This window comes from Macrotis lagotis, chromosome 4, assembly GCF_037893015.1.
Source record: "Macrotis lagotis isolate mMagLag1 chromosome 4, bilby.v1.9.chrom.fasta, whole genome shotgun sequence".
Classification (NCBI taxonomy): domain Eukaryota; kingdom Metazoa; phylum Chordata; class Mammalia; order Peramelemorphia; family Peramelidae; genus Macrotis; species Macrotis lagotis.
In genome coordinates, this window is record NC_133661.1 from 158961112 (window position 1) to 159032994 (window position 71883).

General features: G+C 37.1%; 3 protein-coding genes across 8 annotated transcripts; 2 read left to right on the plus strand and 1 right to left on the minus strand.

Annotated features, from left to right (window-relative positions):
- Nucleotides 1–231: 231 nt before the first annotated feature.
- KIF23 (kinesin family member 23) lies at nucleotides 232–29338 on the plus strand. Of its 6 annotated transcripts, none has more exons than XM_074234507.1 (24): nucleotides 297–465; nucleotides 5720–5789; nucleotides 7957–8085; nucleotides 10359–10464; nucleotides 10926–11062; nucleotides 11301–11410; nucleotides 11656–11826; nucleotides 13884–13925; nucleotides 14687–14799; nucleotides 14943–15064; nucleotides 15686–15788; nucleotides 16540–16619; nucleotides 16703–16822; nucleotides 16985–17144; nucleotides 17573–17731; nucleotides 18174–18331; nucleotides 19647–19820; nucleotides 20133–20312; nucleotides 20805–21116; nucleotides 23504–23734; nucleotides 24627–24709; nucleotides 25026–25107; nucleotides 26013–26083; nucleotides 27912–29338. In XM_074234507.1, the coding sequence occupies exons 1-24, from the start codon at nucleotides 455–457 to the stop codon at nucleotides 27925–27927; spliced, it is 2940 nt and encodes a 979-aa protein (XP_074090608.1). In that variant the 5' UTR covers nucleotides 297–454; the 3' UTR covers nucleotides 27928–29338. The 6 variants fall into 6 exon arrangements, with proteins under 6 accessions (XP_074090611.1, XP_074090612.1, XP_074090613.1 ...); XM_074234508.1 differs by having other exon boundaries at nucleotides 26570–27965; XM_074234510.1 differs by lacking the exon at nucleotides 23504–23734 and having other exon boundaries at nucleotides 232–465.
- A 2228-nt stretch (nucleotides 29339–31566) lies between these two features.
- Nucleotides 31567–34533, plus strand: LOC141521698 (large ribosomal subunit protein P1-like). The gene is made up of 4 exons (XM_074234513.1): nucleotides 31567–31650; nucleotides 33157–33231; nucleotides 33783–33903; nucleotides 34407–34533. The coding sequence occupies exons 1-4, from the start codon at nucleotides 31582–31584 to the stop codon at nucleotides 34487–34489; spliced, it is 348 nt and encodes a 115-aa protein (XP_074090614.1). The 5' UTR covers nucleotides 31567–31581; the 3' UTR covers nucleotides 34490–34533.
- Nucleotides 34534–37005: 2472 nt separating this feature from the next.
- Nucleotides 37006–38892, minus strand: LOC141521699 (large ribosomal subunit protein P1). Its single transcript, XM_074234514.1, has 4 exons — nucleotides 38668–38892; nucleotides 37713–37787; nucleotides 37344–37461; nucleotides 37006–37123 (listed from the first exon to the last, which is right to left on the minus strand). Exons 1-4 carry the CDS (start codon nucleotides 38737–38739, stop codon nucleotides 37044–37046), a joined length of 345 nt encoding a protein of 114 aa, XP_074090615.1. The 5' UTR covers nucleotides 38740–38892; the 3' UTR covers nucleotides 37006–37043.
- Nucleotides 38893–71883: the final 32991 nt, after the last annotated feature.

The following is a 71883-nucleotide window of genomic DNA, read 5'->3' on the forward strand; positions in this document are numbered from 1 at the left end:
TCGTCCCCGGGCGCCTGGGGGCCTCCGCGGTCTTTGGGGCCGGGCCCCGAGGGGGCGCGAGGGAGGGTGGCCGGGATCAGCCGCCGGGCCAGGTCATCGCAGAGGGACGGGAATTCGGGGCGCGGGCCCGGGGGACCCCGCCTCTCTATCTCCATCCCCGGGTGAGTGTTTCTCCCTCGGTTTCCATGGTAGCCAGCCTCACTTCCGGCCTCCCGGCTCCCCGAAGCCCCGCCCCGGAACAGGTGAGGGGCGCCGCGGGCGCCGATTGGCTCATTTGAAATGCGCCGGGGCGCGCGCCCGCCTGGCCCAGTTTCTCTCCTCAGGCTCGGCGGCAGCCAGCGGCCGTTCCGCCCGTGCGCCGCGGGGCTTTCGGGGGACCCGGACGAGGCCACCCCGACCCCAGGCTTCCCGCCAGCTCGCTCGGCCCGGCGGAGAGAGCGCCCCCTCTGCGAGCATGAAGCCAGCGTGAGTGCCCGGGGCTGGGGCGGGAGGGCCTAGGCCCGCGGGCCGGAGCGAGACCCCGGCGAGACCGCCCCGGCCGCCCCGGCCCCGGCCCCGGGCCCCGGGGGCGCGGAGCGGCCCACCGGCCTCCGCCCCGCCCGCGGGGCTGGCAAGACCAGGAGGCGTGTCCGCTTTCCCCGGGCTGCCCCGGCGCCCCCTCCCCAGCAGGCTCCGTCCGTGCCCCTCGGGAGGAGACCCCCCCCCCCCCCACGCAGAGGCTTCTCTCCACGTAAAATTTCACTTTCAGTCGTAGCTTTTGTTTCTGCACCGCGTTAGATTTCTGAATTGATCCTTGTGAGTCATCTGCGCCTCTTTTTTTTAAAAAGGGGAGGGGGAGATGCAGTTCAAGGACACCAACCAGTATATCACCCTTTCCTGATGGCGTGTGCCGCAGTGTCGTGTTCTAAGGTCTTAGGGCTGTATTACAACGAGGAAGGATTTCGGGACACCCTGTTATTTCTCATTGACTAGTTCCCTCTCGTCCCCCCTCCTCAACACAGGTAGAGGTTCCTTTGGGGGAGGAGGGTATTGTTTGTAGGTCTTGTTTTGTTCTTGTAAAAAAGATCATCCTGGTATTGCTTAGAGATGCGAGTTGGTGCAGTGAAGAAATTATTGGGACCTGCATTATAAGACCTCTTTCTGCCACATACTGTATATAACCTTGGACAAGACGCTTAGCTCTGTACACCAAAGTTTCCCCATCCGTAGGACAGGGGAAACAGTTCCCGCAGTGCTTCAGAGTGTTGCTCTGAAAAAAGCCGAAGGTAAACTGTTATTGAGTCCCATTAGGTGATAGAGTTATTTAATTGTCTGGAAATTAGAGTAGCCAAGTCTAGAGAAGCTTATTTGTAGGGTAATTATTTATTTATTTTAATTAGAGAAACTCTTACTTAAACTTTAAGGGGTAAAAGGTTTGTGATCTCATCTATGAAATGAACACTATTAAAATCACAGATGCTTGAAAATAGGAATGTCAAGTCCTGCCTCTGACACTTAATGAAGTGTGATCCTGTCATTTAAGGGACCTGAAGGTGGGAGGCACTGTGCTAAACACTTTACAAATATTATCTCTATATTTCTTTATCTAGAGATAAAGCTCTCTATGTAACTCCTTATAACCTGCTATAATTTAGATGAGAGCTCTCTATGAAGGAGAGGGGCCAGTTTCTAAATTGTAGATTCCTTTTGATGAACATAGTTCCAAGGCCAAGCGATAGAAATTACAGACATAATGAAATACATGGAGATAGAAGTGAAAAAGAAAATCTAAGTCACCAGGTAAAAAATTTACAATTTAGAGTCTTGGTTATTTGAATAAGAAACATTCTTCTTCCTATTGGACCTCTGCAACTTTTGACTAATGATCAGGTGTTCTTAGTAGTTCCTGTTTCTTGTTGGCTTCTTATATGCATCCATGACTGTTTGCTCTGGAAATTCACAAGTCTGCCCTTGGTTCCTTTAAGAACCTATTTTCTGGTTGATTCTTCAACCTTGAAAAGGACCAAAATGGGCAGCTAGGAGAAGCAGTGAATAGAGCATTGACCCTGGAGTCAGGAGGATTTGAGTTCAAGTCCAGCCTCAGAAACTTAATAATGCCTAGCTGTGTGCCCTTGGGCAAGTCACTTCACCTCATTGCCTTAAATTAAAAAAAAAGAGAAAAGGACCAAAATGATAGCACTATTTCAAGGACAAGGTATAGTGGGTCCAGCTATGACTGAGAAGACCTATGTGTTCAGAAAGCTCTACCACAGAACTTCTTCAGGTACAAGTTGTACCTATGACTATTTAGAGTAGAGTTTCTAAATTTGCACATCTCAGAGTGGCTAGGTTGCATAGAGGATAAAGCACCAGCCTTGGAGTCAGGAGTACCTGGGTTCAAATCTGGTCTCAGACACTTAATAATTACGTAGCTGTGTGGCTTTGGGCAAGCCACTTAACCCTGTTTGCCTTGCAAAAACCTAAAAACAAATAAATTTGCACATCTCACATTTCTTTTGAGATATTTCAGTTTTGCTTTACTTATAGAGAACAGTACCTTTGATGCTGGTATGCCATACTGGGTGGTCTGTGTCAGTATCACAATCAGTTCCAGTGTTCTTCAGAGAGACCTTGATAGGGTCCTTGTATCATTTCTTCTGACCTCTGTGTGAGGACTTGTCTTGAGTGAGTTCTCAAAAACAAATTGCCTTCTAGGCAAATATATATATATTTGACATTCAAACAGTGATACCAGCTCATTGAAGTTTGTGCAGTAGAGTTTGAATACTTGGCAATTCAAGTTGAGAAAGGACCTTGGTGTCCAATATATTACAGTCCTCAGAATCTTCCTTGTGATAAGTCAAGTGGAAGTGATTCAATTTTCTAGAAGAAATAGGGAGCCACTGGAGTTAGAGCAAGAAAATAATAATTTTATCAGCAGTTTGTAAGGTAGAAAGAATGGGGATAGACTTAAGGCAGGAAAATAAATGAGGTGACCTTTAAAGAAAGGTAGACAAGAGAGGATGAGGGCCTCAACTAAACTTGTAACTTTGTAAATACACAGAAGTGGGCAGATCCAAGAGTCAAGTAGGTAAGAATGGCTAGATTTTGATAACTGATTGAATATATGGGGCAAGGAAAAGTAAGGATGGAATCAAGAACAATGCCATCTATTTAGTTTTTCATGGTTGGAATCTTATTTTTTTACTTTTCTCACTCACTTATTTCTAATCTATTTAATCTCTCATGTCTTCCTTCCCACTGTCCCCACTAATAGAGACTCTTATCTTACCACTCTGCCAGCTAGGTGGTGCAGTGGATAACTTGCTGGATTTAGATAGATTTATCTTCTTGAGTTCAAATCATTCTAGCTTGTTTGCCAAAGTTTTCTTATCTGTAAAATGAGTGAGAAGGGAAGGGCAAATCACTTCAGGATTATTTGCCTAAAAAAACCCCAAATAGGGCAAGACTGAAAATCACTCAACAACAAAATCCTACCATTTAACTTTAATTTTCTTAAGGATCTTTATGCCTATTCTTTCCTATCCCAACTGATCTATTGTTTCACAGCCAAAGTAACCTTTCTAAGAACCTTTATTTGTTCTTTTTTTCCATGTAAATAAAGATGTCTACTTTGCCGGGCATTCAGTGGCTGCCACAGACCAGTGCCATCTACTTTTTCAATCTTGTCCCACATTGCTTCTTTCTATGTGCTCAGTTCTCTGCTTCTTGGGTACCCCTGCATTCTCCTGTTGGATTCATTTTATTCTCTTCTCCTACCTGCTCCATACTTGTGGAATTTCCACCCATCTTTTTAAAAATCCAATTCTGATATCATATCCTCCATAGAAATTCACTTCTGCATTATTTCCTTTGGACCTTTCATAATACTTTGTTTCATAAGTCTTATGTAGTCAGGTGTAACATTGTGTATGATAATTTTCTGTTTTGCTCTTTTATCTCTATTAGACTATGCTTCTTGAGGGCAGGGGCCTTGTTTTGTATGGACTTTGTAACTTAGTGATAAGCACAGGAATTTGCATATGGGAAGGACTTAAATATATTTGAATGTTAACTTTAATGAGTGAGCATTTTTTGCATGGTTGGCATTGTGTTAGTTACTGTGAAGGGAACAAAGATAAATTAGATGAAATTTTTCCTCTCTAGGAGAGAAAATTTAGGGGAAATAGGCAACTTCATCTATAGGGAGGAGCCTTTCATTTTTCACTAGAGAGAGATTGGTCAGGAATGACTTCATGACTGAGGTGGCAAAGGGATTTTGAAGCTTGAATCTAATTTCAACACATATAGTAATAAAACTTTTTTCCTGAAACACTAAACATCTTTTCCTTGGTCAAAATAATAATTAAGTATGGCCTTGGGCAAGCCACTTAACCCCATTTGCCTTGTAAAAACCTTGAAAAAAAAGAATAATTAAACTATTTCTATAACTTGCGTTTTTAATGTCTGAACTTTGGCTTTGGGGGGGGGGGTTGCAAGGCATTGGGTTAAGTGGCTTGCCTAGGATCACACAGCTAGGTAATTTTAAGTATCTGAGGCTGGATTTTTAACTCAGGTCCTCCTGATCCCAGGGGCAGTGCTCTATTCACTTAGTCATCTAGCTGCCCCAGAACATTGACTTTTTGGTTTGAAAACATTTGACTTAGAGGTTAGGGTTTTCCTTGAGGCCTTTTTGCAGATGAGAGTGAACAGTGTTTACCTTCAGTTCTTAGTTATATGTACAGGCTAGCTTATTCTCTGCAAATTTTATGTCAGCCACAAGCAAATAAGCAACTTAATTTTAATATTAGCTCATTAAGTCTAGTTTTTAAAAACTTCTTTTGGAGTCCATAGTGATAGTTAACATACATTCAGTTCATTAAGTACTTACTTTGTACTAGGCATTGTGCTAAGCACAGGGAATACAAATAAGAAAAAAAATCACCATTCTCAAGGAGTTTACAGTTTAATGAAGGAAGACCTGCAGAGAAGGAAGCTGAAAAATAAGTAGGACGAATGGGCAGGCAAGGGGCAAAGAAATGCACTTGGAAGTAGTAAATTATCATTGGGTTTTTTTTTTTGCCTTAAATTTTTTTTTTCATTTTGAACTTAAATACAAAAAGACAAAAAGATAGCCCAAATGAGAGAACTCAATACAAAGCCATAAATTTCCATTTTATACTGTTTACTCTTTGGGGGGAAAACACTACATTAAGTGTTCAGAAAATAATTATATTCTGTGGAGTTGAAATCCAGCAGAGCCACTTATAAAAGAAATGGAGTTACCTGTGAAGTTCTGAGCCTTCTCTTAAGCTCCAGTCAGAGAAGAGGGGGAAACTGAGGGAGTAAGGTGTTGAGTATCAAAAACTGGATCATTCTATATGATGGTATGATTTCAGGTGATCGGTTTACCCTGTGAGAGGCTCCATAGTGTTGAAAATGCTGGTGATCTTGACAGTCATATATTCTACTATATATGAATTAAAAAATGAAAGTTTAAAAATTTTATTTATTTAAGGCAGTGGGGTTAAGTGACTTGCCCAAGGTCACATAGCTAGGTAATTATTAAGTTTCTGAGGTCAGATTTGAACTCAGGGTACGTATTCTATCCACTGTGCCACCCAGCTACCCCATTTTTATTTTTAATAAGGGAGGATTATATGAAAATAGGAAAATTAAAGGAAGATTTTGTTTTTGTATGCTAACTTTGCTCTAAAATTTTGGTTTCTTTTTTGTCCAGGAAAAGCAAAACTCCTAGGAAGCCACTTCTGAAAAAAGGAGCCCAAGGAAGTCTCAAAGATCCAGTTGGGGTAAGGTTGCTCTGTCTAATTTCTTTTAGCTCTGCTATTTTATGAAAAATTTTACTACTTAAGGCAGGGGTAGGGAACCTACCAAGGGTCATTTAGATATTTAGAGTATTATTCACCTGCTAAATTTGGTCACATTTAATTAAATATCCCCTGAAAAACTCCTAGATCTATTGAATTTAGAGTCCTGCAGTTGCCAGGGCAGCAGGCCTTATACCTTCTCCACTGCCCCCCCCCTTACAGGATTAAGGAAAAAGTATATAAATAGAAATGGAGATAAATAAGAGTAAAATTCAGCATATTGTGGCAAACATATTGGTAATGAGCCTTATGTAGATTAACTCTTACATTGCGGGTACAGTTTGTCTTTGAATACTCTGGGCCCTCTAGTTTGGTAGACCATGCCAGATCTCCTGTTCTTTTGGTGTAACCTTTTAGAACCCAGGAATATAACCATGTCTTGATCATGTTGTATAGGGGAAAAGACACGATATTTGGAGTCAGGAAAGATCTGGGTTTAAATCCTCCTCAGTAACTTATTAGAAGTGTAACTAAGGAAATTATTTTATTCTGTGTGCTGTTTCCCTGTAAAAATGAGACTTCTGTTACTAAGTCCCAATTATTAATTAAACCATGTTTCCAACTCTACCTATAATATATTCATTATAAAGTTTGCAAGTTTATGTTTTTCAGTTCAAAATAGTGCTTCATTTGAAAGATATTCTTTAACTTGGGCTCATAACTTTACCAGTATCACAGAGTGAAAGGACGCACTTCTTTGCAATTCAGAATCTTTCCCACTCCAGAGTACAGTATGATAATTTTAAAAAAAGTTCTTATTTTTTTTTTAGTTTTTTTTTTCTTGCAAGGCAAACAGGTTAAGTAGCTTGCCTGAGGCCACACAGCTAGGTAATTATTAAATGTCTGAGGTCATATTGGAACTCAGGTACTCCTGACTCCAGGGCCAGTGCTCTATCCACTGTGCCACCTAGCTGCCCCAGACTTCATGTTCTTAGAAAATATATCAAAATCATAGAATTTGAATGAAAAGGGACCTCAGAGACCATCTATTCTAGCACATTTTCAACAAGCTTTCATTTAAAGACCTAATAACTAGGTTTACCCTTCAGTACCCATTCCACTTTTGAATAGTTCAACTTGTTAGGAAGTTTTTCTTGCCTTAGAGCCTTAATCTGCTTTTTCTCACCTTTGTTCTTATTGCCCCTTAGTTCTATTCCCTGGGGCCAAAAAGAACTACTCCTCCATGCTTCAGGGCCTTTCTTCAGAGATTTACTTTCTATTTATACTGCTTATAATACAACCATATTAAAATGTAATAGGAAAATATTTAACAAAATGCAATAAAATAGAAGTAGTTGCCTTTTAAATTGTAACACAATTACATTTTAATTCTTATGTTAATATGTAATCTGCATGGGGCAACTAGATGGTACAGTTGTTAGAGCACTGACACCAAAAATCTGGAGGACCTGAATTCAAATCTTCTCTCAGATATAAAATGCTTGTGTCACGTTGGACAAGTCACTTAACCCCATTGCCTTGCTAAAACCAAATATATACACATATAAAATTCCATTGATCCTTATGCTTTTTTTAATGGCCTCTATTTCTATTTGAATTTGGCACCACTGTTGTAGATATATGTACATAGGTTTTTTTTTTTTTTTTTGCATGTTCGGTCTCTAGTAGAATAAGAACTTCTTGAGATCAGGGACTTAGTACAGTAACTTTCACATAGTAAGTGCTTAATATATGCTTATTGACTAACAAACTCTTAAATCTTAAATTCTTCTTGTAGTGCCTGTGTGTGTGTACTTGATTGCTTTCATGGCACTACTTGCCTAGATCTGCAGATGTTCCTTTTATAGTTTCAAATGTAGGCCTGTGAGTTTATAGTTGTCTGTCAGTTGATAGAAGTTTATATGATATAGGATGTTGTGCTTTAGTTATTCTCAATCATGTGTTGAAACTTAATAAATTTATACTGAATCATTGGTTTTGAACATAATAACTTTAACAGTATTTAAAACTAAATATTAAGCTTAATTTCTATTTGTATTACTAAATTTACAAATTTAATTACCATGCTTTCCAGAGTTCTGCTTACTGTTAATGCTTTGCAATTTGGGTATTTATTCTTTTATTTCAGGTGTACTGTAGGGTTCGGCCACTGAGTTTTCCAGATCAGGAGTCCTGCATTGAAGTGATCAATGAAACTACAGTTCAGCTTCATACTCCTGAAGGATACAGAGTAAACAGAAATGGAGACTATAAGGAGGTAATACTTTATATTCGTGAAAAAGAAACCTGAAGGAGCTTTTATGTAGTTGGTTTTTCATTAAAGTTCCATGTACTCCTTTCAATCCTTTTACCCTTGTTCTTAAAAATCCCTTAGCTTTATCATAAGCTGCTCAAAGTTTTTGGGTGTATATGTAACAATATATCAGTGAATATAATCATAATTATTCAATTTTTAGATTATTATGTATAAATATAGGCAAGCATTATTGTGGAGACATATGGATACAGAGTGGTAGAATGGAATGTATGTATTAAGTACTGCATTTGAAGTTAGAGGAGATGGGTTTGAATGGTGGCTCTCTTAATTGTGCAACTATGGCCTTGTCATTTCAGTCACTTCACTCATCCCCTGGTAAAGTGAGGTGATTGAACTAAGGTCCCTTCCAACTCAATCTGTAATCCTATGTTTCTCCTAGGTTTTATGCTTTACATTTTGAAGTTAAGCATTTGGATTTTTACTCCAAGTATTCTCTACTAATAGTGTGGTATGGGGAAGAGTGCTAACCCTAGGAGAAATCTAGGTTTAATTCTGCCTCTGATGCTAGTTGATGAATTACTTAATCTCTGAGTCCCAGTTTCATTATCTGTAAAAGGGTAATAATACCTGCCTCATAGTACTAAAGGCCAGCAAGTCTTTAAACTATAAAGTATTAAAATAAGTATGAATTAGACTTTTGAATGATTTTTTAATTAAGATGAAGTCTGTAAACCTCTATGTGGCTCAGGAAACTGTAGAATTTGCCCAAGACTTGGGCAGTAGTAGTTGACTTAATGGAAGTAGTTCCTTTACTGGGAGTTTCTCATAAAAAGAAAATTACAGTTTTATAAAATACATTCCTATAATTCTCAACATTAAGCTTGGGGGAGCAGTTATTAGACATTAGTTATGAAAGAAAAAGGAATCATTAGCAGGCCTATAATATTAATAAAATATTGGTTTATTGTTGCTTTATAAGCATAGCTATTTTAATAAAAATAATTTTATTTTTATAAATATTTTTATGTAAGTGTGTAATGAGGTGTATTTGGATTTCATCTTGTTGAAGTACCAGATCACCATGAGGGATGAGATAGCATGCACCAGGCTAGTCAGATCACCACTTTCAAATTGACCCAGCAGACAGCCTTGAATTCTGGATCCAATTGTATTGGGAATTAAAGTGTTTCCAAACTTTCAAACCTTCCATCATTTCATCAAGAAATCATCCCAGAGAGAGGGGGCCCTATCTTTCTAGGTACCAACTGTTAGTAATACTAGGTGAATAAGCACTAGAATTGTTTAAGTAGATCGTTGGTCCTGCTTCCAGCTCAATCCTCATGGTCATCATACAGTTCCTGGGCAGAAGGTGGTCAGCCATCTCCAGTAGCTGCTAATCAAACTTTCTACCTAAGAGCAATTTGAGGGAGCGATTATGTGGAAACAACCGTGGACCCTAATCCCAAGAGCTTTGGAATGTGCTTCCCACCTAATACCCACAGCTATCCTTTTGGGAAGGAAAGCCCTATGGAAGTGGAGTCTAGTAACTGTTGGGTGCTCTAGGCACAACTATCCAAGACCCAGAAAAGAAAAGTTCTCCTCACCTAAGGTTTGACATTGTCAGATGATTCTACATCAGAAAGAGATAAGGTTTTGAAACCTTCTTATGTATCATTTCCCTTATATAATGTCAGCTCCAAGGGCAGGCACTGATTAACTTGTTTATTACAGCACTTTGCAGCTAACAAATGCTTCTTCATTCATTCATTTATCTCCATCCTTGAAAGTAAAGCATCAGGATTGTACTCTGCCAACCTTAATGGGTTCTTTTAAACTCTAAATAGAAGGAAAAGCTGATGAAGACACAATAAAGGTTTCTTTTGTCATGCAAATCTGATTCTATTAAATGTTTCACACTTTTATTATAAAATATGGACCTATTTCTGGTAGAGATTTATTTTATTAAAAATTTTTTTCATATTTTTGATACAGTGAAGAAAATATTCACCCCTGCAGTATCATTGTACTTACTGCTTTTTATTTTAAGTTTAATTATTTTTCCAACTGCATGCAATGCTAGTTTTCAATTATCTTTTTTTTTGCAAAGTTTTGAGTTTTACATTTTTCTCCCTCCTTTCCCTCCCCCTCCCTCTGACAGAAAGTAATATCATATAGGCTATACATGTATAATTATGCTAAACATAGATCTATATTAATCTTAACATGGTTATTCTTAAGCATGTACAATTCTGATTTTTTTTCTTCCTTCACAGACACAGTATTCCTTTAAACAAATATTTGGTACTCTTACAACTCAGAAGGAACTCTTTGATGTTGTTGCTAATCCTTTGGTAGATGACCTCATTCATGGCAAAAATGGTATGGTATTTGGAATTTCCCCTGGCTGAATTTACATTGATGTTTCAATTTAATTTTGTTAAAGTAGTATAAATAAGTTAGCTTTTTTTTTATTGAAACTCATTTTTCTTTTCATCCCCCCCCCCCAAAAAAAAACCTGTGGTTTCATTCATGAAGGGAACTCCCAGTATAGAATTTATTCTGACTGTGCAATTTGAGCATTTTCTTTGTAGCTTCCAGTCTTAGTGGTTGTTCTAGGGATACCAAGAGATTTAATTGACTTGCTTAGAATCATGCAGTTATTGTGTGTCAGAGGCAGGATTTGAACCCAGATCTTACTGACTTCATGATCAGTTCTTTATGCTGACTCTTAATTTTCATTATTTTCTATTAATTTATAAAATATTAATCCATTTTGAGCAGAGAAACTTACTTCTCACGTGTTTATGATTTTTCTATAATTGTGACTTTTCCTATTATAGGTCTTCTTTTCACCTATGGTGTTACAGGAAGTGGAAAAACTCACACGATGACTGGTTCTCCTGGTGATGGGGGTCTTCTTCCTCGTTGTTTGGACATGATATTTAATAGCATAGGATCATTTCAAGCCAAGAGATTTGTAAGTGATTTTTTTTCTTGTATCCATTAGTGACTACAACATAATGACTTGGTTGATAAGATAGATTCTATATTATCCACATCGTGTCTTCTTTATTACTTTACACACAGTAGACGCATAATGATCAGTTAGTAGATAATTATTTATAAATTCTTTAAAAAAAAAACCCTTAAGTTTAACTCTTCTTAGAGGTATGCCCTGTTTAGGTCAAATACATGCCCTAATTTGTCATTCTCAGGTTTTTAAGTCCAATGATAGGAATAGTATGGATATCCAGTGTGAAGTCGATGCCTTATTAGAACGGCAAAAAAGAGAGGCCCTGCCCACTCCAAAGACTCCTTCTAGCAAGTAAGTATATTTCTGCATAAAATTTGCAATCAGAAGATCAATTGGTGTCTCAGACTTTTTAAGCACAGTTTATCCTGTCCTTGGTGTGAAAATTAGTATAGGTGTTTGTTTCAGTAATACTAAAGTAGAAAATTTCTCATTTATATATTTGACCAAATGTCCCGGTTGCTCTGATCCAGAAAAACAGCAACCTATTTTTTTGTGATTTAGAGGATCCGACATTTGTGTTATTTTTGTTTTCATAGGCGACAGATTGATCCAGAGTTTGCAGATATGATAAATGTGCGAGAATTTTGCAAAGCAGAAGAAATTGATGAAGACAGTGTTTATGGTGTATTTGTCTCTTATATCGAAATTTATAATAACTACATATACGATTTATTAGAGGAGGTACCATTTGATCCTATAAAACCAAAGTAAGTATCTTTCTTAGTTTTATACCTAGATGTATAGTTGTATTAATGTATCTTACAATATTATGTGCTAAAAATTTGCAGGTGGGATATTTTGTTCAAGAAATATAGTAATCACAGAATAATATATAACTTCAGTATAATTCTTGAAGAGACATCATAGTGTAGTGATTAGAAAGCTAGCTGTGAAGCCAGGAAGACCTGGGCAAGATATTAAGCTCAGTGCTCTTGGAAATCTCTTAAACGAATGTCCTAGTTACAGAGATTTCTTGCTTTGATAGAGCAAGTTTCTACAACTTTGAATTTCCATATATCAATGAAATCATAATTCTGGTTTCTATCATTCTTAGTCTTGAAAACACAAATTTTACTCCAGATCATATTCTGGGAATATCTTTCAGCAAACATTATTGTCTTGAGTATGAATTATTCAGCAAAAGTATGCAAGAACCCTAGCTATACTTTGGAAGAACCTGGCCTTGATTTACTAGTTCTTCATTCTGTTGTATTTGTGCTTAACTTTCTTGAAACTTGTTTCAAGGATGTCTTCAGAATAATAAAAGCCCCAAGTACTTTTGAACCACAAAGCACTTTATGTTTAATGTTTTCTTTTTGTCTTCACAAATACCCTGTAAGGTAGGTAGAAGCGCAGGACTAGTATATCCTCATTTACAAAATGAGGGCACAGAAAAGAGAGGTCAGGTTATCTGTCCTGAAGGTCCTAGTCCAAACTTATTTTTATTTTATTTTGATAGTCACATTAATATCAGATACACAAGTGAAGTTGTCTTTTTTAAATCCAATATGAATATATATGTATGTGTATACATATATATAGCAAATTGATTATGTGTGCCTCAGTTATAATATTTATCAATTTTAGCATTGTAATATCTACAACTGATTGTACTTACATTGGCATTTCAAGTTATTTCTTTTCAATTATGATTGCCTTCATTAGGAGTACTTAGAATATTAAAGAATATGAATTGTGCTTATATTTACTCTTTTGTTCTTAGCTGTTATTTTTTTAATTGATCTTTTAAAAAAAATCTTTCATTTCTAAAAAATATCTTCTCAAAAAGAAAATGGAAAACTTTTCAGCAAAATTAAGCATCACATCTGATAGTATAAGTATATCCCCCCTTGGAAAAGAAGGGAAGTAGATGAATTTTCTCACCCCTTCTTCCAAGGTTCAGTTTTGATTATTTGTTGTTGTTATTTCCATTTATATTGCTGTAATCTTGAAATTTATTTAAATTTTCTTTTGATGTCCTAAAAACCCTTTAATGAAGACAGCAGTCACTAGCTGGATGAATCATGAGGTTCATTTAGATCAGTAGTGTTAATACAATCTACTGTAATAAATATTTTCTTTTTTATATTAATAGATTTACAAACTTTCACTGTGACATATTCTTAGAAACAATTTAATACAAGTAACTTTCTCTGTGCTTGCCACTTAGTTTCAAAGCTTAGATATGTTAGTTCATCTCTTTAAATTTTAATTTATATTGGACAAATGTTCTTTTGAGGATTTGGAAATGGTTGTTTTAAGAATATCTTTTTCCTTTGCTCTTAGTAATTGTATTTAAGAATCTTTATATAAGAATCAATTTCTGAGATGCTTCATTATTTATTTTTAAAGTAAGAAAGATTTTTAAGTACTTAAAGAAAATAAAAGATTTGGAATTTTATAAAATCAATTTTAGATGCCAAATTTCCGTCACCTTCACAACTTTCCTTATTTCATTGTCCTTGACTTTTTTTTTGGTTATGTTTTCAAGATGAAATTCAAATAAGTTTCTTTATGACTTAATGCTCATTTTAGGTATATGTTTCAGGACTATTTGGGCTTTTTTTAAGTTGAGTTTTTTATGTTGAGTTTTCTGTATCTGTTGAACTGAATGAGTTTATTTATGGTCCCAAAGTCTTTATAAATATTGTTATGGATTTGCTTAAAGGAGTTCAGTATTACATCATATATATTAGAGTGCTGAAAATATTGGTAAGGGTTAGCTTCTATAGAAACAATAACTTATGCCTTATTCCTTTGGTAGGTGGAACAGTTGCAACACTCCTGTACGGAACACAGATTTTATGTACGTTATTGTGCTCTGTCCCTATTCTTTTTTTTTTTTTAACGTTTTTTGCAAGGCAATGGGGTTAAGTGGCTTGCCCAAGGCCACACAGCTAGGTAATTATTAAGTGTCTGAGGCTGGATTTGAACTCAGGTACTCCTGACTCCAGGGACGGTGCTTTATGCACTGTGCCATCTAGCCGCCCCATGTTGTCCCTATTCTTAAAAAGATGTTGTCATTTATATTTTAGGGATCAGCAACCTGTTGAATGTATGTCAAAGATAGTACCTGAGTCAATTTTCATGAATATGTAGGCCAGATGTTACTGTTTTCCCCCTTCTCAGCCATCTGGCTGGGAAAATGTGCTTAACTTTGTCAGAATCAGTATCTCTGATCCTTTTGCATCTTTGGCAAGCCAGAAAAGGAGTCATACACTTGGCATACCAACTTTGTACAGTTACCTATTTCTGGCTTATTAATATAGTCTTATGTTCAATTTATTTTGCTTTTGCTATGAAATCCAGAGCTTATCTCTAACTGCTTATTGCCCATAGAATTAGAGTAGTGCTTGAAGTTGATGCATGTGACATAACTGTATTTTTACTTAATTGTAAAATGTAGTTTGTAGGTTAGAACAAATTTTTTCAGTGACATCTGAAGTATAACTAACATGGTTAATTTTTTTTCCTTATCCATGTTCTATTTGAGATAAATTTTTATCATTAGTCTTAACAGTTTTAAAGTCTTAGATTGAAAGTCTTCTGTAACTTTCTTTATTGTAGACCTCCACAGTCTAAAATGCTGCGTGAGGATAAGAATCACAACATGTATGTTTCAGGATGCACTGAAGTAGAAGTAAAATCTACTGAAGAAGCTTTTGAAGTTTTCTGGAGAGGTAATAACCATATCCATAATTTAATAAAAGTAATGTTAAGACTTAGAACATCAAATGGTTTCTAATTTAGCAGAAATAGTATGAAATGAAGGTCTCTCTACAAGTTCTACTTCAGAATTAACAAATTGACTATTCTGTTACAGGTCAGAAGAAGAGACGTATAGCCAATACTCAGTTGAATCGTGAATCCAGTAGGTCACATAGTGTGTTCATCATTAAATTAGCTCAGGCTCCTTTAGATGCAGATGGAGATAATGTATTGCAGGTAAAACTGCTTTTTTGTTATCATTTCTTGTATGATTCTAGTGTCCTAATCCTTTGGGGTCCCCCAAAGCTATTACTGTAGAATTTATAGATGGTGATATTTTTTGAGAGTTGATTCATTTTAAATTTTAACATTTTAATTCAGAAATTAATTTAATATAGCATTTAATATTAGGAAAATGTTAATGTCCATCTTAGATATTTTGGAGTGTATCTAGCTATCAGAAATTAATTTAATATAGCATTTGATATTAGGAAAATGTTAATGTCCATCTCAGATATTTTGGGGTGTATCTAGCTATTGAATATAAGTACTCATTCCTATGGTCCAGTCATTATAGATTTATTTCAGTGCTATTATTAGATGAGACATAGCATTATAAGGCAATGTGACTCTTCCTAATGCCAACTTATAAATTTGGAAATGTTCTGCATATTGATTTTAGATTTTTAGCATAGACTTTCATACATATTTAACCTTCTCCCTCTTGTTTTGCATGACTTTCTAGTCACTAGGCTTCAATGACTTGCTCATTGATCTGTTGTAACTGTTTGAAAAAGAAATTATCTTAGATCAATGATGAAAAATAATTTGATATATTTGAAACTACTTTTCTGTCAGGAAAAAGAACAAATCACTTTAAGCCAATTATCGTTAGTTGATCTTGCTGGAAGTGAAAGAACAAATAGGACAAAAGCAGAAGGCAACAGACTACGTGAAGCTGGTAAGCCAAGTTTAGTTAATAATGTTACTTGCAATACCATTCTTTAATCTAAAATAATCGTTAACAGTTATAGAAGGGAGTCTCAAAATTTTTTTTCAATTAAAGTATGATATTTTCAGATTGTTCAGATCATATCAAGAAACTGAAAAATGAATACTGATAATATACTGTCTTTTTGCTTCTCATGATTTTTTATTATTAGGTGCTACTACTACAGAGATTCATCTCTTTTAGAAAAAGTTTGAGGAAAATAGAATCTAATTTTTGGTACTCTTTTATAATGGGGGATACCATAAATGTCTGTTGTGGTATTTGTTGTACTCCAAATTGTTGGGTCGGAGTGTTGAAATTTTGATAATTAAAAAAAAGGGAAATGCTTCAATCATAATGGATGTTTTAAATGGAAAAATGCTTTAAAAATAACTAAATTTCTCATTTAAAAATTAATGTGGACTTTGTTTGAAAATTGATTTCATAAATTCAAAGATTTGTAGTCAAAAAGGACTTATAAATCATCTAATCTAACATTCCATTCAGGAAGGACTTTTCAGCGTCCCTTACAGATGACCATACAACATCTAGTAGTATATGTGAGAGTTTATATCGCTATCGCTACCTCTTTTTTAATTCATCATTTCTTCCTTTTGTTAAAATTTTCAGCTTTGAAACCTTCACTTAATATTTTTATTTAATGAGTTAGAGGTTTTATATTGTCACAATGTTTAAGCTATGAAATTTGTGTTTCTCCTAGGTAACATTAATCAGTCTTTAATGACACTGAGAACATGCATGGAAGTCCTTCGAGAAAACCAAATGTATGGGACTAACAAGGTAAAAAAAAATTTTTTTAAGCATTTTGTGGTTTGTTTATTTGACTTGGTAGATAAATCATTTACCATTTAATGTATTTACAGATGGTTCCATATCGAGATTCAAAGTTAACCCATCTATTCAAGAACTATTTTGATGGGGAAGGCAAAGTGCGTATGATTGTGTGTGTGAACCCAAAGGCTGAAGATTATGAGGAAAACTTGGTAATTTTAATTGAGATATTTTTCAAAGGATTCTAGATCAATCTCTGTAGGAAAACACAAAATTAAAACTGTATTTGATGAAGAGTATCTCTGGGGAAATGTTACTTTATTGAGTAATTTCTGAGGCAGTAAATATTCATGTTTATTTGTTTTATATCCTAGCAAGTGATGCGATTTGCAGAAATGACCCAAGAAGTTGAAGTAGCAAGACCAGTAGACAAGGCAATATGTGGTTTAACTCCAGGACGACGTTACAGAAATCAGGCCTTTAGGGAAGAACTTACACGCAGACTTGAGCTTCGAGGAGGGCCTGTTGGTGTTGGTATGATTTATGATTATATCTGTTGTCCATATCTTCAAAAGTAACTGAACCCATGCAATAGCATTTATTTCTTCTTCGTAAACTAAAATATAATAAAAAAAAAATATAGGGAGGCTATAGAGCACTGGCCCTGGTGTCAGGAGTACCTGAGTTCAAATCCGGCCTCAGACACTTAATAATTTCCTAGCTGTGGCCTTGGGCAAGCCACCTTTTGCCTTGCAAAAAGAAGCTAAAAAAAAAAACCTAAAAAAAAGTCAACATTTTACTTAACCAATAAATTCAGTTGTTTTCCTTGTTTCTATGAGTTCTTTACAATTTACATTTTCTTTAGGGTAAGACTCCTCTGGAACTTAACTTGTATTCTAAAGCTTTGAAATGTGATCGTGACAACTTGAATAATTTTTTTGTTTATAAATTCATTGATACAGAACAATCAGCTACAGAGATACTTCTGCAGAGTTTTCCACCATTACCATCATGTGAAATTCTAGACGTTGATGATGAACGGACTCTTTCTAGGTTGATTGAAGTCTTAGAGAAGCGTCATCATGTTCGACGAATGATGACAGAAGAATTTAATAAACAAGGTAGTTTCAGTTGATGTGTTTTGTAATAGATATGAGATTTGTAGTAGAATATAATCTTTAGCTGGAATGGATTGAGGTATATGTGGTAATTCTCAAGAAATAACATTTTTCCTAGGTGTAGATCATCATTTGCATTAGAATTGATATTAAAAATTTGCTATATCAAGAATGAGAAAATTCAATATATTTAATCACACTAGCATTCTAAAAGAAGGCCCCAAAGAATCAAAAGTTGTTGTGTCCATACTATTTGCATTATTCTTTTTTTCATACTACTAATGGATCTTGAATATGGCTCTGAAATATTGTTAAAAAAAAGAGCTTTTCAGCTACTGTTAGAGATAACTTTTGTTTAATGGCAGGAATATTCACAGTCTTGATTCAAAAAAATTGAAATATTTGGGGTTTTGAATAAAAATTACTTTTGTAACTTCTGTTACAGTGGTTGCTTTTAGAGCTATGCTGCAAGACTTTGATAATGCTATTTTAAATAAGGAAAACTTCATTCAAGGAAAACTAAGTGAAAAGGAAAAAGTAATCTCAGGGCAGAAAGCTGAAATAGAACGACTGGAAAAGAAAACGAAAACTTTGGAATATAAGGTTTGATGCTGTTACTTTAGTGGTACTGGGGTTTGGGTTGGGATGATGATAGTGAACGGGGTGTATTTGGACATGTCATTTCATTGGCTTATGGAATTTTGGTGATGAATTTCAACCAATTCAGATAAGCAACTGTTCTGCAATTTTTTACTTTTATTTTTATTTTTTTAGGTTTTTTGCAAGGCAAATGGGGTTAAGTGGATTGCCCAAGGCTACACAGTAGTGCCTGAGGCCAGGTTTGAACTCAGGTACTCCTGACTCCAGGGCCAGCATTCTATCCACTGCACTACCTAGCTGCCCCTGCAATTTTTTTTTAAAGAGAATTGTCTGGGGTTACTAAGAGTTCAGATGATTTTTACACCCCCCCACCTCCCACCCCCAGTTAGACAGTCATTGCTTTTGCATAGGATTTAAACCTACATCTTACTGATTCCCAGGCTAACTAAGACTGTCAAGTACTGAAATTTTAGGTATATCAGAAACAGTGGTTGGTATATGCATGAAGCTCATTTCTAATTGAGGAACTCTTTTTTCTAGTTCTAAATCCTGTGATCCTATGATATTAGTTCCTCATGTCTTTGTATAAAGAGGAAGAGAAATAGAGAAATAACTTGAAACAACTTAGGGGAGCAAAAGCATCTTGATAGAGTTGAAAGACCTGAATGCAACTACTAACTCTTATACTTTATCAGCAATCTGAGGATGACTGTGAGAGTCTTTAAGCATTAGTTTCCTTATTTGTAAAATGGGGAATAATATGTGAGCTAATTGGCTTAGGAGATGGTTTTGAGCAAAATGGTTTTCAAACCTTTATGGACTTCATAAATATGGACTTCATATTATTTTTTTAATGCAGTTAACATTTTGAGTCAACAGGACTCCCAAAGGAAGATAACCAGTGACTGTGCTATATTCATCTTGTAAAACATAATCTTTCTTTTCAGTTTTGTGGCTTGTGAGCCAGCCTCAGATCTGTTTACTTCTTCAAGTCTTATACTTATTCCTAAAGCCGCTTCATGCCTCAGAGAGAAGAGCACTATCTAATGTATTTTTGTACATTCTAAGAGTAGCTTCTTTTGGTTTAGTAGTAAAAGCAATTTTCTCCTAAAAGCAAGCAGTTTGACTGAGAGAGAAGGATTTGATTGTTGTTCTCATTTTCATATCTAGATGGATACAATAAGCATGTTAAATTAATGTTTAAAGAGAAAGTAATTTATCTTTTAGTTTTCCCTGGAACAAATTGGGAAGGAAAAGTTTATTTTTCAGCTACATAAATTATATTGCAAACATATTGAAGAATAATGTGCCTTTCCAGATTGAGATTTTAGAGAAAACTACTACAATCTATGAGGAAGATAAGCGCAATCTACAACAGGAACTTGAAAATCAGAGCCAAAAACTTCAGCGCCAATTTTCTGACAAACGCAGATTGGAGGCCAGGCTGCAAGGCATGGTGACAGAGACTACCATGAAGTGGGAGAAAGAATGTGTGCGTAGGAGACTTCATTTTAAGAGTTTGATAAATTGAGATTGCAGTTAGTTTTTCTATTTTAAAATGTTACATTTGGGTAGTTAGGTCCTTATAATAGTAGTATTTATAACTAAATCAATCTTCTTATCTCTCCACTACTACAAAATATGCAAAGTTATTACCAAATTATGACAAGATGTACATAAAATAACCTAATTAAATATAATTACACAGAAAGAATGGGGGGGAAAGTTACTTTTAGATATTGAATAGGAGTTTAATTTTTGGTATTATCAAATCTGAATATGAATTTATATTGCTAATCTTTAGGAACGTCGTGTGGCTGCCAAACAACTAGAAATGCAGAATAAACTATGGGTCAAAGATGAGAAATTGAAGCAACTGAAGGCTATTGTTACTGAACCAAAGAATGATAAACCAGAAAGACCATCACGGGAACGAGATCGAGAAAAAGTTTCTCAAAGATCAGTTTCTCCATCTCCTATACCTGTAGGTTGTCGTGTGATAGACAAATATGAAAGAATATAATTTGTAATTACGTTTTATTAATTTTCTATTAGAAAATATTGTTATTTGTTTGTTTTACTGTTTTGCTTTAAGGGCTAATCTGACTTTCCCAAATTTTTTTTTTTTTTCCCTTTTGGATCCCTCATACTCTGAAGGAATTCTCAGTGGAAAATTCCTCCAAATGGCAATTTATCTTTAACTTATGGGACACTGAAAGGTTAAGTGACTTGTCTGTGGTCACACTGGCATTATATGTCAAAGGCAATTGTGCTCTATTCCAAGATTGGCTTTCTACTCTGCCCCTTAGACTCAAATTTTTCTTTAAAAATTAGAAATAAGGGCATTAAAACTTTAACCTTAAGTAGTACATTTAGAAAATGTATATAGATTATAGGAACTGTACATTATAGTTATTATAAGTTCATTGATTTCAGTCCATTGTGTTGCTTATTAATTTTTCTTCAATTTTTTTAGCTTTCTACTAACTATATTGCTCAGATTTCCAACGGCCAGCAACTCATGAGCCAGCCACAGCTTCATAGGCGCTCTAATTCTTGCAGCAGTATTTCTGTAGCTTCCTGTGTTTCGGAATGGGAGCAGAAAATTCCTCCATTCAACACACCTCTCAATGTTACATCTCTCGAAAGGCGTAGGCAACAGGAGCCAAGACAAAATAAAAGTTTTGTCGTATCAGACAGAAGGAGAGGGATGTACTGGCCTGGAGGCAGGGAGGTGGTTCCCTCGTATAAAAGTGAGATAGCAATAGAAGAGGAGCAGTGCTGCAGGGTTAGTGCCAATATTTTGAAGTATTGTAGCTGTAGTTTTTCCCTTTTAACTTGATTTAGTACAGGGGTTCTTAACCTTTTGTGTGTGTCATGGAACCCTTTGGAAATCTGGTGAAGTTTATGAACAAGGGATCTCAGAATAATTATACAAATGCATAAAAATAAAATTCATTAAATTACAAGAGAAAAAAATTATATTGGAATAAAGAATTTTTTTTCCTCATTCAAGTTGATGGACTCCAGGTTAAGAACCCCTAATTTAGATCTTTGGTTAAGCCTAGAATATTAATAAAGTTAAATATCTCTGCATTCAATTTTTTTTTTTAGTTACAATGCTATCCAGTCATACTCCATTAAAATTAAGATATTCCTTCATCAAGCCTAAAGAAAAACTTTGCTTAGTTTGGACACCTTAGGCATCAGGAATCTATGACCATTGTTCATATTGGTGTTCCAGACTTTTTTTGAACTATCTTGGTAAAGTGATCTAATGAGCATCACATAAACTTTTACTGTAAATGTTGAGAACAAAGTTTCAAGTTTAGTTTTCTTATTCATGTTCAAGTGTTTCCTGTTTGCTTCCTCAGTTTCTCCCCACCCCATCTTCTCTGATCCATCTTTTTTTTTCTCCCCCTCAAAATACCATTTTACCAAGGATTATAGGATCATTTTGGTTGGTATTACAATTTTAAATGTTAATAGGTCAGTTGTGTAAATTATCATGGTTTGTCCTAAAAAAATTATAATACAGTGTTTGTATGAGAATGGTACATGTATTTTCATACTTTTTGCTCATAACAAGGATTAAGGTAAATAATTTTAATTTTCATTTTGATTAGATTAACTTATTCTATATTTGCTCATTTAATATTACTTAAAATTGCTAAAATCTTTTAGTATTAATGAAAATTAGAAATTTTGTTCTTTTAAAGAATAATGCATTAAATAGCAATTGATTTCTTAATGCATTGAGAACATTTGCTTTTTCAAATTTTGCTCAATCTTTTTTTTTTTGTTTTGTAGCAAGCTTGTTGAATGGTCTTTTTCTGATCAACTCTTAATTCTAAAGTTGCTTGCAAGACTTTGATTTATGGCTTTTCAATATTTGTAAATAATTTGTATTCAATTCAGTCTTATTTGACTGGGAGATACTTAAGAAGACGTGATGAATCTTTTTATTTTCATTACTGACACCAGAATCTTAAAGGTTTAGAAGTGCAGCAGAATAGTTAAAATAAAACAATTATGTGGATCTGGGTTTTTTTTTTGTCACATTTATGAATTTAATATTCTACATGTGAAGAGAAGGCATATTCATTTTGCAACTACCTGATGTAAAGTGGATTATAAAGACCATTGTCCCCAAATGCTATTAGGCATTTATTTGCTGAGTTTCTTTCTAGAAAAATTTTTCCCCCTACTTTCCCAGATAATCTGAACATTCACTGTATTACTACATATAACCCTCATCACAATAGTGTTTTGGTTATTTCTTCATGAATGATTTATTTTCTTTATTTTGAGCTGAATATTGAAGCTTGTCTCTCTCTTTTAGTGACTTTTCAAATTCTGAGGAGAAAAATGAAATCAGAAGTATTAGTTTCCCTTTCTGTTATAGTTTACTCAGGAATTGATTTTTGCTTTCTGTTATAGTTGGAAATATAAAAGGACAATCTTCAAAATTCTCCAAGTTAATGTTTTTAAGAAGTTTAGTATCTTTTTTTTTTTTTTGGTGGTAGTTTTTGATAACTCATCCGAGAAGAAACTGCAAAGATAGTTTTCTCTTTGTCACTAATAATGATAACTTATTTTCTTGTTGCTGGAAATGAACTTTTGTTGTGACAAAGATGGAAGTAAAATCCTATAATAAGACAAGGCTAGTTTTTCTAATATGAGAACCACATGAGGGTGAATTGTTGTTCAGTTAATTCTTTTTTTTTTCCTACTATTTTTTAAATTTTAGGGCTTGTGTAGTTTCTTTGCCCCTTTTGCTTTGAGGAAAGCCTTTTATAAAATGTGTGTATGACTTAAAGTATGCTAATATGCAGGATAAAAGCTCATGTAAAAATGGAAAATGAGTCCTTTAACATGAAGAAAAACCTAGCAGTATTATTCAGTACTCTTTCTATTATTTGGTTTTTGAAATTGAAGTTCACTGGTATAATATGCTTTTTTTTATAATATTTTGTTTAGTCATTTTATTTAAATGCAAACAAAACATTTAAAATTAATTGTATAGCACCTTTGGTTTTCAAATTATTTTGAACTTTGATTTTCATATATGTCTTCAGTTACTATGACCTAGACTGCTGCACTCCTAATAATACCCTTAATGAAATTAATTCTGGGTTAATGCTTGTGTTTTGATTACTCTTTCAATCTGATCAGAATGCACCACCAATTCGTCTCCGACACAGACGATCACGCTCTGCAGGGGACAGATGGGTAGATCATAAGCCTGCCTCTAATGTGCAAACTGAAACAGTCATGCAGCCACAAGTCCCCCATTCCATCACAGTAGCTGTTGCAAATGAAAAGGCACTAGCTAAATGTGAGAAGTACATGCTGACCCACCAGGAACTAGCCTCCGATGGGGAGATTGAAACTAAACTAATTAAGGTAAAGAATGAATTTACACTGGGGAAGAATTATTAAAAAATGTTTGCAACCACCTCCCCGACTTTTTCCTACTACTGCTTTGACACATATAAAACAGTGTGATCTAAATATAAGGGGAACATTTTTCTTTGTTTTGCTGATGCATGTCAAAGTAAAACTACTGACTTAACTGTGGATTACAAGTAAGGACTAGGCCTACTGTTTTTCTTCCTGGTTGACACTCAGGCCTGGAATGTTCTTGTTTCTTTAAATTTTAATTTCTCCTCTAATTGCTACTCTTTGGTTTAAGCTTCCACTTTCAGGTTTGGAAACTACCATGATGGAAAAAACGTATCTTTACTTACATTGCAAATTTAAGTTAAAAAGGCACATGTAAAATATTGAGATTTCTTTTGGTTGTTATTGTTTCTCTAATTTTGAAAGAGATTTTCTTTGGTTGATGAAGAAATATAGGTAATCAATAAAGAAAAAAAAATTTGGTTAATAGTAGGATGATTCACAGTAGTTGTAGTTGTAAATTCAGCCATAATATAATTTAATATGGTGACCATATCTAAACAATAAAGTAAAATGGTAGTTAGACCTAAAACTCTATAAAGTTTTCCTGATCCTTAGCATTGTTTAGCTTCTAAATTAATTGTAGGTTAAATAAACCTCAGCTTAGTGTATGATAGGATTTAAGGGGGGATATTGTGAAGTTTGACCACCTTAGGTTGAAATACCATAAGTTTGAAATCTTTGGATTCATGGCTACTCTGGATGCAATTTTGCCTTGAGGGTATGACTGTGAAGTAGGACAACACTGAAAATAGATGATTGCAAATGTAGCAAGTCTATTTTTGCTAATTCTTTCCATCAATTTGTAAGAGTAATCTCTTTTTCTTTGTTTCAGGGCGATGTTTTTAAAACAAGAGGTGGTGGGCAATCTGTACAGTTCACAGATATTGAGACCTTAAAGCAAGAATCACCAACTGGGTGAGTGAGTGGTCACTAGAGATGCTACATGAAAGAAGTGCTCTTAGCATTAATTTATAAGAGTGGAGCACATTGTAGTGAGATTTATTTTCTTTTTTTAAAAAATTCATTTAAGGCAATGGGGTTAAGTGACTTGCCCAAAGTCAACAGCTAGACAATTATGTGTCTGAGGCTGGATTTGAACTCAGGTCCTCCTTACTCCAGGGCTGGTGCTCTATCCATTGTGACACCTAACTGTTTATTTTCTACTATATTATTTTGAGATGTTTACAGTGATTCTTGCCATATGTTTTTATTCTGTATTTTTCCTTTACAGTCGGAAACGAAGGTCTTCCACGTGTGCTGTCCAGACACAAGAAGTTGCTACAGACTCTGAATGGACAGATGTGGAAACTCGGGTAAGTTTTGAGAAGTGACCAATAATGGGGAAGCTGGGTGGTACAGTGGAATCAGACTTGTACTTAGGAGGACCTGAGTTCAAAATCAGCCTCAGATACTTGACAGTTTCTAACTGTGTGACCCTGAGCAATTCACTTATCTCTGATTGCCTCATCTAAAAAATTATTTAATAAGAAAATAACAAATAAGTGTTATTTGAAACTTCTGAATTTAAACTTTGCACTTTTATATTGTTCTCTTCTGTCTTAATGACTCTCATCAGACTTTCTATAAATCTTTATTATATGCACAGGACACTAGGATGGGCTTTCTAGAATTGGAGATAAAAAGAAGTCACTAAAATAAGGAGAATCTAAGACAAATAAGTTTCCCAAAGCAACCCAATCCCAAGAGAGGATATATAAATGAGTTGCTTTGGGCAGCATGTGGTAGAAGTGGTAGATCGGGTAGTGAGGAGCCAAGCCCTGTGTTTTAATTCTGTTTGCTTTAGACAAATTAACTTCTTTTGGTCTCAGTTTCTTATAATCTTTTAAAAACTATTTTTTCCTGTTTTTAATTTCTGTGGCTTATATCAAGAATAAATTGCAAATAATTCTTCCATAGCTGCCTTAGTGTCCTCTTACTGCTTGAAGACAATATGCCCAATTCTAATATTTACATGGAAATATAATTTATAGTTACTTATGATACCTGTGACCAGTGGAATTTTTTTTTTTCTTTTTTGCAAGGCAGTAGGGTTAAAGTGGCTTGCCCAAGGCCACACGGCTAGGTAATTATTAAGTGTCTGAGATTGGATTTGAACTCAGGTACTCCTTACTCCAGGGCCGGTGCTGTATCCACTGCGCCACCTAGCTACCCCCAGTGGAAACTTCTGACATTTAACTTATCTTATTTTTCTCATTAGTGTTCTGTAGCTGTGGAAATGAGGGCAGGATCTCAACTTGGACCCGGATATCAGCATCATGCACAACCTAAGTAAGTTATTTCACAATTTAATTCACAAGCTCCCTGACTTTGTTATTTGGTTTGGGGGCTGATTAGTTCTATAGGAGAGCAGCTAAGTGGCACAGTGGACAGAATGCTAGACCTAGAGTCCAGAAAACTCATCTTGGCCTCAGACATTTATCAGCTGTGTGTTGCTGGGCAAGTCACTTGATAGTCTGCCTTGGTTCTTTATCTTTCAAATAAGCTAGAGGAGGAAATGGCAAACTATTTTAGTATATTTGCCAAGAAAACTCCAAATGGAATCACAAAATTAAGATATGACTGAACATATTCCATAGGAACAAATTACTATGGTCAGTCAACTAAATATTAGAATTTTTACAATTCTGCAGTGAGATTTTGTTAATGTTATTTCTGTTAATAACTTAATTTGGAAATTTAATAACTGTTAAAATACAGGGTGTCCTTTATAAATGGAACTACATGAAATAAATAATTACATATTTTTTATTTCAGGATTTATTGAAAGAATAGAATTGTGCAAGAATAAAAATGCTTTCGTTTATATGGGACACCCTACATAGTATGTGATTGTGAGTGAAATAAGCTAAATATTAATGTAATGAAAGTTAAAGCTATTATTAATACTTATGATACATATTTCTTCAGTTTAGAAACAAATTTGTGAATGTTTCACTAAAGTTCCTTGCTAAACATGGGCTGCTGGAAAGGGCACTGGCTTCTAGTTCTGGGTCTGGAACTCTGGGCAGGGATCACTCTGAAGATTATCAGAAATGAAATTTTTGGTATAATGTGATAAAATTAAAGTTATTGGAATGAATTAGATCATTAAGAGAGAGTGGAGGGGGTAGCTAGGTGGCATAATGGATAAAGCACCAGCCTTGGAGTCAGGAGTACCTGGGTTCAAATCTGGTCTCAGACACTTAGTGATTACCTAGCTGTGTGCCTTTGGGCAAGCCACTTAACCCCATTTGCCTTGCAAAAACCTAAAAAAAAAAAAAAAAAAAAAAGTTGGACTTCTATTTTAATAATAGAATTATTTGAAGATATATAACATGGTATGTGTGTATATATATCTGTCCCTAACCAGATTGAAATAAAACTTTATATTTATTTATATCTAGATTGAAAATATATATTGTGTAGAGTGAACTCTTTCTCTCACTAACAGTAGCTTTCCTTTAAAATGTTAATGCAACAACAGCATATTTAAAGCATATTAGACAAAAAACTCATAATTGCTATTTTTGCTGGCTTCTAATTCTTGTTATAAGTAAGTACCTTGTTCCTGTATTTCCCAAACAATATATTGAGAGATAGCAGTGCTCAAAATACCTATTAGCAATATGTTGTGAAAAGTTGAACTTAACCTGTTACTGCTGTAGTCCCTCAAATACCGAGATAGCTTAAGTATACTCCTGTTCCCTGCTGGTTTTGTCATTATCAGCTTTGAAATTTATAATTAAATTTCAGGTAATCTGAAACCCATCCTCTACTAGAGTTTCCTTTTTACTGTTTTTTTTTCCCACTCTTCTAATCACCCTTTCAGAGTTTCATCTCCAGCCCCTTCCTCCTTTGAAAATGTCTCAGCCAGTTTAGAAACTTTGAAGTACCAGAGAATGACCATTGTTTCTGTAGTGCTGTAATAAGGAAGTATTTTATTCAGGTTATATGCTTCATCAAGTGTCAAAGTTCTAGTACTATATGATAGAAAGAGGTAGTAAAATACCTATACTAAATATATTGATATGTCAGTCCAACTTTTTTCTTTTTACAAAAAACTTAGTAACTCATATGGTATAATTACATTCAAACTAATGTTGCTCTTATTTTTCAGGCGCAGAAAGCCATGAATTGAGCTTCTTGTGATAAAGGATTTTTTTTCATGTTATTGATTTCTTTTGAATCAATCGGCTGTGCTATTTTGTAAATATAAAAACTTGCTTTATTTAACATTGCATACCTCATAGCTGTTGGCTATGATATACACTGGCAAAGAACAGCACTTCCCCCCCCATTACCTCCAGACATTTAAATTCTTCATACATCCTGCTATACTTATTATGAATTTCAGAAAGTGAACTCTTTCCTTGTTTGTATATTGACTTTTGATTATGCTATTGTGTATATTTTCTGTATACTCTTATAGATAATCATGCAAGGCTTTGCCTTGGGGAAAGAGGGTGGTGTATTTGGCTCATGTGTTCTTTTATAGTTACTTTTTCCAACTTGGGTCTTGTGAGTTTTAGGTTGAAAATAAAACACATGCTGCTATTTTATTAGCTACAAAAATGCACTTTAGACATGTTTCGCTGACAATACAAACTTTCATAAGTGAATTCAGTGATTGTCTTATCAGAATTCATAAAGGAAAGTGAATTGTGTTGAATTTCTTATTTCTATATACATATCGATTTTCTGACTTCTTAACTATGACAAATGACCTAGGATAAAAAGCACTAAAAATATGAAGTATATAATATGAAAAGACTTTTTTCTTTTATTGTGCAACTGTATCATACAAATTAGAAAAAAAATTATGGGGTATTTTATTAAGTGGTACAACCAGTTAATAAATATATACATATATACATACACACACATATATATATATATATATATATATATATACATACATACACACACATACATATATATATATATATAAAATGTATCTTTGTGAACAATTTTAAAAAACAGCTAGGAAACATTTAAAATATATTTTGTATCACTTTGACTTTCTAAATGTATAATAAGAATATATCCTATTTACTTTGCATAAATTTAGATTTCTTCTGAAAATGATTTTTAGCACCCACATATATGCATGAGATTAAATTTCCTGTCCTAAAATGAGGTAATATTTGTAAAGTGCTTAGCATAGTGCCTAGTACATAGTAGATTCTAGAAGTACTTACTTCTCAGCCCCTCCCTCCTCAGAATTGGAAGAACTATTGAGATTACCTAATCATCCTGCGTATTTGAACTGGAATCCTTTCCATAATCCTTGATGAGTTTTCATGTCCCCCTTGCTTGAGACTTTGGTAAACCATTTTAATTTTGTAAAGCCCTCAATATGAGGAAATTTTTTATAATATTGTCCTGAAAATTATCAAAGTGAAATTATATTTTGATAAAAACCAAGGGAACTGACCATTTTGCATGTTATAATGGAATTTTGTCTTACTGAATTTTGTTTGGGTGGGCTTTTTTATATAGAAATTTTCATTGATGGAATTTATTATAATAAAGCCTGTAGGCCTAGTGCTCAGGATACAAGCTCATGCTTACTAGGTTATGATTCTGGACAAATCACTAAGCTTATTAGAAAGTTTTTTAGTAATTACTAGAAATTGTTTAATACTGAGTTTCTTAAGATTTGCAACATTTGTACTATTTCTGCCTATTACTGTAGATAATCCATAATGAAGCAGTCCTCGTTTTCCTTATTTGTAAAATGCAGAATCTGGAAAAGCTCACTAATGTGTATCAAAAATGGTAGCATCTTATGATCCTACCTGCTTTCATAGTGCTTTTGTGAGGGAAATGTAATTAATATGATTTTATCCCTGTAACATTGAAACATATCCAGTGAGTGATCTGATTGCCAAAAAGAATTAGCAAACTTTTTACTACAAAGGTTCTTTCAGTTTGCATTGCCCTTATACAGAATGTTTTTGTGAATTTTTAGACGAAATCTTTGCAAAACTGCTACTTTCCTCATTTTAACAGATGAATTTAAAGCTTAGAAAAGATTGACTATTTAATGCTAATAGCAAATTCAATCTGCTACTGGAATCTGGATCTGATTAAGTTCAAAATTTAGTCCCATCTCTTGAGGTATAGATGAGAAGGGCACCTGGATGATATGTGCAAAAAAACAAAACGCAGAAAACTGAAGATTATCTTTGGGTTCTGTGTTTGTGTGGCAAAGTCACTAAGTCATATTATTTTTCTATGATTGGTCTTTTTTGTGCCAGGTACTAAAATTGAAATATTGAAGCAAGTTTCTTATTTTTCTAAATGAAGAAATGGAGATCAGCACATGAAATACCCTAATCTTGGACTATATTTTAATTGATGCTGTCTGACAAAAATCTTTTTAGAACCAGCTCTTGGGTTAGTGTTACCATCTGAAAAGAGCTGTGATACTCAATAATCCAAAAGTCTTATTTCTGCCTTTTTCTTGTTTGTTTCCAGGCTGATGATAAAAGAATGCAAATAAATTTTAAGTTAATCCTGGTTAGAAGACAGGAAGTGACTAGACCTGTGTAATAAGTGGCTATTACATTAGGAATGGTTTTGCCATGGATAATTGAAGCACTTGTAATTCAGTGTGAATAATATAATTTCTCCAATCAAATAAACTAGCTTTCTAAGAAAATGGGGACGTTTATTGAAAGAAAATACTCCAGCAAATGGAAGCAAAACAAAATGGGGGGGGGGGGGATTAAGCTCCCTTGTTTGCTTCTGCACCTAGTTTTGTATCATTTTTCCCCCAACTATTACTATTGAGTCTAGCATTTTATGAGTTAAATGTAATGTTACTGCTTTAAGATTTAAGTTCAAATTTGTTACCCTTTGACAGTTACTTAACCTTTGATGTTCATAGCAGTTTGATAACTTGCAGAGCAAATAGGGTGGGCCAGTTCCCGTTTGGATTGAAATCACAAATCCGATCCAAAAGTGCCGAGCAGAGTGTGCCTGGGTCCAGGGGATACAGGCAGGCCTTGCTGTAAGGAGTAAACCTTTTATCATAGGCTTATGAGTTTAGCTTCTAGGATTGTAGCGGTAGAAGTGGCAGGTCATCTAGTCCAAACCTGTTTAATACTAAGGAAACAAGTCCTGCCAAGTGATTGTCCAAGGTCGCTTTGTGCTAGGGTTGGACAGCGTCCAGATGCTGGACAGCGTCCCCTTGCTTTTTTCACACTCCCCTTCCGTGGAGAGTGCCCTTAGGGAGCTTGGCGTTAGTTACAGACACACACACACACAGGGAAGCTTAAGGGTCACAGAGGCAGGAAACCCAAAAGGGCAATGGGTGGGTGCGGGACCTGACCGGGGGCTTTCGAGGACGGGGCGGGTGGCGAGGGCCGGGCTCCCAGGCTGCCGGCAGAGTGCCTCCCATCGTAGCCCACCGCTGCATCCCAAGGCCCGGCTGCGTGGATTCCACGCATGCGCTACGCTGGCAGCTCGAGCTACCTTCGGTTTTCTCCAGCGAATGACCTACGACCCGCTACGTGCGGAGTATGAACCGGAAATGAACCTGTCACGGGGCAATGCTAATGGCTGTACGCGCACGCTCCCGGCCCTGCCCACCTACTTCCGCCCAGCTCGGGCGCCCATTGGCTACAGGCGCGAATATAAAGCCCCGCTGCGGGCCGGGGCTCCCTCTCCTCAGTTGTCTGTAAGGTGCTCGGTTCTTCTTCGGAAGCTAAGGCCGTGTTGAGGTGACTCCACTTCAGCCGGCAGCTAGCACCACTACAAACAAGTCTCCTCCATCCCCCGAAATGGCCGTCTCCGAGCTCGCCTGCATCTACTCCGCCCTCATCCTTCACGACGACGAAGTTACGGTCACGGTGAGTTTCGGGATGGGGGCAGCCGGGCGGGAGCACGCGGCCCGCCCGGGCGTCCTCGCTTCCGGCCCCCGGGCCCTGGGGGAGGGGCGGCCTCTCCACCACGTGGCCGACCCCGCCGACTGGGGCTTCTGGCAGCCTTTTCGCAACTTGTTTCTCTGAAGTAAAAGTTTTTTGCCCACAAGCCTAGATTACTAGTGGCGGCACCAGGGAAACCCCACCGAGAGTGGGATTTGTGATGTTTCGCATTACGTTGATGTCGGAGCGGGCCTCGCATTGCTAGCTAAGTGGAGAGGAGCAGTGTGGAGGCAGAAATGGCACGATGTGGCGAGATGGCTATTGACAAGGTCACAGGGTGGGAAGAATTTTATTTTGTAAGATTTAGAATAACCATTACTTAAGTGGCCAAGTAAGAGTCCTCCCCTGTTCTACTGTCACCAGAAAGTTTCAGTTAGGGGCTGTCTCATATGTTGTTAATTGTTGATTCAGCATTCAAAAATCGGAAAATAAATGTAATCACTGAAATCTAAGGTGATATTTTATACTACTTATACTTTATTTAGGGTTTTTTTTTTACAAGGCAATAGGGTTAAGTGGCTTGCCCAAAGGCCACACAGCTAAATAATTACTAAGTGTCTGAGATTGAATTTGAACTCAGGTCCTCCTGACTCCAGGGCTAGTGCTCTATTCATTGCACCACCTAGCCGCCCCAGCACATAAGATATAACATTAAATCTCAAAACTGAACTACCGAAAAATTCTGAATAGGTCTGTCTGGGAGACCTGCATTGAGCTAATTAACCCCTTGGAACTGGGGAGGGGAGACTACACAAGGTTGAAGAGAGGGATGAGTAGAAAATAATTTAGCTAGTTGGGTGAGAAATGAGATTTCTCTGAATTGAACTCTTTCTTTAAATGGTGGTTTGGAAATTCAGGGCTACACCCTTGGACCAGATTATCTACTATAGGATGCTACCAGATCTTAACAGGGTGGGGTGAAGGTGGAATTGATCCTGTTAAGATGTAAGGTAAGAAATGAGTGCCCCTTCTGATGGAATCTGATCTATTTTGGTTACAGGATACAAGATCTTAATTTCTTTAAAAATTAAAGCATCATTTGTTATGATCGCTTTACTTTTTTATTTTATTGTTTTTGTTCCTTATAGATTTATTTTCCCATATGTAAAAAATTTGAGAAGTCAGCATATCTATTAGTATCTTATAATGAGACTGAAAACTAACAAGTATGAATAAAACTAGTCCTATTCAGTAATCCTGGTGGTTTTTTTTTTAACTTAAGGACTTCTGTTCAGTTTCTATGAAGTTTGTTGTAGTGGATAAAGCCAGCCTTGCATTCAGGAGTATCTGGATTCAAATCCGGTCTCAGACACTTAATAATTATCTAGCTGTGTGGCCTTGGGCAAGCCACTTAACCCCATTTGCCTTGCAAAAAAAACCTAAAAAAAAAAAAAGAATGAATTTCAACATTATCTTATTTCTGTGTTTCAGGAAGATAAAATTAACGCCCTCATTAAAGCAGCAGGTGTGAATGTTGAACCATTCTGGCCTGGATTATTTGCAAAGGTAAGACAGTTTATGGGCATTGGAAAAACCATTTTGCTTAAAGTAGCAAGTACTGAACTCAGGCCCTGAATTTGAGCTCTCTTCTGTACTATTGTGTGGGTCTCTTTGATCCTAGATGATAGAAGTAACATGACATGCAGGACTTATTTTGTAGGGTGATTGAGTACACCAAAACATCTAAAATAATACAAATAGAACAGTTAGATTTGGAATTAGAGAAAACTGGATTGGAGTCCTAGCTCTACTGCTTCTTGAGGGATTTAGACAAGTTAATCTATGAGTGCTAGTTGCCAGCTGAAGTGAGCTTAGACTAGATGATCTCTAAAGTACTTTCCAGTACAGTTCTAAGTAATGTGAGGAATATTAGAACTTGTAAGCAAGCTACCTCTGCCTCAGGATTTAGGGCATTGATTTAACATTGAACATCCTCACACACTGCTGCAGTTTGTTCATTTACCATCTCTAACATGGGGTGTTGATTATGACATTAGTGTTTTGGGTTAGGGTAAAAACTTAATTGGCTTATTGATAATGGGTTATTGGGTTTTCAGGCTCTGTCTAATGTCAGTATTGGAAGTCTCATCTGCAATGTAGGAGTTGGTGGACCTGCCCCAGCAGCTGGTGGTGCTGCCCCTGCTGGAGGTGCTGCTCCTGCTAGTGCAGCTGCCCCAGGTATGTGTTCTTTCTTGTTTGAAACACTAGGTTAGGTCAAGCATTTGGGGCCTGTTAGACTTTTCAGGGAATTCATTCAAACTTGACTATTTTCCATGGTGAAAAGTTTGTCTAAGATCTAACTTCTAATCTATCTAATATTGTGGTGGCATGTGTTTTGGTATTGTAGCAATAGGTGAGAAAAAACCATTGGGTGTAAATATCAAAATCAAATAGAATATTTTGTAATTCCACATCTCTAATAACAGACTTTTCCCTTTAAAGTTAGGTTTGGGGAAGCTGTGATTTTTGTTCTAAGACTTATATAATAAAGAGTAGTGGTGGGAGCAGCTAGGTGGCACAGTGGACACCAGTCCTAGAGTCAGGAGGACCTGATTTAAATAAACATTTTTTTTAAAAAAAGAACAAATCTTTATTTGGAAATTCTTTTAATTTGATGTGTACTTTTCCTATCTAAAGTCGATTTAGTTTTCCAGTGTATAATTTTGGTTCTTGTCTTTTAGCTGAGGAGAAGAAGAAAGAAGAAGCAAAAAAAGAAGAATCCGAGGAGTCTGATGATGACATGGGTTTTGGTCTGTTTGACTAAATATTTTTGTAACATTAAATAAAGGGCTTAATTCAACTAAAAAATGTAGTTATTTTGCTAATTTTTAAGTGGTCTCAGCAATGAGCTCACAAATGCTTATGCAGGGAGAAATAAATAGCACTGAATGAAGGAAAAATATTTATAAAGTTTATTTCCCTTAGAAAAGTGTCTAGTTCTCAATTTGAACCTTTGACAATGCCTTCACTTAGAATTTTGGGTTTTGGCAGCTGCTTTTCTCTGCTGAACACAGGTTGGCCTGGACTTTTTTCCACCAGGATCTTGGAGCCAGGGAGATTTTGTCTCCCCTGGTACTTTTCCTATACTTCAGGATTCCTGGCTTCCGGCCAGGATGGCTTGTCTTGATGGTGCAAACAAAAAATGGAACCTCTGCCATTTTCACAAAGGGTTGCTGTTTTGGATAGTGATTGGAGAATGGGGCTGGGCTGGAGATTTTCCTTGTGGCAATTTAAGTGGTTATAGACAGGGCTTGGAATCAGAAAATACTGTTCACATCAGGTCTATGAGTCCTCCTTAAGGAGTCATTTAAATAAAAGTAATGGAACCTTAGTGTTGTGCGCATCAAATTTGAGTGCTTTTCAAGGCTCAAAAAAAATATTTGTAAATTTTTGGTAAATTTACATATATGATGCTTGTGACCATTTTGTATTCTAAGGACTGGCTTGCTTGTTAAATTTAGATACTGATGGTACAGCTTTTCCTCATTTCCTAATCCCTGGAAAGACTAGCTAGAAAGGGAAAGAACTGAATCGTATTTATGGATTAAGCTTGGAGAGCTTTCAAGATTTCAATTGCTTCTGCAATGAGTGACAACAGTGTACCATTTTTACTTTCAGTTGTTGCTAAAAACTGTTCAGTTGCTTATTGGGGTTTAAAGGATGTGTAATGAAGTTCTTAACAGGGTACTGGAATATGCATTTGCCACCATATGCTTAAGAGTAAAGGAATTTTCTTTGCTTATATTGTCTGTATGTGTATATGTGTGTATATATATATATATATGTGTGTATGATTATTTTATATATGTGTGATGCTCTTTAGGACCTTCCATAAAACAGTCTTGTCTGGCATTTGGCCAGTTAAAAAATGTCACGTAACGTTCTGGATATTGTCCATTTTATATAAATTAAATAGTATTAGATTATGTTACAAGAATTTTTAGTTGACTTCCAGAAAATATGCTGGCTTTTTTTACCTTTCTGTTTTATCTGTTTAGTTCTTAGTAATTGCAAGTTGTTTATAAAAATCAATTGAGTTTTCCCCTTGATTCTGACAAATGGTTTACACAATTTATATCACTAAGCCCATTTAGTATCAAATACTAAACCATTTGGAAGACTTGTTTCCTAAATTTAGAATTTAGAAACTTGCTGTTTTCTATCCAATTTCTCAGCAAAGGTAACCATTCTGCTTTGTGTCTTGATTTTTTTTCTGTCCTTTGGGATCTGTTTCTTTGAGGAATTCCTCTACTATTTGTCATCTGATTACAGGTTCATAACCACACTTCATTTTTCTCTTCTCTCGCACTTTTAGTCATCACATCACCTCAGGCTATCCTGGATCTTTCCCTATTTGGTGTTACTTTTTTGTCCTAGAGTTGGTCATATATGTTGAATATGTAATGGGAAAATTCTACATATAGGAGACAGTTTGGGATTAGCTATGATTGTAGCTGGCTGTGACTTGAATTTGTTCTTCCTTGTGATGAAAGAAGGTAGTGCATGAGCAACTCAGGGAAAATCTCAGTTCTCAGTCCAAGGTCGGGCACAAAGGAATCCTTTCCACCTATTTTTGCCAGCAAAACAAAGCTGATGACTGTATTTATCTGTAGTTTGGAGAATTCATTTGCTTAAGGATACAAGATTTAAGCCCCCCCCCCCCCGGGGGGGGATTTTTTTCTCTTGATAAAGAGATGAGAAAGCACCATGTTAAGGAACTGCATCTGGTGTGATTAAGGGGATTCCTAAGGGGTGGGGAGGAGGGAATGTATTACAGGCCTGAGTGGACATTTTGAAACCAGAGTCTTCGGAATGCTGACATAGGGAAATAGCTAATGGGTCACTGGCTAGAGTGTGAAGGAATGCAACATGAGAATCTAGAACAGTTAGATGTGAGGTAGATTATGGGCAATTAGAAATGCTAGGTGGTAATTCTTAAATCCTGAAAGCAATAGGGAATCAGAAAATTTTTAAAAGGCCTTACTGTAATTTTGTGGTAGTCACAAATTAGCTCCAATTTTGTCTGGGTTCTGGTGTTTTTTAACTCTTGACATAAATTGTGTGAACCTGAGCCTAAGCAAATCACAACCTCAGTGGCTACAAAGAGATAAAATTCAGTGTCAGATATGCATACCATCCTATATTTGTAATTTGAGAGAATTAGCACCTAAAGTGGTCAGATATGTCAAGGGAGCCTTGTCTTGGGAGGCACCCTAACTTCTGCAAGTCTTAAACAGCCATGCATGAGATGAGAGTGACTTAAGTATCAGACCAAACATGGCAGAGTTCAACCATTTATTTGCAGTTATTACAAGAAACTAGTCAAAAAGGCCAAAGCCCATGTCGTCATCTGATTCCTCAGATTCCTCTTTCTTAACTTCTTCCTTCTTCTCTTCAGCTGAAAAGGAATAAGATGATGAGATGCAGGCATTAATGTTTGAATTGAATTAAACTGGCACCTAGTGAAAGTACAATGTCTTTGCTTATTCATGCCTTGGCATTTCTTATACCCAGTACTGGTAAAGCTTGTCATCTAGGATAATCTATTAGAGGTAATCCACTTAGTAACCTGACCTATACATCTCCCTCCATCTTCAGAGCAAAGACAGGATGCTTACCAGGGGCCACACCAGCAGCAGGGGCAGCACTTCCAGTAGGGGCAGCACCCCCAGCAGGGGCAGCTCCACCAACTCCTACATTGCAGATGAGACTTCCAATGTCAATGTTGGCCAGGGCCTACAACCACACAAACAGCAATTAAATATTGGCTGTTCAGCTTATCTTGATGTATTTTATGGATTACTTAGGTTCTCTTCATTTTAGAGACAAAAACATGCTGGGGTATTCTAGAAATGGCAAGAAGGATGAAATACATTAAGCATAAGAATTTCAATCTTTGCTTTCATTTTTTTTGTTATATTTAGAATAGAACTAGTTTGTCATAACTGACAAGTCAATGTACAGTACTGCCATTCCACCTGCCTTACCTTTGCAAACAGACCAGGCCAGAAAGGTTCAACATTTACACCTGCTGCTTTAATAAGGGCATTGATTTTATCCTCCTGTAACAGCAATAAAATGACATTTAAAGGTCAGTTTACAATGTTGCATTTTGAAAGATAAAATGACAAGCTTTTCAGAACACATCCACTATTAGATACCACACCATTGCTGGGCCCCAAGGTGCTGTCAAAAGTGCTGAATAATGTAAAAGCACTCTCCACGGTCCATCAGCGACCTAAGGAGTCTGTCCTTTCCCACGAATAGCATACCGGGCACAAAGATCTATCTGCAGGACCTGGGTTCCAGTGTACCCTCTAGCCTTCTCTAACGATAGCCTGCATTTCTGTTGGTCTGCGGATGCCAGGCCCTTTACCAGGTCCTCGCTGCCCCCTGCGAGGCAGGTGCTGGCTTAGAGCTGAGCAAACTGGGACGGGCGAACAGCTTCCGTGACCGCTGGGACTCTGCGCCCCGCCCGACCGGGGCTGGGGAGGCCGCCCGGCGCCCCTGGGGCCAGTGCCCGGTGCCCCTGGGGCCAGTGCCCGGCTCCTCCAAACGGCTGCCGCCGGGGGTTGGGGCGCGGCCGGACGCGCAGTCATTGTTTTCCCCCACGAGACCCAAGACACTGGCGGCGCCGCGGCCTGCTGGTGCCGCGGCCAGGTGGACCGGACCCGGCCTCGGTACTGGTCTCGGTCCGAGACCCGCGGCCCCGAGCACCGGTACAACCGGCGCCGCCTGCGGCGTCACGGCCCGGGATCGGGCGGCTCCCGAGCCCTGGGCGCGGGCGGGGGCCGAGGCCTCCCCGGCCGTGAACTTGACCGCCCCGCGAGGCCGGATCAGGGCCAGGGGCGGGTCGGCCCCGGGACCCGAAGCCGCACCGGGCTGCGCGGCGCTCCGGGGGCGGCTCCGCCTGGGGCGGCCGGGCCCCACCCTTGGGCTCACCGTGACCGTGACCTCATCGTCGTGCAGGATGAGCGCCGAGTAGATGCAGGCCAGCTCGGAGACGGAAGCCATTTCCGGGACGGCCCGGGCCGACGCCGCCGCCGGTGGAAGCGAGCCCCGGCTCCGCCGCCACGCTGCCCGAGCTTCCTGGGCGGGACCCGGCGCCTAACGGGCCGGCGCCGGGCCGGGCGGGGCGGGGCGGGGCGGGGCGGGGTGGGGCGGAGGGGCTCGGCGCCCGCGCCTGCGCAGAGGAGCCGCCGGGAGGGGCGCGCCGCCGGCCCCGGACCAATCGGCCCCCGACTCCGGGCGGAAAGGGCGGGGCGGGGCGGGGCCCGCGGGCGGCCGCTGGGGGGCGGCGTTCCCCAGCGCCAGTTCCCTCAGCCTCCAAGGACTTAAGAAAATAACTGTCTTTCTGCCGCTCTGCCCTCAGCTCCGAGACCAGAACCAGTAGAGCCGCTCCTAGGCCCTCGCGTGGCCGCTCGTGACCGCGTCACTTAGTCATGACCTTGCTGTGCGGCCTTGGCCAAGCCACTTCACCCCATTCGCCTCACAAAATCGTAAAAAAGCCTGTAGATTCTATTTTCAAGAGCGCAGTCTATGCAGTATCCCCACAAGGAGATGTTTTGAGTCCAATCGTGGATGTGCATGAGATAAACTTATTTCTAAAATGAAAGAGGTGGATGGATTAGAGCAAAGCGGCTTAGAAAACCATCCGCCTAGACGGTGTTTACAAGAAACATGCTTGAAACGCCGCGATTCACCCAGCTGAGTCAGAAGCTACTCTGTCCGTGAACTCAATTGAATAGAAGTAGAAATCATGATCTCTGACGAGGAGCAAGAAAAGCATGCTCTGAAGAGAGAAACAGGGAAACCACATTGTGTTAGCAAAGATGGCAAACTAATATATGTAGCAAATGTATATAATATGTGCCAAGTAACAGGAAATCTAAATACATAAATGGAAATAAATCATTCAGGAAGAAATGAACAGTGAAAATAATGGATACAAACTTCAATGTACTGCTTCCACATTTAGACAAACTGACAAAAAAGACAGGCAAGAAATTAAGAAAGACCTGAACAGAATTTTGGCAAAGTTGGAAAGAATTATTAGCAATTAATAAAGAGAAATAGAAAAGCATATACATACATACATACATATGTATGCAGACAGATATGTCAACAATATATTGTAAATATAGACCTTTTCAAAAATTGGCCATGTTTTAGGGCATAAAAATGTTTCAAATTCAGATTAGCACAGGGTGGCTAGGTGGCACAGTGGATAAAGCACTGGCCCTGGAGTCAGGAGTCCTTGAGTTCAAAACCAGCCTCAGACACTTAATAATTACCTAGCTGTGTGGCCTTGGACAAGTCACTTAACCCCACTGCCTTGCAAAAACCTAAAAAAAAAAGAAAATTCAAATTAGCAAAAATTTTTAATATATCCTTTACTGATCATAGCAAAATTATGTATAATAAAGGACCTTGAAAGAAAGCATTAAATATCACTACTGGGTCTATACCCTGAGGAGATGATGAAAAAGGGTAAAAACATCACTTGTACAAAAATATTTATAGCAACCCTGTTTGTGGTGGCAAAGAATTGGAAATCAAGTAAATGTCCTTCAACTGAGGAATGGTTTAGCAAACTGTGGTATATGTATGTCATGGAACACTATTATTCTATTAGAAACCAGGAGGGATGGGAATTCAGGGAAGCCTGGAGGGATTTTCATGAACTGATGCTGAGTGAAATGAGCAGAACCAGAAAAACACTGCACACTCTAACAGCAACATGGGAGTGATGTTCAACCTTGAAGGACTCTCTCATTCCATCAGTGCAACAATCGGGAACAATTTTGGTCTGTCTGCAAAGGAGAGCGCCATCTGTATCCAGATAAGGAGATGTGGAGTTTGAACGAAGTGCAAGGACTATTTATTCCCTTTAATTTAGAAAAAACCAGATATCTTATTGTCTGATCTTGTTACCTCTTAGACTTCTCTTCTTTAAGGTTATGATTTCTCTCTCATCACACCCAATTTGGATCAAGGTACAACATGGAAACAAAGTAAAGACTGACAGAGTGCTTTCCATGGGGGGGGGGGAAGATTGTAAAACTCAAATAATATCTTTAATAAAAATAAATGAAAAAAAAAGAAAAGCTGAATAACCAAAAACCAAAAACATCATAAAAAAAGAAAGGATTAAAAATTTATTAGGGATTAAATAACTTAATCCTATATATTTGATCAGACAAAAAGGCAAATCATAGAAACTATATAATTTTATTAAAGAAAATTATAACAATGACTGGACTCTGCTGAAGCACAAATCAGCAACAACCAAGGTCCCTGGACTCAACTCAGCAAGCCAGTGGTATGACAGGTCAGCTGTGAGCATTCAACCTCAACACAAAAGGCATATTGGGAGCTTCAGAGCACAACAGATAGGACTAGGCTGGGCAACCACAGCTCAGGGAGCAAGTCAGGAGTGCCTGAGACCCTACAGCAGAAAGCTCCAAGCACAAGAAACCTGGGACTATTACCCCATATTCCAAGAGCAGACCTTAACTTTTAAAAATAAAAAAAAGGGGTGGCTAGGTGGTGTAGTAGATAAAGCACCGGCCCTGGAGTCAGGAGTACCTGGGTTCAAATCCGGCCTCAGACACTTAATAATTACCTAGCCATGTGGCCTTGGGCAAGCCACTTAACCCCATTTGCCTTGCAAAAAAAATCCTAAAAAATAAAAAATATAAAAACTAAAAAAACAAGAACTCTAACTATAGAGAGCTACTATGGTAACAGGGAAGATCAAAACACAAACTCAGAAGACAAAAATGGCAAGATGCCTACATGTGAGGCCTGAACTCTTTTTGTTTGTTTGTTTGTTTTTAGATTTTTCAAGGCAATGGGGTTAAGTGATTTGCCTAAGGCCACATGGCAAGGTAATTATTAAGTGTCTGAGGCCGGATTTGAACTCAGGTACTCCTGACTCCAGGGCCGGTGCTCTATCCACTGCACCACCTAGCTGCCCCGAGGCCTCAACTCTTAAAAGAGCTCAAAGGGATTTTAAAAATCAAGTAGGAGAGGTAGTAGAAAAATTGGGGAAAAAATGATTCTTATGGCAGAGGAATTATGAAAAAAGAATCTACAAGTTAGAAAAAGAGGAAAAATTGACCAAATAAAATAATACCTACAGAAGTGAACCCAAAAAAATCCACTAAAGAAAACAATATCTTTAAAAGTAGAATTAACCAAATGGAAAACGAAATGCAAAAGCTAACTGAAGAAAGTAAATCTTTAAAGATCAGAATTGAGTAAGTGGAAGCTAATGGCTCTATAAGACATCGAAAATTCATCAAACAGGGCAGCTAGGTGGCAAAGTGGATAGAGCACCGGCCCTGGAGTCAGGAGTACCTGGGTTCCAATCCGACCTCAGACACTTAATAATTACCTAGCCGTGTGGCCTTGGGCAAGTCACTTAACCCCATTTCCTTTAAAAATCTAAAAAAAAATTCATCAAACAAAATTGAATAACCAAAAAAATAGGAGAAAATGTAAAATACCTCATTGGAAAAAGAACCTATTGGAAAATAGATCTAGAAGAGATAATGTAAGAATTATTGGACTATTTGAAATATCTTTCATGAAATTATCAAGGAAAACTGCCCTAATATTCTAGAATAAGAGGGTAAAATAGTCCTTCAAATTGTCAACTGATCATATCCTGATCCAAAATGAAAATTTCAAGGAGTATTGTAGCCAAATTCTAGAATTATCAACTCAAAGAGAAAATACTGCAAAGTAGCCAGAAAGATCAATTCAAATAACCAAGGGGCCACAGTCAGGATTTCATAGGATTAACAGTTTCAACATTATAGGATCAGAGAGCCTGGCATATTATAATTCATGGAAAAAAAAGAAAAAATAATAATTCATGGAAGGCAAAGGACCTTGGATTACAACCAAGAATCAACTACCCAGTAAAATTAAGCATAATCTTTCAGAGGAAAAGATGAACATTCATAAAATAAGACTTTCAAATTTTCATAATAAAAAGATCGGGGTAGCTGAATAGAAAATTGGATATTCAAATACAAGACTCAGAAGATGCATAAAAAGGTAAACAGAAAAGTAAAAACAAACAAACATGTTATTCAGTAAGATTAAATTGTTTTCATCCCTATACAGGGAAGATGATTCACAGCACATGAAAAGGCACAAAGGACCTATTATGTAGTAGAAAGAAAGAAGGAAGGGAGTGAGCCTTGATTGAATCTTACTCTCATCAGATTTGACTCAAGTACTCTCATTTGGATTTAGAAATTTCTTACCCTACAAGAAGCAGAAGGAGAAAGAGTAAAGAAAAATAAATGAGGGACTGATAGAAGAAAGGGGAAAAAGGGCAGAGGTAGGAGGGGAAAGGGGAAAGAAAAGGGGATAGGGACTTATAGAAGAGAGGACAGGTTGAGGTAGGTGGTGGTCAAAAGCAAAACACTAGTAGGAAAGGATAAAATGAAAGGAGAGAGAAGTATAATAGGGAAAGTAGAATGGAGGGAAATACTACAGTTAGTCACCATAACTGACAGTGAATGGGATGAACTCTCCCATAAAATGAAAGAAGATAGCAAAGTACATTAAAAACCAAATCTTAAAATATATTGTTTACAAGAAATACATTTGCAGCAGAGAGAAACACAGTTTAAAACATGTTAAAAGTCTGGAGCAAAATACAACTTAAGCTGAAGTAAAAAAAAAAGCAGGGATAGCAAAAATAGATCTAATTTAAGAGATAAGGAAAGACACTACATCTTGCCAAAAGAAACTATAGAAAATAAAGTAGTATCAGCACTATATAGCTATATAAAAATATATATATATATTTACACCAAGTGGTTTAATATCCAAATTCTTAGTTAAGTGGGGGGGGGGGGGTGGCTAGGTGGCACAGTGGATAGAGCACTGGCCTTGGAGTCAGTAGTACCTGAGTTCAAATCTGACCTCAGACACTTAATAGTTACCTAGCTGTGTGGCCTTGGGCAAGCCACTTAACCCCATTGCCTTGAAAAATATAAAAAAAAATGAAAGTTAAGTGAGTTACATAAAGAAATTGAAAGCAAAACTATACTAGTAGGCTACCTCAACCTTTCTTTCTCAGAATTAGACAAATCTAACCACAAAATTAAAAAAAAAGTAGTTAAGGTAAATAAAATTTTAGAAAAGTTAGATATATGACAGACCTCTGAAGAAAAGAGAAAGAGAAAGAAAGGAATATCACTTTTTCTCAGGGATGTATGGTACCTACACAAAAACTGACCATGTAGTAGAGCATTAAAAACCTCACAATACAGATAAAAAAACAGAAAGACAGAAATATTAAATGCATCCCATTCAAATCATGATACAATAAAAATTATATGTAAGAAAGGACCATGAAAAGATAGACTTAAAAGTTAATTGGAGTGAATCAAACAACAAATGATGGAAACAATCAGTAATTTCATCCAAGAGAATGACAATAATTAGAAAACATACCAAATTTACCAACTTATGAGGTGCAACCAAAGCAGTTCATAGTGGAAATTTTATATTTCTAAATGCTGACATGAATAAAATAGAGAAAGAGATCAATGGATTGGGTATACAACTAAAAAATAATAAATTTAAACTCCTCAACTAAATACCAACTTAGAAATACTGAAAATCAAAGGAGAGATTAAATTAAAGTTGAAATAAAATGAAAAGTTAGAAAATTTTTCAACTAGTAAATAAAACTCTGTAGATTTTTATGAAAAAAAACCTCACCAACAAAATAGGAAAACCTTTTATTAATTTGGTTTAAAAAAAAACCAAATTACTAGTATCAAAAATGAAAAGGATAAATTCACCATCAATGAAGAGGAAATTAAAGTAATAATTTGGGGCTATTTTGCTCAACTCTATGCTAATAAGTTTGTTAAATATTTTAAAAATATTAAAAATATTCAGTCTGAGCCAATTAGAATCCAAACTATGGCTTGAGTCTCCTTGGGGGTCACTCTAGGAGAGAGTGACTTGGCCCATAAATCTAGAGGGCAGAGCATTCACAAATATGGGAAGAAAAGAAAGAAGGGGGCAGCTAGGAAGCCCAGTGAATGGAACTCAAACTCTGGACTCAGGAGGATTTGAGTTCAAATTCAGCCTCAGACACTTGCTACTTACTAGCTGTGTGACCTTGGGGAAGTCACTTAACTCCATTACCCCACAAAAAAAGGAAGAAAAGGTAAAAAAAGAAAATAGGAAGGAAGGAAGGAAGGAAGGAAGGAAGGAAGAGATTCAGAAAGAAACTGTGTTGCAGCAGTGGGACTGCTCCATAGAGACTGTTGAACCGCCAAGCTGACCAAGATGACTTTGACAAAGGAAGTTTTAAATCAAAGAAACAGTTCCTTTTCTTCTAGGTGATGCTGACTCTGTGATGCCCTCTTGTGGTAAGTCTGTGGAATGATGAGTTCGCTTGCTGGTCTCTGGTTTAGGACAAACATGATCAGACTACCAAGATAATACAGCATGATCAGGTTGGATTTATACCACGCAGGCAGGGATGGTTCAACATTAGGAAAACACTCAACATAAACATATCAAAAGTAAAACCAACAAACCATATGAATATCTCAATAGATGCTGAAAAAGCCTTTAATAAAATATGACATCCATTCCTATTAAAAACACTAGAAAATATAGGAATAAATAGGACTTTCCTTAAAATAATAATCTATCTAAAACCATCAAAAATATTATATTCAATGGTAATAAACTCAGAGCATTTCCTATAAATTCAGGGGGTGAAACAAGGATGCACACGATCACCATTACTATTCAATATAGTATTAGAAACACTAGCAGTAGCAATAAGAGAATAAAAAGAAATTGAAGGAATCAGAATAAGCAATGAGGTAGCAAAACTTTCACTCTTTGCAGATGATATGATGGTATGCCTAGAAAACTCAAGAAAATCATTTAAAAAACTCCTTGAAACAAATTCAGCAAAGTAGCAGGATATAAAATTAAACCCACATAAATTATTATATATATGAACAACAAAGCCCAAGACCAAGAGATAGAGAAATTTCATTTAAAATAGCTATAGACAACATTAAATACTTGGGAATATACCTCCCAAGACAAACCTAGAAATTGTAAGAACATGTTTATAAAGTTCTCACTCTAATAAAGTCAGTTCTAAATAATTGGAAAAATGTCAAATGCTCATGATTAGGTCAAGCTAATATAATAAAAATGACAATTCTACCCAAATTAAATTACTTGTTCAGTGCCATAACAATCAAACTACCAAATAATACTTTACCAAGCTAGAAAAATAGTAATAAAATTCATCTGGGGTGACAAAAGGGCAAGAACAACAAGGGAACTGATGAAAAAAAATGTAAAGGAAGGTAGCCTAGCTCTATCAGATCTAAAACTATGCTATAAAGCAGCAGTCACCAAAACTACCTAGTACTGATTAAGAAATAGAGTAATGGGGGCGGCTAGGTGGCGTAGTGGATAAAGCACTGGCCCTGGAGTCAGGAGTACCTGGGTTCAAATCCGGTCTCAGACACTTAATAATTACCTAGCTGTGTAGCCTTGGCCAAGCCACTTAACCCCATTTTCCTTGCAAAAACCTAAAAAAAAATAGAGTAATGGATCAGTGGATTAGGATAGGTTTCAAAAGAAACAGTAATAAATGACTACAGTCATCTGCTGTTTCATAAACCCAAAGACATTAGCTATTGGGATAAGAACTCACTATTTGACAAAAATTGTTGAGAAAACTGGAAAATAGTATGGCAAAAACTAGGCATAGATCCACATCTAATGCCCTATATTAAAATAAGGTCAAAAAGGGTACAGGATTTAGACATAAAGAGCTATAACACAGATTAAATTAATAGACCAAAAAACATTCTATCTGATCTATGGAAAAGGGATAAATTTATGACCAAACAAGAATTAGAGCACATTATAAACTGCAAAATGAATGATTTTGACTATATTAAATTAAAAAGGTTTTGCACTAATAAAATCAATGCTGCCAAAATTAGAAGAAAAGCAGAAAGCTGGGAAGCAATCTTGACAACTAGGATTTCAGATAAAGGTCTCATTTCTAATATATATAGAAAATTTCATCAAATTTATAAGGTTACAAGCCATTTCTCAATTGATAAATGGTCAAAGGATATGAACAGACATTTTTCAAATGAAAGCATTAAAGATATATATTATATTTATATTATTTATTTTAATTATATATAATGTATATATATAATATATTATATATATATATATGTATATATATAATGTGAAAAAATGCTCCAAAGATGATCAGTGTTGGAGAGGTTGTGGGAGGATTGGGACATTGATGCATTGCTGGTGGAGTTGTGAATGGATCCAACCTTTCTGGAGAGCAATATAGAACTATGCCCAAAGAACAATAAAGATATTTATACCCTTTGACCCAGCAATTCCAATTCTAGGACTATATCCAGAAGAAATTGTAAAAAATGGGAAAAGTCCTATATGTTCCAAAATATTCATAGCAGCCCTTTTGGTCATGGCAAAGAATTGGAAATTGAGGGGATGCCCATCAATTGGGGAATGGCTAAACAAGTTATGGTACATGAATACTATGTAATATTATTGTTCTATAAGAAACAATGAATGGTCAAACCCTAGAGAAGCATGGAATGAACTTACAGGATCTGATGCTGAGCAAAGAGAATAGAGCCAAGAGAACAATTGGCACATCAACATTATGAGATGAACAACTTTGATGGAAACAACCCGTCTTGGCAGTCTTAGAGAGCTAGGACAACCGTATTTGACAGATTATGGATTATATTATCCCCAACCAGAGGAAGAAAAACAAAGCAAAACACACAGGAAAAAAACCCCACCCCTACCAAATCTGATAAACACTTTATAAAATTATCTCTTATGTATCTCTTTCCCTTAATCCTAATTCCTCATGCCAAAAATTATTAATTTATAAATATGTTTAACAAATATGTATGTAAAACTTTGTAACTTGGAAATATACATATACAAATGGATGAAAAATGAATGAATTTTAAAAATGAAGGAATAAAGGCTGGTTTGAATGAAGGAGGTGTTCCAGGCACATGTGCACGATGAGATTATGAATCTCTGAGTTGGCAAGAAGGTTATGAAATATTGCTTCAGAATTGACAAGGTTATCAATAATAACTACTAAGAGAGAAATAGCTTGGAGATCAGAACTTTCTCAAAATGGAATGGCTTCCTTTGGGATACTTTGTGTCCCCTGTCCCTGGAGGTCATTCACCAGAACCTAAAGGTAGGAATCTGGGTGACCTGCTGACAATGATGAGTAAGGATTCATGTTGGGTCAGACTAGGTGACCTCTGAGGTGACTTCCAATTCCAAGACTGATGGCTCCATGTGTGAACCCTCTGGAGCCCATTGACTTTCATACTGAGACTAAGTGAAAACATCCTGACTGTTGTGTTGAAATCCTGACTACCAAAGACACTCATCTGGGACTGTTAGGTTTAGGGTTTTTCTCAATGGATCCAGGAGAATTTCTGCCTCTGTAGATCCTATTTCTTCTTTGCCTTGATGTGATATTGGAGAGTTGCTGTGGCTGGGAAGATTCATCACTTGGTGATGTTCCTTTCTGAACTTAGCAAGGCAGCTTCCTAGATGAAGCTACATCATTGGCCCTATACTGGAGGTTGTGTGGTAGGATGGAAAGAGGATCACATTTGGAGTCAAAGGAACTGAGTTCAAACTGTCACTCTATGTGTGTCTTCAGCAAATCTCTTGACCTCCCTTTGCCTCAGTTTCTTCATCTGTAAAATGAGGTTTGTCTAGACAGTCTCTAAGTTCTACATTAGATAAGAGAATTTGTTTAGCTTGACAAGTCCTTTATGGCATAGTATATGATTATTGTAAAGATCATCATCATTAATGCTGATGATAACATACATTTTCTTAAGAGCTTCCTAGACCAATCACTGTGCTAAGTGCTGGGAATGTCAAGATAAACAAGACAGTTTCTCCCCTCAAGGAGCTTATGTTCTAGTTGTAAAACAACATACACACACCCACACAACACAAGAACTTTAGACAGGAAAGCTAGAAAGTGGGAGAGAGAACGACTTGGAAAGAGCCTGGAAGGGACTTGACTCTGGTAAGACAAGATGAGAACTTGCCTAGATAAGCACAGGCTTGGCATCCAAGGTTCTAATGAGCAGAGAATGAGGAGAATAGCCAGGAGATAGAGGTCCAGATTATCTTCAGGAACTTACTGCTTGCCACTCTCACCAGTGTTCTTCCTACTCAAGGGCACTGGTCTCCAAAGAAATTGGAGGCAATGAAACAGGAGCACTGCACCAAACATTTGTGTCCATGAGATCAAGGCAACAGCAATTCATCACCAACTTGGACAGCCCTCTGCTCTCCCTTGTGCATGGAGTCATTGAGGTGAATATGTCTTCTTCTCCAGTGACTGGTGTATCAGTCACTCGGGAGAATGTCCCTATGGCACCATGAGGAGGAATCTAACTTGGAAGAGGAATGAGACAGAAGCAAGAGGAGTATGGATACTTCCTTCACTGAGCAGGGAACCAGCACAAAGAGGGCTTCTTGTTGCCCAGGAGGGCAGGCCCTGGAGGCCTGGGATCCAACTTTCTTATAATTGTATGATACTGGAGGCAATAAAATTTTTTTGTTTGTGTTTTCTTTTGTTGTAATAAAAAAAACCCAAACAACTCAAATTATTTGAATATTTTGTAGATAATAACAAATAATGTTAATATTAATAACAACTTACATTTTCAAATTTTCCAAGTGCTTTCTATACCTTATCTCATATATGTCTTAAAACAACTTGGGAAATGAGTATTTCAGCTATTATCTCCATTTTACAGAGTGGTTCAATGATATGACCATTTTCACACAGCTGGTTTTGAATTTGTCTTTTTTATTCCATGTCCAACACTCTATGCACCAGGCTATGCATCTTGTTTGCAGGTATGGAGTTGGACCCAGCTTCTGAAGTTGCTGGTATCAAGGTTCTCAGGGTGGGATTTTGTACTAAATATGAAAAAAATCCTCACCCTCCCCACAAAGTAACTGGTGCTCTTCATGTCACTGGTACCCTGGCACAAGGATGATAGAGGTGCATTCACTAACCCAGGAGCAGATCCAAGGACAAAGACATGTTTACACACTCACAACTCCCACAGTCAAGTGGAAAAAAGAAGCAATTTGACTTGCTCTCATTTCCCATGTAATGTAGTTTGCATAATTGACATTTTTATCTTTAGATCCTCGAATCTATTTTATGTTGAAAAATATTTAAGTAGGATGTTATGAAAGATTTTTATTCTTCTGAAGCACTCTGAGTTTATTTGCAATCACAGAAGTAGACCTGAATTTTTTTGTTGGATAAGGGTTTAAAGAGGCTAGCACAATTGATGTGTACACAGTTTTTCTGGCCAAAATATTGAAACTCATTATGTTTCTTCACAGGAACTAGTCATGACCTTTTTGAATGAGAGGCAATTGGATAGTATACTGGATAGAGTGCTTGACTTGGTGTCAAGAGGTCCTGATTACAAATCCAACCTCACATACCAGTTGGATAAGGAATGTGACCCTTATCAACACACATAATCTCTCTCAGCCTCAGTTTCTCCATCTGTAAAATGGGAATAGTAACATTTAACTCCTAGGATTATTGTGAGGATCAAGTGAGAGATAGTATATATTAAGTGCTTTGCAAAGCTTAAAGTGCTCTGCACAAATTAATAAGGTCACAGATAAATTAATTTTTCAAGGTGGTAGTTGTCAAAAGAGAAAGGGTAGCTTAGTTTGTTGGTTTCATCATGCAACAACAACAAGGACTGTATTGGACATAGTCCATCTTAGACATAGATTCAACAGCAGTAGTCATCCAACCAGCAGTTATTAATCATTTAGGGCAACTAGGTAGTATAGTGGGTAGATAACCAATCCTAGAGTCAGGAGGGCCGGAGTTCAAATCTAGCCTCAGAAGCTTGACACTAGCTGAGTGACCTTGGGCAAGTCACTTATCCCTGACTGCCTCACATCCAGGGCCATCTCCAGTTATCCCAATCCATATCTGGCCATTGGATGCAGATGACTCCTCCTAAATGGAGAAGGTGAAGCTGATGACTTAGCTTGACAGCAGCCCCTTTACTTATAACCAAGATCTTGGGTTTTAGGAAGCAGGTTTAATTTTGAAATTTTTGCAAGAATCACTCTTTTGTTCATACCCCCCCCCCAAGACCTCCTCTGGATGTCATTTCTGTACCCCCCCCCTTTATAAGTATCCAACTTTTTTGTGACCTCATTTGGAATTTTTTTGGCAAAGATACTGAAGAGGTTTGCCATGTCTGTCTCCAGTTCATTTTGCAGATGAGGAAACTGAGGCAAACAAGATTGAGTTATTTTTCCAGGGTCACCCAGATAGTAAGTGTCTAAGGCCAGATTTGTCCTCAGGTCCTACTGATTCCAGGCCCAGCACTCTATCCACTGTACCACCTACTGACCCAGTTCCTCTGGGAGCATCAGAATATTACTTATGTCTAGGTCTCTACAGATATTTAAGAGGCACACACAATATGTACATACATACACATGGATATACATATAACAGATTAGCTTTTATTTCATACCACAGCAAAAATGTAAAAACTATAAAAGAATTTCAGGCACCAAAAATAGACTGAATAAGTTCCCTTTCTTTCCTATAAGCTCCATTTTCCCTCTAAGCCCCATTTTCCTTCTAAGGACCTTCTTTGGAAGGAATCAGGGATTTTGCCATCCTATGAAGTGGGGGAGACCATAATATGGGAAAAAAAACTGAAGTAGGAGTTTAGAAATCTAGGTTCTAATTGTATTCATTTATGTGACTTTCTGCACCTCTCTCTCAGTTCACTTACCTCCTTTGTAAAATTAGGGGCTTAGACTGGTTGACTTCTAAGATCCCTTTCAGCTATGACATTCTCTGATTCTAGAAACAGCATCATTCCTCCTCCTCCTCCTCCTCCTCCTCCACCACCTTCAGCAAGGCAAACTCCTTATTCTCTGCCAAATGGAGCTACATTTCTAGCTGAAGTCTCTGTCCCAGTGACTTTTCTTTCTATTTACTCTCAAGTGCAGCCTGTGTTCTGTTTACTTGGCAAAGATTCTTTTAAGACAGGGCTAAGCACATGGTTTACTCTGCTAACAAAGCTTGGCATTTATTATGAAGATCTGAGTTGACTTATTCTTTATTCTCCATCAACATTCAGTGAGAAATGCTAAAATAAACAGGAGGAGGCAGTTTGAGCTGGATCAAGTTGGTACTTAGCTGGCCAGGGAAAGTGCCCTGAGAACAACCAACCCTAGTGCTCAGCACTGGTTAGAATTCTCTTGGCATTTCTGTTTTAAATGTAGGTGTTTCATTTAAAAGAACTTCTTCACTGTCAATTTATCCTCTGGGATAGGTGCCAAAAGGAACACAATGTTTCTTCCTTTTCTTTCTTTCCCTCTCTGCCTTCCCTCCTTCCTTCTTTCTTCCTTCATTTCTCATTTCTTCTATCTTTCTCTTTTTCTTCTTTCTTTCCTTCCTTCTTTCCTCTATCACTCTTTATCTCTCTTTGGTTCTTCCTTTTTTTCCTTTCTTGCTTCCTTTCTTTCCTTCCTCTTTCTCTCTCTCTCTCTCTCTCTCTCTCTCTCTCTCTCTCTCTCTCTCTCTCTCCCCCTTCATTCCTTCCTCTTTCTTTCCTTTCTTTCTTCTTCTTCTTCTTCTTCTTCTTCTTCTTCTTCTTCTTCTTCTTCTTCTTCTTCTTCTTCTTCTTCTTCTCCCAGTGAACTATAGGAGACTGGTAATACCATCACCAGGATGTTCAGATGGGCAGGAAAGGATGGTCATTACAGTAAAATTTATTCAAGCACTTACCATATGCCTAGTTATAGGGGAGAATAGGAAGGGTACTAACTTGAAGTCAGAAGCTCTGAGTTCATGTCATAGAACCTAGAGCTAGAAGAATGCTCAGAAATCATCTGTCTACCTCCATAACGTTATAGATGAGGAAGAAGAGATTCAGAGAGAATAAAGTATGACTATGGAATCAGAGGCATTGTGTGGAATAGGTGGTGTTTATTTAGTACTTTACATCTATGATCTCATCTGAAGGAAGAGAACAAGTTTTTCTTGAGTATTGATGATATGCCAGACACTGTACCATCCACTTTACAAATATTGTCTCACTTGATCCTCACATTAACCCTGGGAGGCAGGTGCTAAGATTGTTATCATTTTACAAATGAGAAATCTGAGACTAGAAGAACTTGAGTGACTTTTCCAGAGTCACACAACTCATAAGTGTCTGATAGGGGATTCTAGATCATTCCTATCACCCAAATGCAGATCTCTGTACATTGTACCATTCAGATACTTACTAAAATAGTAGCCTACAGCTATAGCTATAAGGTTTTCCAAGTACTTGACAGATTCTATCTTATTTGATCCTCACACAACAGCCCTGTGAAGTAAGTGCTGTTATTATCCCTATTTTATAAATAAGGAAACTGAGGCAGACTGACTTGCTTAGGGTTACACAACTAGTAAGTATCTGAGGCTGGATTTGAACTCAGGTCTTACTGACTCTAAATCCACTGCACTACATCAGCTTGCTACTCCTGACAATTACAAGCTATATAATGTTGTTGGATAAGGTATGTAAATTCACCATCTCAGTTTTTTTTTAATCTATATAATGAGGCAGATGGAATAGCCTCTGAGATTCTTTTCAGCTGTAGATCTATAATTTTGTAATAGATGATTGTTAAGTTGGATTAATGTTACTTGTCCAGTCATACAAGTGGTAACAGAGATAGAACTTCAATCCAAGTCTCTTCACCTTAAGTTCAATATTCATTCCATTATACTATGTAATTCACATTGTTATAAATAATAATCTATTATGCCATTATAGCCTCCTACAGCCTTTATAGTGATTTCACAGATACAGGCAATGAGGGATACAGTGAAAAGAGCACTGGACTTGGAATCAGGAAGAACTAAATTCAAATAAGGCAAGCAACTTAACTTCTATCTGGCTCTGTTTTCTCACCTGAAAAATGGTGACAATGACTTGTGAGGAAAAAATATGGAACTATTTGTAAACTAGAAACAATGAAGTTTTTTAAATGAATATTTAGGTTAGTAGAAAATTTTAAGCCCTTTTGTACCCATTTTGAGTGATACTGCATAACAAACACAGATACCTAAAGGACTTCATTTTCATTTCCTTGTGGTCTTTTTCTATAATATTGATCTTTGAAGATTTTTTCTCTGTAAATTTTCTTTACAGGGTCTATGAAATTTTTTTAAATAAAATCACGATCTTTGATAGGAAACCGCCAATATTCACTCACACCAATCAAAATTTACTAACATCAATCTCTTATGAGTTTCTGAGACTTGTAGAGAAACTTTTAACATTAACAAATTAGCATTACCTAACCTTCTCTGTGGGACATTACTGTATTATGACATGACTTGATGTTTCCACATTGACTTTGAAACATCCAATTTTGGGGGAGTTTTGTTGTTTCATCAACTTCCTATTGCATAGTATGAAACAAGTAAAGCTTGGTGATACTGTGTATAAATAACTAACTGTTGACTAGTGTATTTAGAATTGCCTGTAATATTTAATCTTCTTACTGAATTGAATGTGTATGATGGTAGGAACATATAATTTTTGTGCTTTATATTTATTGAGATGCTGCCATTTTTATTTTACAAATACTTTTGAATCCAGATTTTTCTGCTACACTGAGGATTCATTTGGAAAGGTTTTTAATGACTTTCCATTGATTACAGATTTTGCTTGAGATTCATTTCAAGAAATTGTTCTGAATGTTCCAGTTAAAAAAAAACTGCTGGCACATTAATAAATGCTTATTCCTTTCTCTTTTCCTACTTCCCTCATCCCTCCCCCAAACTGCTATGTTTACAAAGGAAATATCTTCCAGGGTGAGGTAACTGTATATTTGATTTGCCTTTGTTGCTTGGAAACTGTTGACATCCTGAGGCATTCTGTTTCCTGCAGAGGGTCATGAAAAACTGATGACTTTTTTCTTCCCTCTGTCAACAAGCCACACAGGGCTGGTTAACCTTGGCTCAGAGTGGGTGAGAAGTGATTGCTTCTTGTCCAAGGACCATTTGTGCCCTATAAAAAGGTTTGAATTTTCTGTATTTGCATATGCACATGTGCAACTAACATATATGCCATTGTGATCATTGACTGTTGTTTAGGTCCTCCAATCACTCCTCCATTTCCAGTCTTTCCAGCTTCCTTAGGGCATGTCATCTTCCATTCTATTTCCCTACCTTCATTCATACTTCTACTTATCTGGAATGACCTTTGTTTCCCCATTCATCTATCCAAATTTTACCCATCTTTTAGATGTAGTTCAAATTCCTAGTGGAAAAGACACTGGATTTTGTAAAATCAGAGGACTGGACAAGAATTCTAATTCTGCTACTTACTACCTCTATGGTTTGGGCAAGTCATTTCCTTTCTGGGTCTCTGTTTCATGAACCCCTTTAACAGTCTTTAAAGGGCTATGAACTCCAGAAAAACATTTTTAAATGAAAGGAAATAAATGAATAAAATCCCTGTAATTATAATTATAATCCTATATAGGTAATTATAAAGGAAATCAATAATAATGAAATAGTTAACAAAACATTTAAAAAAAAAACAAGTTTATAGATCCCGTTTTAAGATTCCTTGAAATACAAAGAACCTTGGACTATGTATCAGAAAATTGGAAACTAACTTGCTAGGTGACCTTGAGTAAGCTGTTTAGCCTTACCAGAACTCAGTTTCCCCTACCTGTCAAGTAGAGAGGATGAAAACTAAACTCTTTTTTAAATTGATATTTTATTTTTCCAATTACATGTTATGAAAGGTTTTCAACATTCATCCACATGCATTTACATATTTTTAAGCTATATGATTCCATTCCACCCTCCCTTCCCACCCCCTCCCCTCAGCGGTGAGCAGTGAGGTAAATATTGTACATACACATTTGTGTTTAACATATTTACAGATTACTTATTTTTGGTACGAAGAAATAGGATTAAGGGAAAAGCAAGAAAACCATGAGACAGGAAAGAAACATGTAAGAGAAAATTTTAAAAAGTGAATGTGGTGTTCATTCAGATTCCGTAGGGTTTTTTTTTTTTTGGTTTTGTTTTGTTTTGTTTCTCTTCCTCTGGATGTGGATAGCATTGTCCATAGCCCTTCTTCTAGGATTATCCTAACTCTGAACTGCTGAGAGGAGTTGCATCCATCATCCATTAAGGTTGATCAACTCACAATTTTGTTGTTAAATGTGTACAATGTTCTCTTGATTCTGCTCCCTTTGCTCAGCATCAGATCCCGTAGTCATTCCATGTTTCTCCAGAATCAGACCATTCATGGTTTCTTATAGAACACTACTACCCCATAACATTCATATACCATAGTTTTTTCAGTCATTTTAGTATCCCCTCAATTTCCAATTCTTTACCACTACAAAAAGAGCTGCTACGAATATTCTGGAACATGTGGGACCCTTCCCATTTTTAAAAATTTCTTCTGGATAAAGATCTATAATTGGAATTGCTGGGCCAAAGGGAATGAACAGTTTTATTGCTCTTTGGGCATAGTACCATATTGCTCTCCAGAATGGTTGGATGAAGAACTAAACTCTTGAACAAACATTTATTAAGGACCTGCTATGTATTATTGTGATATAGATGGGACTCTAGGTTCCTGAATACAATATTATTGAAATAAAAGGTTCTGGTAGGTCCTAACAAGCTAGAAATAATAATAATATAGTTAAGATTTGTATAATTTATATTTCTTATAATAACTGTGAATTAGAGAACATTATTATTCTCATTATCCAGATGAGAAAATTGAGACTCAGAAAGATTATCAGTCAACAAGCATTTATTAAATATTTATTACCTGTCAGGCATTGAGTTAGGGTGTGGACACATAATACAGAAAGACTGTAGAGATTCACTAGAACGATCTGGAGAGGAATAAAGATACTGTAGGTCTAGGCCTCTTTCAAATTGGGAGGTTCTGAGAGGAACCAGTCCATCAGAAGGACAGGCCACCAGTGGTGGGGGTGGAGAAGAGGGAAAGAGTCCTTCTAATTTGAGAGGTAGGTTAAAGTGATTTGCCTAGACTCATCCAGTTAGTAAGTGCCTGTGTAGGATTTAAACTCAGGTCTTCCTGAGACCAATCCAACACTATCCACCCTGCCATTAGTTGCTGCAATCCACAGCCTGAATGCAGGGCCAATGAGGAAATACATCAGTCTATCAATGGATCCAGGATATCAGTCATGTTAGCATGACCTCCTTTAGTCCAGATCTTAACTCATCTTAAGCGCTTCTCATTTTATCCAATTTTTATCTTTATTTTCTCATATCTTTATTTTCTTCTTCATAGAGGACCCAAACAAGTATGTACAATGCCTTTCAAGGTCCTTTAGTATTGCTGAATATATCACAGATTCTTGTAAAATCATAGGACTGCTTATCTTCAATCTTTTTACGTGACCCAGCCTGCCTCTTTTTCTGAACCTAAATGTCAATCAATCAGTATTTAATAATAATAATAATAAGCCTAATTTTAAAGTGAAAAGCACTATGCTAAGCACTGTGGATGCAAAGAAAGGTAAAAGATAGCCTCTGCCCTCAAGGAGCTTCAATCTAATGTTCTCCATGATGTCTCTGGTGAGCTATCATTAAGAAAAGTATGAAAACCATAGAAATTCCTCAGTTACACTTTTATGGGACTGAATTGAGTTGACTGAAACCCATCTAGTCCCTGCCCTCAAAGAATTTATACTCTATGTGCCTCACTTTCTTCACAATTTCCTCTTATCCACTAAATTTGACGGTGAAAGTTCAATGGATGAGAATGTGACCAGGAGAATGGCAGGGTGGAAAGATATCCGGGTTTGAAGTCAAAAGACCTGGGTTCAAATCTCATCTCTACCACTGCCAACCGATATAGTTTAATCCCTCTAGATCCTAGTTTGTCTGTGAAATGAGGGCATTAGACTAAAGGACCTCCAGGGTCCCTTCTAGCACTAAATCTATGATCCTTTAACAAGAAAGTGTTGTAAACCCCTCTTAAATACATGCAAAATGTGATTAGGTGAAATTCAATTCTGAGTCTTCCTTTCACAGTGAGTTTATAAATCAAGTGTTTGGTATTTAGCTTCCCAGGAAGACTCAACTGTGCCTCTGAACACAATAGTATCATATATGCAAAGTTCTTAAGTGTATGGACTTTTAAGACTTTTTCTGGCCATTCTTTTTTTGACAAAGGAAAGGACTTCTACTTTTCCACTGGCTTAGAGCCCAGGGATCAGAGAGCTGAGGTTCTTGTAGAGAAGGCAGTATCTCAGGATGGAGAGAATCCTGCATCTGGAGTCAATAAGGCCTGCCTCTGAAATCTTACTAGGCTTACTTACTGGACTTTAGTTGTCTCATCTATAAAAATGGAGATAATAAGAGAACACACCTCTGCTAAATTATTATGAAGGTCATGCCACAATGGATGTAAAGTTCTTTGTAATCCTTAGAGTGTCCTATGTATGTCTGCCATAATCGTTGTCCCCTGGGGCCTTCTCGACTTTTTCAACCACAACCTTTATGCTTCTGCCTCCCTATAATAGCTGAAGAGTGAAAACTACTCAGAACATCTTGCTGCATTGTCCTGGGGCCTAACCCATCTTTCATTAGGAGTATCTTGTGTCAGACTATGACTCAAGTCTTGGTCTACCTTTCTTCCACCCTACTGTGCCTTTGGAAGGAGCCCACTGCCATATCTGTCTTGATGTCACACATCTCACTGACAGAGATGTGATTCTTTAGGGAACGTCGTCTTCCAAACTGTCTATGTATGAGCTATCTCTAATCTATCTAGAAGTGAATGGAATAGAGCCAGTAGAATAGAAAGTGTGTTGGAGCTAATAACTTGTCATAAATGGCTCAAGAATACTTAGTTCAGAGTGATTAAAATGGTTTTTATTATGCTATCTAAACAAAAAGCAGGGAAATCCCAACATACAAGCTCTTTTATCCACTTAGAAAGACTTTGTTCCTGCCCCTTCATGCCTATCATAGGCTGGAGTCACAAATCTAATTGATACATTGGTTCCTATATGTTTCCCCACCCTGCTCATTATACTAATGAGCAAGAACAGATAGATCCTTTGAGCATGTGCAAAGGAGAAGGTCAAGACTGGGTTACTCTTTCTTGACTAGTTAAGGACTAGTTTCTTCTAATCTAGTTTGTCATTTTTGGAATGAAATTAGGAGAACTCTCCCAGTTTTGTGATTGACTGGGGCCATTCCCCCTTTGTAATGGATTTCAAAGGGGCCCCCCTCCACACCCTGTGAAGACCAACAACACCCTTCATTCCTCACATAACTGTATTAGAAACTGGAACCCCTAGAGTTCCTAAGGGAGGTTTACCCCTAGAATCTGGAGGAGAGGAATAGTCCATTATCTATCCTCTGGAGATGTGACCTGTTAGTGTGACTGGGGGTTTGGAGAGTGAACCTAAAGTAAGTGCTGCATTATCATTTCTCTTTTTCTAGATTCCTTTTCTGCCACATTACTATGAAATACCTATCTCTTTTATAAAAAAAAAATTATTGATAGGCTTTGTTTGTATATCACCTTTATTTCTGAGTATTTTTCCCTCCACTACACAGTGATCATGCTTGTAAGAAAAAAAAAGAAAAAGGAAATCATCAAATTTTAACCACACAACTAATGGTGATGATAAATGTTGTGAGTAGTCTGTTCCCAGAGTCCTTCACTTTTACAAAGAAGGAAGGGAGGTACATTTTCTTCTCTCTTAGTCATTATAATTAAATAGTTTCCAGGGTTTCTTTTTTTCTTGTTCTTCTTTTCATTTACATTTTTGTGGTTCAGTCCCTTGGCTCATGGTGACACTTTAAAAAGGTTTGTTGACTGATTGGCTGACTGCTTTGTTTTCCTGCTTCACTCCCCAAGGTTTTTTTTTTATGGGAACTGTTTTCTAAACTTGTCTTCCCCACCCTATATTTGTATGGTTGATTCTTTGAATCTAGTGACCTTTGTCTCCATTAAAATGGGTCCTGGGAGCTTTGGGCCAGCGTTCTAGCCATCTAAGATCCCAAAGTAATGGGATTCTTCCATTTTGTGTTGCCTTGAAGTAGAATCAGTCCACTCCAACTTTTTCATATAAATTGTTAAAAAAAAAAACCTTGAATAAATTTCCCATTTCAATATTAAGGGGGAAAAATATCTTCCTTAGATACTTGAGATTTGAAGTGAGGCCCCAGCTTCTAACAGCAGATGGTGCTATGTAACTGGGAGTACAGTTAGGACTACTCCAAAAGCAAATGAGACAGAACAAAATGTCAGACAATGAATACTGATGATGATGGTGGTGGTGGTGATGATGATGATAATTATTAATATTTATATAATGCTTTTAGTTTTCCAAGCTTCTTTATGTATATTTTCAGTTTTTATATTTACAACTAGCTGTGAGGCAAGCACTGTTAACATCACTTTTTTTAGTTGAGGAAACTGAGTTTGAGGGATATTATATGATTTGCCCAGGATTAAAATTGATTCTTATATTAAACCTACAAGGTTTGTCCCCATTTTACAGAAGAAAATAAAACAGAATGGTTAGATGATTTGCTCAAAGTCACACAAATATTAAATGTCTGGGGCAGGATTCAAACTTAGATCTTCCTGTAGTTTTAAGAAGGTGGAGGAACTAGGACTATTTTGGAACAAAAACTCAAAGGATGAGTCTGAGAGGGGAGAACTCTTAAGGAAAGCCTGGAATCTTGACCATGGAAAAAAATGTAAAATAAATAAAATTTATTTTCATCACTCCTCATTTGAGTGCCTTTCTGGTAGTTCTCCCTGAGTGAGTTGATACTCTCTTGAGTCTTCCTTTCCTACCAGTCCTATTGCCTCAGCATTCCTATTCTCTATTTGATGACTGCTTGGCTAATCTGAGACTAGACCTTAGTGTTCATAGAATCTAACCCTCTCAACTGACAGATAATAAAACTAGAATCAGAGAATGAAAGTGACTTGCTCACATACCTCACGGATGAGTAGAGAAGAGCCAGGAGTCTATACTTGGTCAACTGATTACAAATCAAACTGTCTATCATGCCATATAATGCTACAGCAAGTGGAGGCAGTGTGCCATAGTGGATAGAGCTCAGGATCAGGAAACCTTGAATTCGTATCTTGCTTTTTGACATATACTAATTATATGATCCTGGTATATCATTTAGCCTCCATAAGTTCCAGAGCTTATACTAATCTACATTAGGACAGGATAAATAAAATAAAAATGATCCAAAAATATAAAAATCAAAATAAAACTAATAAAAATCAAACAATCCCTTATAGTAGCATATGATTCTATAATCATAAAATCAGATTGAGAGCTGGTAAGGACTTCAGAGAACAACTACTTTAACTCTCTCAATTTGTACATTTAGACAGGGCTGTATCACAGGCTGCCTGTGGGTTTTACTAGTAAACAAAGCTGAACAACTACAGTGCTCTCACTAAAATGACAAAACAAAAAATATTGTCTATTATTTCAATAAAAACTTTTAAGAGTAAAACTAGACAGCCTTGTATTAGGAAATTGAGGCCTAAAGAGAAGTTAAGGGAGTGGCCCAAGGTCACAAAAGTATTTAACTGGGAAAAATAGGATTGAAATTTATTTATTTTTGACTCCAAACTCAATGAAGATGAAAGTGCTCACAATGATTTCCAAGATACTCTATCACTGAATTCTATAGTCTAAGATCTTCAGATCTAGAAGAATCTGAGGTTCATCTAATTTTTGAGGTTCATCTAATTTGGGGGAGGGATTCATCTAATTTTAAAAAACTAAAGCCCAGAGAGGCAAAGAGACTTGTCTAATATCACACAGCTTGTAAATGACTGCTAATACCAGAATATGCCCCTTTACTCTTTCCCCTACACTGTGGTTCCTTGTTATAATAACTGTGAGAGGTAGATAGGTGGTATTATCTCCCTTTTGTGAATGAAGAAACTGAGTCTTAGGGTGACTAAGTGATTCACCCAAGATCACAGCAAGTCTAAGGCAGGACAAGGTTTGGGTCCCAGGGCTCTGTCTCCATGTTCAGAGATCTTTTCAATATAACACAACTGTTAGGATCTGGAAGTCTGGTAAACTTGTAGGAACACATTACCATCTTGGTCCACTGAATTAGTGAATTCTAGCTTCTGGGCAAATTGACTTCCAAATAATAAGTAATTAACTTTTATCATCTTGACACTGCTATCTGCAATACTGAATCAATATAAGTTCAGTAAATAAGGCTCTGTTGCTATTTACCAAACTGTGAATGGGGAAAATCAGTATCAAAATATCTGAATGTGATTAAACTGGAGGGTCAAAGTGAGCCAAGGAAAGGTTGTACTTGTGGGCTTTAAGCCTGGATGGGTTCAAAGCTAATCCACCACATAGGAAGAGAGAAGCCCTGCTAGAACCAGTAATTTTGGAGAATGCTAAACATGAGTAACTCCACATGGTCTTAGCTGGTCCTTCTGATAGGAATGGTTAGGCAATTGGGAGTGATTCATTTTAATTAAACAAATGTTTGTTAAACCCTTACTCAGTGTACACACCCCTGTGCTAGAGAAGAAGAAGAAAATAGTATAATAAGAGGGGGAAGGACTGTTTTATCTTTATATCCTGGCTAGCACATAGTAGGTGCTTAATGAAATGTTTGTTGAATTGGCTTTTAAATTGAAATGGTCCCAGACCACATAGAGTTTATAATCAAATATGGAAATAAGACCTACAGGCTTGCACAGAAGGGAATCATGTCACCCAGCACTAAATTATGTGATAACAACTCTAAATGTGGCAGTGAGTAGAGAATAGGGAAAAGCCCAGAGATAAGACTGAGATGCTCCAAAGAGCCATCTGGGACCAAACCTAGAGCTGCAGTCAAACCATTACTGATCTCTTCACCTTCTGTATAACCCAATATCAAGGTTTTTTCCTCCTTGATTATCTCAAAGTTACTTAAGGGGATAGACTCTTCATTGATTGACTCCCAGCCATTGACTGTTGCTAACTGAATCAATGTGGGGAATAGTAGAGTCTTAGATGTTAGGAAGGACTCATTAAGCAAGGATTCAAGTTGTTTAAAACATCCATTTAGGGTTTTTTTTAGGGGTTTTGACTTTTGTTGGGAAAGGGTCTTTGAAAGTATTAGCAATAAAGCAGTCTCAGTAGCATTCCTTTCACTGGAGATTTTCAAGCATAGTCTGAATGAATACTTGTGTGAGATTTTGCAGAAGTTTCTTTTTCAAATTAAAGTATAGATCTGACCATGCCATTTTCCTATTCAATAAGCTCTAGTGTCTCCCTATTACCTCTAGGATCAAATATAAACTTTTCTGTTTGACATATAAAGTCCCTTATGATCTGGCTCCAATCCAACATCCCCAGAATTATTGTACATTTTAACACTTTTGATCCTGCCAAACTGGTCTCTTTAGTGTCCCATATATGACATTCTCTCACCTCTATCCATGCCTTTGCCTGGACCATTCTTTGGGTTCAGTAGGTTTTCTCTCCTCTTTACCTCATAAAATCTCTGGTTTCCTTCAAGACTTAGTTAACTCAAGCATCATCTTGACCTCAATCCTTTCCTGCTCTCCTCAACTTTTTAGTGTCAACCCCTGAAATGACCTTATATTTAGTTTTAGATCTTCCACATATATCCATATGTGCACATATTGTCTCCCTTGGAATAACGTCAGCAACTTGAGGACTAGTATTACTTTGTTTTTGTCATAATACCTACCATAGTGCCTGGTAAGTAACATTATTAATACATTAATATATGTTGCCTATTTGCTTTTGTAAGGAGTAAGGGTATTCTATAACTCTATTTTTATAACTCTAAGAAATTACAGTCAGAATTTAAAGACTGAATTAATCAGAAACATAGATGAACAAAAGCAAGACATGTTTAGCAAATCAATCAATCAATCAAGATGATTAGATTAGGTACTTGCAACTTGTTTAATCAAGTGGGGAAGGACTGGAGGAGACTTCAGGTCATTAGGTGAAAGTGATAGCATAGGAAATATGTTGCGTTTGACTGAGACACTTAAGCTTGATGGGTTTTGTATAAAACAAGAACTTTCAGAACCTAAACATGCCTGCAGCCTAGAGGAATGAACAGTTCCTGCTCAGCACCTGGCCATCACTTGAGAAGAAATAAGATTTTTCTATCTCCACCCCTTTTCCCCTAGACCAGAGAATAACTTTGTGAACCCTGAAGGGTTGGAGAATTTGACTTTATTAGGATTCTGGAAGTGTCCCTGGAATGACAATGGTCAGTGACAGCATCTGCATCAGGAAGAAAGAACAAATTAGACATAGAGAGAAAAGGCAGTTTGGGGATTCTAAAGAATTCAGTAGAAAGCTATACCATGTCAAAGGAAAAATCATCAGGATCCTAAGAAGGGGGGGAGTATAGGATTTCTAGTAAAAAGACTTCCAGAAATGTGTTACCCTTTTCCCCACATGTGCTCAAAGCTTGAACCCACTTTCCCTCAGACTCTGTATATATATATTTGGGAGAGACTACACCCATTTGGTTTGAGGATAGGGGAGTGTTTTGTACTAACTGATCTTATTCTACCCCTTTAGTAAATTAATTTAGTAAGTTAATTAAATCTCACTGGCTACTTGATATCATTTGATAATCAATGGGAAAGTACCTCATAAGGTCTTCATGAGTCAGGATATCAGGAAAACCTTCTAACCATTCAGGATTTTTTCCTAGAATCCAGATGGGAGAAGTAACAGTCATCCTCTGGTATCCTAATCGCCTACTATAAATTAGGACCTTAAGCCTTTATTATATTGTCATGATTGATCAGTTGGCTTTGGAGAAGACACTGAAATTCTTCAATTTTCTAATGTTGTTAGTCCATGGGGATAAGAACATTTGTATGTATATATATAAAACCTAAAGGATTGTTTTTCTTTCTTTTAAATTTTTATTAAAGATGGTATTTGAGTTTTACAATTTCCCCCCAATCTTACTTCCCTCCCCCAACCTCCCCCCCCCCGGAAAGCAATCTGTCAGTCTTTACTTTGTTTCCAATGTTGTACCTTGATCCAAATCGAGTACGATGTGAGAGAAATCATATCCTTAAAGAAGAGACAAGAAGTCTAAGAGATAACAAGATCAGACAATAAGATATCTGTTTTTTTTTCTAAATTAAAGGGAATAGTCCTTGAACTTTGTTCAAACTCCACATCTCCTTATCTGGATACAGATGGCACTCTCCTTTGCAGACAGCCCAAAATTGTTCCTGATTGTTGCACTGATGGAATGAGAGTCCTTCAAGGTTGAACATCACCCCCATGTTGCTGTTAGGGTGTACAGTGTTTTTCTGGTTCTGCTCATCTCACTCAGCATCAGTTCATGAAAATCCCTCCAGGTTTCCCTGAAATCCCGTTCCCTCCTGGTTTCTAATAGAACAATAGTGTTCCATGACATACATATACCACAGTTTGCTAAGCCATTCCCCAATTGAAGGACATTTAACTTGATTTCCAATTCTTTGCCACAACAAACAGGGCTGCTAAAATATTTTTGTACAAGTGATGGTTTTTACCCTTTTTTCATCATCTCTTCAGGATATAGACCCAGTAGTGGTATTGCTGGGTCAAAGGGTATGCACATTTTTGTTGCCCTTTGGGCATAGTTCCAAATAACTCTCTAGAAAGGTTGGATGAGTTCACAGCTCCACCAACAGTGTAATAGTGTCCCAGATTTCCCACAACCCTTCCAACAATGATCATTATCCTTTCTGGTCATATTGTCCAATCTGAGAGGTGTGAGGTGATACTTCAGAGATGCTTTAATTTGCATTTCTCTAATAATTAATGATTTAGAGCAGTTTTTCATATGGCTATGGATTGCTTTGATCTCCTCATCTATAAATTGCCTTTGCATATCCTTTGACCATTTATCAATTGGGGAATGGCTTTTTGTTTTAAAAATATGACTCAGTTCTCTGTATATTTTAGAAATGAGTCCTTTGTCAGAATCATTAGTTGTAAAGATTGCTTCTCAATTTACTATATTTCTTTTGATCTTGGTTACAGTGGTTTTATCTGTGCAAAAGTTTTTTAATTTAATGTAATCAAAATCATCTAATTGGTTTTTGGTGATGTTCTCCAACTCTTCCTTAGTCATAAACTGCTCCCCTTTCCATAGATCTGACAAAACCTAAAGGATTGTTTTGAGAATCAATGAGAATGTTTGAAAAAGCACTTTGTGGTATGTAAAGCACTACATAAATTCTAGCTATCATGATAATATAATAATAATAATAATAATTTTAGATTGAAGGCTTCTAGAGGGGAAAGAATATATAATTTTTCATTTTGTATTCCTTGACTCTTACCATGATACACTTTCCATAGTAGACATTTAATAATATTTTTTAAATTAAATTGAAGATAATATGGTATAATGACATGATCTATGGGAAATCAGAGCACTAGTTTTGACTTTGTCCTTAATTTACTATTTATCTGTAGCAGATAGAATAGAATTTTTTATAAATTTATTTATTTAAGGCATTGAGGTTTAAGCAACTTGCCCAAGGTCAGACAACTAGGCAATTATTAAGTGTCTGAGGTTAGCTTTGAACTCAGGTCCTCCTGACTCCAAGGCCAGTACTCTATCCATTGTACTACCCAGTTGCCCTGAAAGTATAGTATCTTACGGACTTGATAGACCCTTAAAGATCTTTTAATCTAACTTTCTACTCACTTTAGGAATATCTTATATGCCTTGGCAAAAGCAATTTCATCTCTGTAGGCCTCAAGTTTCCTCATCTGTTAAATGGGAAAATTCATCTTTAAGTATCACAGAGGATCGGATGAGAATGAATATCAAGTGCTTTGATATTTTGTATACAAATAAAGGGTTTTAAAAAAGCAATTAATATTCTCAATGTTTCCTGGTTATAACTCACATGTTGTTTTATTAGAGAACTATCAATGGAAATGGAGGTAGCTTTAATAGGAGACATCAGTTCATGCCTGCCAGAAGCATTAGTCCAACCAGGCCTATGGGCTTCTGAGGATGGCTTCTTCTCAAATCTGCAATTGCTGTCTCCAAGGCTTCACCTGAAAGTACTTGAATGGAGTTGCTTGTCCCATCCTGTGTACCCAAAACATTTTTATGAGATATTCTTGTTGATTTTCTTCCCTCACTGACTCAGACAGGTCTAATGGAGGGTTGTTATAGAAACACAATGGACAAGGAAGCAGCAGCTTATTTGATATGTGGATAGACCTTTCCAGAAGTGTCTGGAACCTGGAGAAACCAGATATAATGCTTATTGCCACCATTATTGTCATTCCCCCTACTATCATCATCATCACTACCATCCTATACCATGATCATCCGAGAATAAAGGATAAATGACAGTTATCATAAGTTATTGCCATCATTATTTTCATTTTTGTTTCTATCACCAATTCTACTCTCTTCTTAATTTTAGAACTCCCATTTTACTACAACAAAGGGATGATAAGAGAAAAATTTTGTCTTCTAATTAAGAAAATCTGTCCAATTTGTACTCTTTGTGAAGAAAGAAAAGAACATTATTTAATAATAGAGATTTAAATGACTCTTTTCCCTCTCTAATCTGCAGTAACCTCTATGAGTGCACAATCTCAATCTCTTACATTCCCCATTCTACTCACAGGTCTGAACCATGAGGATTTCTTTTCTTTCTTTTTTTTTTTTTTAAGGTTTTTGCAAGGCAAAAGGGGTTAAGTGGCTTGCCCAAGGCCACACAGCTAGGTAATTATTAAGTGTCTGAGACTGGATTTGAACCCAGGTACTCCTGACTCCAGGGCCGGTGCTTTATCCACCATGTCACCTAGCCGCCCCTATATTTAACCTCTCCTCATCTTTTTTTTTTTTTTTACCATGAGGATTTCTGTTCACAGAGATGATCCCCCAGACTCTTTAGACTAAGAAAGGAAAGTGACCAGGCACAGAGGACCAGCCCTGGAGTCAAGAGAATCTAAATTCAAATCTGGCCTCAGACACTTGACACTCATTAGCTGTGTGACCCTGGGCAAATCACCTAATCCCATTGCCTTGCCAAAAAAAAAATAATAATAAAATGATCTCAAGTTATTTTATGAAGATTTACATCAATAAAGTTTGAAACAAAAGCTGGTTGGGGTTAATCTTACATTGAATGGTTGGAAGTATAGAGGTCAGAGGAAGTGTATTCAAGTCAGGACATCCTTGCTCTGTCACAAGCTGTGAGGTTTTGAGCAAATCATTTAAAATCTTGAAGGGATTTAGTGATTACCTAATCCAATCTGCTGTTGTACAGATAAGGACACTGGGTTTAACTTAAATGACTCCTCTAAGTATTCTTCCTGAATAAAATAAGGAAATTTAACATCCTCCCCAGTTAGGAGAACAAGACCACACCTGCCATTCAACCAACATAAGTGTTTATTAAGGTTTTACTGTGTGGACTTAAAATCCATATTTGGAAAAAGGATGCTCTCTGCCACCTGTAAATAATCAGAGATCATGGGGAAGTGCTGCCCCAAACATGGCCAGTTTGGAGAAAGGTTTGGGTGCTTGGCTCCCTTCCTTTGAATGAGGCATTGTGAAAAGCACCCTGCCTCTAAAGTTTAATAGATCTGGGTTCAAATCCAATTGTTGAAACTAGCTGTTTCCTCAGGCAAGTCACTTAAACTCTGTAAATTAACTTCAGGTAATCTTTGTCAGTTTTCTCATCTTTAATGAGAGGAGGGAGTTGTTGACTAGATGATTTCTGATATTCTTTTCAGCTCTAAATTTATGATTCAATTCTTGGTTTAGGAAGGACTCTGACGAGAATTCCAATGAACTTCCTTTAAGCACAAACTTTCAATCTTTTCTGGACCATGATCTATCTAGTGTGAAAATGAATCCAGGCTAATTCTCTGGATGATGAAATCCTCAGTCTTAACAAGAAGGTTCCCTCCTGTTAGTTTTGGCTTCATCACTCCCCAAGTCCAATAAGAGACTGGCTTGGTTTCATCATGGGTCACTTGGATTCAAACCCCAAACCCTCTTTTCTCAGGGAGAAAAGAACCACCCCCAAAGCTGCTAATCTCTTCAGCAAGAATAAACATGTTGCTCTTTGTGATCTTAATCTCCCCTGGCACACATCTCTGGAAAAAAGCATTCTTGGGAAATCATATCAGCTCCAGCCCAGGGGCTGCCCTGTTCTACCACCAACATCAGCAGAGTACAACCTCAGTGACATTGTTTCCTGGAACAATATTGACTCAAGAACACCTCCACTTTGTTCTCAGCTTCTACAGAACAACCGTTAAGTGCTGGTAAAACAAACACCACGTGGTTACCCGTGGCTTCTCCCCAGCTGGCAAACACTGTCTTTTAACTGCTTACCCACTCTCCCTTTCTCCCAGTCTCCTGCCTGTTTACTTTAAGACCACATGGTGATAATAGTAATTATTATTATTTTGGGTCTCCCAGTAGGCAAGCATTGGGCCTCCAGATGGCTTCTCCCCTGCTGGGAATTTTTTCACTAGCAGGTGAAGACACAGAAAAACCAGCCCTGGAAGTTAAAAGGCCAGACTGGGCCACAGACCAGTTGTGTCATTTAAGACAAATTATTTCAAGGGGAATCTGGGACTGGAACTGGGCCTTGAAGGATGAGCAGCTTTTGTCAATTATTCCAAGTATGAGAAACAATAATAAAATAATTAGCACATACTTTATTATTATTATTATTTTGAGTCTGGATCTTTCTGGTTTGCTGAAGCTGAAGTACAATGACCACTTGACCCGATCACAGATTGGGGAGGGAGCTTTGACTTTTCTCACCTAAGTCAGTTTGCTTCTCCCTAGGCAACTGGTGGTCTCCTCCTCCCAGAGGTTCAAAATATTCCTGCTAGACCTCATATGAACACTCAATCTTGCAGCTCAGATTTTCTGAACTCAAGTTATCCATCTGCCTCTCCCTCTGGTGAAATGCCTCCACTGTGGCTATACAACTTTTCTCTTAACCTCCTCATCGAAGGTATGAGTTTTTTTTATAGATGAAGAAACTGAGGCCAAGAGAGGGTGTGAATCAAGAAGACAATATAGCATGATCAAAAGAGCCGTGTTTTAGAACTGAAATAACTGAGGAGGTAATTCTGTTATTTAGTTACTAGTTTTTTTATTTGTTATCATTGTGACTTTGAGCTAATCCTTGATTGTCTTCAAGACTCAGGTCAAATCCCATCTTCTACAGCTTAAATCCCATTCCTCTGTGGCCATGCTTTAAGGTCTAGCCCCATTTCCACTTCTCCTGTGAAATAATTTGTCTTTTTTTTCTCTCCCCCAGCTACTAATGCCTTCCTCTCTCAGACTGCTTTCCATGTACTCTGTGTATTTTGTATGTGGCTAGCTAATTATATGTTGTCTCCCCATTAGAATATGAGTTACTTGGGGTGGCTAGGTGGCACAGTGGATAAAGCACCAGCCTTGGAGTCAGGAGTACCTGGGTTCAAATCCGGTCTCAGACACTTATTAATTACCTAGCTGTGTGGCCTTGGGCAAGCCACTTAACCCCATTTGCCTTGCAAAAACCTAAAAAAAAAATGAGTTACTTGAGCCCAAGGACTGATTTTTGCCTTTCTTTGTATTGTTAATGTTTAGTACAATATCTGGTGTGTAGGAATCACTTAAATGTTTGTTGATTGATTGACTTAACACATTCTTGGCCTTAGTTTCCTCTTCTGTAAAGAACAAAAGGAGAAGCTAGACTGGATGATCCCTTGCAACTCCAAATCTTCTCAGTTATTCAGGGTTACTAGATTTCATAGTTTATTTTATAAATAATTCTTTGACTATATGGTTGGTTTGTTGCAGGCTCACCCTCTTTAGTTCTTGGAAATACTGAGAAAGGAATGTTATGTTTTCTTCCTTTCCTTTGGGTTTTATCCTACTAGTCTCCCAAGTTTTCCTTCCCTAAGTGTACTCCTTGCTCCCCTCCTTATTCTAAGACATTTTGGCCCTCAGGTATAGAAAGGCCATTTTCCCCCCTCTTATGTTGATTGATACCAGATCTGTGAAGCTGATCCAGGTTTGAGGTCATTTAAATGGAAAATCAGTTACCAGACTATAGGAAATTGATTTTGAGTAATTTTTTTTCCTAGATAGGTCAGCAAGCTGTTGTCAATACCTTAGCATAAATAATAAAACATGAGCTAGCAGAGGCAGAGGGGTGAAGTAGGAAGGGCACTGCAGTGGGAGTCAGGCAACCTGGCTTTTGGTCCTGGCCCGAGGCTGTTGGTGGTGACCTTGGACCTCTCTGAGGCCCCAGTTTTATTGAAATTTTATTTTATTTACCAGTTACATGCAAAGATTATTTTTCAAAGTTTATCCATTTGTAAATTTATGAATTCCACATTTTTCTACCATTCTCCCTTCCCTCTCCCCTATCCATGGCAGTGAACAGTCTGCTAAAAGTTGTACATGTACAATCCTATTTAATATATTTCCATATTAGTCATGTTTTGAAAGAGGAATTAAAGCTAAAGGGAAAGGGAAAAAAAACATAAAAAAGGGAAGGAAAGACATAAAAGTGGTTTTAAAAAAGTGACCATAGTATGCATTCAGACTCCATGGTCTTTTCCCTCGGGATGTGGATGGCATTGGTCTTAGCCAGTGTCTCAAGGTTATTCTTGATCTCTGAACTGATGAGTGGAGCTGAGGTCCCAGTTATAAAAGGGAAAGGTTGGACTGGATGAACTTTTAAGTTCCTTTGAGCTCTAACAGTCTAACATTCTTTTATTTTTTTAGGTTTTTGCAAGGCAAATGGGGTTAAGTGGCTTGCCCAAGGTCACACAGCTATGTAATGATTAAGTGTCTGAGGCCAGATTTGAACCCAGGTACTCCTGACTCCAGGGCCAGTGCTCTATCCACTGCACCACCTAGCCATCCCTACAGTCTAG

Excerpts from the sequence above, each read along its gene's own strand:
- KIF23 (XM_074234507.1), top strand. Across the intron at positions 11,827-13,883 it reads TTTGATCCTATAAAACCAAA|GTGGAACAGTTGCAACACTC; the intron begins GTAAGTATCTTT and ends TTCCTTTGGTAG. Across the intron at positions 14,800-14,942 it reads TTTTGAAGTTTTCTGGAGAG|GTCAGAAGAAGAGACGTATA; the intron begins GTAATAACCATA and ends ATTCTGTTACAG.
- LOC141521699 (XM_074234514.1), bottom strand. The coding sequence starts at position 38,739 with ATGGCTTCCGTCTCCGAGCTGGCCTGCATCTACTCGGCGCTCATCCTG. Across the intron at positions 37,788-38,667 it reads ACGATGAGGTCACGGTCACG|GAGGATAAAATCAATGCCCT; the intron begins GTGAGCCCAAGG and ends TTGCTGTTACAG. Across the intron at positions 37,462-37,712 it reads GGCCTGGTCTGTTTGCAAAG|GCCCTGGCCAACATTGACAT; the intron begins GTAAGGCAGGTG and ends GTGTGGTTGTAG.
- LOC141521698 (XM_074234513.1), top strand. The coding sequence starts at position 31,582 with ATGGCCGTCTCCGAGCTCGCCTGCATCTACTCCGCCCTCATCCTTCAC. Across the intron at positions 31,651-33,156 it reads ACGACGAAGTTACGGTCACG|GAAGATAAAATTAACGCCCT; the intron begins GTGAGTTTCGGG and ends TCTGTGTTTCAG. Across the intron at positions 33,904-34,406 it reads TGCTAGTGCAGCTGCCCCAG|CTGAGGAGAAGAAGAAAGAA; the intron begins GTATGTGTTCTT and ends CTTGTCTTTTAG.